The following is a 72089-nucleotide window of genomic DNA, read 5'->3' on the forward strand; positions in this document are numbered from 1 at the left end:
CCACGTGTAAAATTCTCATTGGCCGGAGGAAACACGTGTTGGCTCACCGTTGGGACAGATGTCATCCATTCATTGGATAGGCGCCTATGATACGTCGACATGTGGCATGGCCCAACAGAGGCCCATTCCGGTGAAAAGGCCGGCCCGTTTGACTTGGTCAAAAGGTAACGGGCCGGCCCGCGGAAAGCCTGTTAACGGCATGTTCGTATATAGCCCATTTACGGCCCGCTAACTCACGGCCCGTTACGGCCTATCTGAATTAAGCCCACTAGCTTCATTTGGGCCTTCCAACATGATTCTAGCCCGTTGTAACTTTCGGCCCATGTATGGCCCATGATGTCTTTCGGCCCATACGAGACCATTTGTAACTCTTGGCCCATTAACGGCCCGAGGTGAATCTGGCCTGCAATGAACAGTGTACCCCTTTATACCCATTAACGGCCCATTATTCCATTGGGCCGTTTCCAACCCGTGTTATCTTTCGGCCTTCTCAGGGCCCATTTATTCTTGGGCTCATTTCCAGCATTTGGTTACTTGCGGCACGTCATTGGCCTTTTCTGCCCGTGGGCCAAATTTAGCCCCCGGTTACAATCGGCCCGTTTGCGGCCCTTTACTCTGTTGGGCCGTTTTCATAATGTCATCAAATACGGCCAATTAACGACGGCCTGTTAGATTCTCAAAAAAAAAACGACGGCCTGTTATTGTCAGCCCATGAACGGACGATTCCAAATCTAGCCCGTTTACGGCCCATAATGCGGTCTGTTATTGGCCCATGTTTGGCCTATCGATCATACGGCACATAGAAGGCCCATTGATGCTACGACCCGTAGAAGGCGCATTCATGCTACGGCCCGTAGATGGCCCATTCTTTCTACGGCCCTAAGAAGGCCCATTGTTTCTACGGCCCGTAGGAGGCCCATGGTAACTACATTAAATATGTAGCCCATGGTTATTGTGGCCTAGTTTTAAAAATAGGTTATTCCGGCCACTAGCAAACCGCGGAAAAAGAACAGCACTCACTACAAGCAAACAAATAAACAAGACAACAAGGAAATAAATAAGCAAGCAACTTACGCTAGGCTATCACGGCTATTACACATATTACATCCACTAGGCATCAAAGTTTGCCACCAGCAGCATATCATATACACTGGTTGTCAAAGTTGGCGACCAGTGCAAATAAACGTCGCAGCAAAACAAGTCCAGAACTGAAACCACTTCAGAAGATCTCAAGAAACAATATCCTGGGTACCCATAATGCTGGCAAGATGCTTAGCAAGCTTATTAACTTTCTCTTGTTTGGCGCTTAAATCCTCCAGTGATTGCTGTTGCACCAGAAAGTATGCATCTGAATTCTGCAGGGACTTCCTCAGTCCTTCAGCTTCCTGTTTCAGCACATCTGATCGATGTCTTTCAACTTGAAGTTGAGACTCAAGTGTTGGGGAACGTAGCAGAAATTCAAAATTTTCCTACGTGTCACCAAGATCAATCTAGGAGATGCTAGCAACGAGAGGGGAGGAGTGCATCTACATACCCTTGTAGATCGCGAGCGGAAGCGTTCAAGAGAACGGGGTTGATGGAGTCGTACTCGTCGTGATCCAAATCACCGATGATCCTAGCGCCGAACGGACGGCACCTCCGCGTTCAACACACGTACGGAGTGGGGACGTCTCCTCCTTCTTGATCTAGCAGGGGGGAGGAGAAGTTGATGGAGATCCAGCAGCACGACGGCGTGGTGGTGAAAGTAGCGGGATCCCGGCAGGGCTTCGCCAAGCGCAAGCGGGGAGGAAGAGGTGTCACGGGAGGGAGGGAGGCGCCAGGGCTTGGGGCGCTGCTCCCATGCGCCTCCCCACTATATATAGGGGTGGAGGGGGCTGGTTTCTTGCCCTCCAAGTCCATTGGGACGTTGGCAAAGGTGGGGGAAAGAAATCCCATCATTTCCCTTCCCCACCGAATGTTATCCCCCTTTTTTAGGGATCTTGATCTTATCCCTTCGGGATATGATCTTATTCCTTCTAAGGTGGGATCTTGATGCGCCTTGACCAGGGGTGTGGGGCCTTGCCCCCACTACCCACGTTCATGTGGGTCCCCCCATGCAGGTGGGTCCCACTTCGGAACCTTCTAGAACCTTCCCGGTACAATACGGAAAAATCTCGAACATTTTCCGGTGGCCAAAATAGGACTTCCCATATATAAATCTTTACCTCCGGACCATTCCGGAACTCCTCGTGACGTCCGGGATCTCATCTGGGACTCCGAACAACTTTCGGTTATCCGCATACTAATATCTCTACAACTCTAGCGTCACCGAACCTTAAGTGTGTAGACCCTACAGGTTCGGGAGACATGCAGACATGACCGAGACGACTCTCCGGTCAATAACCAACAGCGGGATCTGGATACCCATATTGGCTCCCACATGTTCCACGATGATCTCATCGGATGAACCACGATGTCGAGGATTCAATCAATCCCGTATACAATTCCCTTTGTCAATCGGTACATTACTTGCCCGAGATTCGATCGTCGGTATCCCAATACCTTGTTCAATCTCGTTACCAGCAAGTCACTTTACTCGTACCATAACGCATGATCCCGTGGCTAACTCCTTAGTCACATTGAGCTCATTATGATGATGCATTACCGAGTGGGCCCAGAGATACCTCTCCGTCATACGGAGTGACAAATCCCAGTCTCGATTCGTGCCAACCCAACAGACACTTTCGGAGATACCTGTAGTGCACCTTTATAGCCACCCAGTTACGTTGTGACGTTTGGTACACCCAAAGCATTCCTATGGTATCCGGGAGTTGCACAATCTCATGGTCTAAGGAAATGATACTTGACATTAGAAAAGCTCTAGCAAACGAACTACACGATCTTGTGCTATGCTTAGGATTGGATCTTGTCCATCACATCATTCTCCTAATGATGTGATCCCGTTATCAATGACATCCAATGTCCATGGTCAGGAAACCATAACCATCTATTGATCAATGAGCTAGTCAACTAGAGGCTTACTAGGGACATGTTGTGGTCTATGTATTCACACATGTATTACGGTTTCCAGTTGATACAATTATAGCATGAACAACAGACAATTATCATGAAAAATACAATAATAACCATTTTATTATTGCCTCTAGGGCATATTTCCAACATCAAGAAGACGAACTGATTCAGGCAGCGAGTTCAAAGAGCTTGTGCCAGCACTAGTGGCCAGGAACTCGAACACTACATCAAGACATGACTTTTGGGTTCTCTCACTGTCGTCAAGGTAGTTTTTATCAGCTTTCTTGGAGACCAACAGGGATGTCTCAATATCTTGAACCTTATCTGCATTACTTCGTTTACCATTGCATAACGGGGCAGTATTCTCCAATATTTTGTCCGCATTCTAAAAGAGAAATAAGCAGACACATCACCTGTTTACCATGTTGTATATGAAACTCATTTTGGTAAATCAGTTCAGTAGTAAAGTGCACAGGATAACAGCATGAAACAAACATATATCTATGTACCATGGTCACTTTATGGTCTGTATTATTCTAGTTTTTGTTGCCAAATCAAGATAGAGACACATTTCAAATAATATTTGTTCAAGACAAAGCAGAATAGACAGAATATAAGTGTGGGAAACTATAGAGCAATAACAACACTTGTAATGTGCATGACATGAGAACATAACTGTTTATTCAATTGAAACTGAAATCAACATAGAGAAAGTTACAACAGCAAACCAGTTAAAGAAACAGGTTTAAAACATACCTGTTGCGCCATTGGAGTTTCAATCCATCCTTCAAATTTGAAAATAGTTGGTCTGAGTAAATACAGTGATGCAAGAGCAAAGGAGTATGAACCATAGCTACAGAACCTGACGTGGGAACAATTCTTCTTCTCCTTTAAGTGTTGAGTTGGGATTCGGAGTGGTGGTCCTCGTGCTTTGGGCACTGCAGATCCCTTACTAACTGCTCGTGTTTGGGTGCTCTGTGGTGGAGACGGTGTTGTGTCAACTAGAACTGGGTTACTATCTGCTGGGGTTGGGGTTAGAAGGGGTGTAGCTGGTTCTCTGTCCAACTGGGTAGGGGTACAGTCTGCGAGAGTCTGGGTTATGTGTGGTGGGGCTGGTTCTTGGGCAAGTACAACCGTGGTTCTATCTGCATCAACTGGTTGCACTATCTTTTCTGAAGACTGTGTTGTTACTCCCTTAGATACTGCCATCACCCTCTCCAGTTCAAATGGATGATAAACAAGAAAAGTAATTGAATGTACAGACATTGTATGATAGACAAGTGCAATGGATAGTGGGGAATAAAAGAGGGCACGAAATAATTCACATTTATGTTGTCTAACTAAACAGGATAGCATGACACAATTTCACATATATGATGGCTAACTAAACAGGATAGCATGACACAATTTCACATTATGATGGCTAACTAAAAAAGATGGAAAGACATAGTTCAAAATATGATGACTATGTAAACAATATGACATGATATAACTATATAATGTGTTTATTAAATAGGTTGGCATGCCATAATTCACACATATGCCGCCTATGGAAACATGATAGCATGATATAATTCCCGGATAGAATGACATAATTCAAAATATGATGACTGTAAACACTAAACAAGATGAGATGATATAACTATATGATGTCTTTATTAAATGGGTTGCCATGCCATAATTCAGATAGATGTTGTGTATGTAAACATGATGGCATGATATAATTCAAATATATGATTTATATAGTAAGCAAGTAAGCAGATGGCAATCCATATATGATGTAAAAACTAAGCAATGCAAGACAACATGCATGACATGGGTAATATAACCTTGCCAAGTTTGAGCATAGACCTCAGGGGGGAAATAGGACTGGTCATCAGTCTCTGAATCCTCCTCTGAGGAGCTCTCTGTATCCAGCAAGATGTCTGCTTCAACAGGTAGCATTGTCTGCTCTGAATACCTTGTTTTCACTCCAGATACTTCCATCACCGCATCAAATGGCTGATGCACAGGAAGAGTAGTTGAATATACAAACGTTGTCGACAAATGGAACACGTAATACAAAAAAATGATAGCATGATAGAATTCACATACATGATGATTGGCTCAACAGAATGGCATTGCATAATTCACATATATAATGCCTTTGCAGCAAGATAGCATTGCATAATTCACATATATGGGTGGAAACTAAACAGGTGGCATTCACACAAAGCATGTCTAAACTAATCAAATGACATAGGAATGCAAGACACCATACGCATGATATGAGCAACATAACCCTGCCAAGTTAGAGCATACACCTCGAGGGGGGGGGGGAATAGGACTGGTCATCTGTCTCTGAATCCTTCTCTGAGGAGCTATCCGTAACCAGCGAGATATGCGCTTCGTCAGATAGGATAGTCTGCTCTGAAGACCTTGTTTTCACTCCAGAATTTTCCATCACCGTGTCAATGGTTGATGCACACGAAGAGTAGTTGAATGTACTAACATTGTTGACAAATGTAATACGTAACGGAAAAAAGGATGGCCTGATATAATTCACATATAAGATGACTGGCTAAGCAGGATGGCATTGCAAAATTCACATATATGATGCCTGGCTAAACAAGATGGCGTTGCATAATTCACATAAATGATGAATGAACTGAACATATGGCATTCACACAAAGCATGTCTAAACTAAGCAGTTGACATATTTGATGTATAAAGTAAGCAATGCAAGGCACCATATGCATGATATAACCAACATCAGCATGCCAAGTTAGAGCGAAGACCTCAGGGGGTAAATAGGAATGGTCTTCTCCTTCTGAATCCCCCTCAGAATAGATATCTTCCTCTCAATTACAATCCGAGATGGGTGGAGGGGGGCTGCCTTTGCGCCTACCGTGGAGCGACGTCTGCATGAAATTTTATTGCCACGCAAGGCTCGTCTCTTTTGCTCTACATGTTCAGTTCCATTGTGTACAATAACTGACATGCATAGGAATAAAACATAGTGAGATTATGTAAGGAGTGCATGCAGAAATCGAGAGTGATGGTAGCAACCTGTAGATAGACCCAAAACCAATGATAGCAGGCAGATAATGGCTTCAGTTAAAAAATACAGATAATGGCTTCTTTACTGTTTGTTTCCCACCCAACATGAAACTCATAGTAGACACCAGAGATTAACCAGATAGTAGATAGATACTATTGATTGCGGCCCCGATATGTACCCCACAACCATTTAAAAACTCAAGTTTGACCATTAGTTTGGAGTTGAGTCTAATCGGTGAACAGGACGATAAAGTAGCATGTAATATTAAGCGATGCATAACGTAAGCAGACACGAAAGAGTGCGACCTCTCTTGCGGACCCGTGTAGTCCTCGAGGTCACCTGCTCGGTTGATGATGGTAATGCAGTTGTCATGGCTGCCGGCGGCAGGGAAGAAGATCTGAGGTGGCGAAAGACAGTCTGGAGGCTGGATCCCTGTTGTGCTGGACCCTTCTGTCGTTGGAGCAGCTGAGCTTGGGTGGACGATGGCGCAGTAGGAGCGGGACAAAACACACAAGGTTTTCTTTGACAACTATCTATAAGAGAAGTAATTCTGTAAGGGCTCGTTTGAATTGGAGGATTCTAACAACGCAGGGGTAGGAAATACACAGTAATAGGATAGGAATGCACGTGGAAAACAGAGAATTTAAAAACACATGATTTCTGCCAATCTGGGTGTTTGGTTCACAAGAATTGGAAGATCACAGGATGCAAAGAAGAATGGTGAGATTAAGTCAAACCACAAGAAAATGTATGGTTATAATGCTATTATGCTACTATCTCTTAGTCTTGTCCTTCATGAATATGAATTTGAAAAGGAGGACAAGTGGAAATTAAAATCCGTACGGTTTTTCTTTCAAGGAGACACTAAAGGAAAAAATCCTACAGTTTTCCTTTGCTCCATTCCTTTGAACCAAATGCATGAATAGTAGTACCATAGGAAACTTTCCAATTCCTATGTTTTTCCTTTCAAGCACTGACGATTCTAGTAGGCAGGCTTGAGCAAGGAAAAGCTACACTCAAAAAATGTTTTTGTGCTACTTGCCTACTTCTACTACTTTGGACCCAGGCCACTGCCGTACTAGCTCAACTCCCAGGCCCATCGATAAATGCACAGCTCAAACACGCAGAGATAAATAATGATGGCGTTCAAGAGAGTCCATCACGGATAGCTAAGTTGCCTGGTACCTCACTGCTTGTCATATAGTAGGAGAAACTAATCGTATTTCACGTTACTGTGTGTGCTCAGTGGACAATAAATATAACATGTAGAGTAAAAAAGAGATGCAACAAGTGTACAACCTCTTTGGCGAAGCCATGTCGATCTCAGCATGATTGGGTTGGTCGGTGAGGATGATCCGGCTGACTTGGCTGTCGGAGGAGGGGAGAAGATCTTAGGCATCTTGAGATGGAGCCCGGGGTACTGCTCCGCTGTGATGGAGGTTTCGTCGTTGGAGCAGCTCCGGTGAGTTGTACGACGCCGAGGCTGAAGTAGGACAAGAGAGACAACGTTAACGTGAGTGCAATTCTAATAGCATCTCCAATAGATGACGTAAAATACATAACCACAAAGTGTGGATGTAAAATACATTAGCCGCTCATCTCCAAACTTAACTGTCGAAACTGAATTTAACTGTCAAAACTGAACTTAACTGTCGAAACTGAATTTTGCTGTCGAAACTGAATTTTACTGTCGAAACTGAATTTTACTGTCGAAACTGAACGCACTAGCTAGTAGCAGAAAGGCAGTAGCAGCAGCAGTGCGTGCGAGAGCCGGTCGACTGAATTTTTCATCTCTGGTCAGTCGATTTTCCAACCGTTGGATACGAAATCAAGGGCCTGCAGTTCAACTTCAACCTCCACCCCCCTGAGCCGCAGCCACCACCGACCAAACCGCTGCCCGCGGCCAGCGGTGCGCCGCCCCGCCTGCCCCGAAACCACTCCCCACCGCTGGTCCGCCGCCGCCCCGGCCATCCCTCTAGCCCCCCCTGCGCCGAGCTTTTTCTCTGGCGTTCCTCACGCCACCGCCCAACCACCGCCCCCACCTTGAACCCTAAGATAGATACTGGGGTACCTCTCCGGCGAGCCCCCCTCCCCACTGCGGCTGGTTCTTCCTAAACTCCAGTGACCCCCCCACCCCCTGAAAATCGACTAACCCGAAAGAAAATTCAGTCGAGTGAAGTGTAGCTAAATCGGAGCAGCATCGCAAGCAAGAGCAAGAGCGAGAGCAGCAGCGCGAGCAAGAGCAAGAGCAATAGCAAGAGCAGACCAAGTAGGGGACCAAGAGCAAGAGCAGAGCAGCAGCGCGAGCGAGAGCTAAAGCAGCAACAACTCCTACTGATGTGGACGTCGCCGCCGAGGGAGGGACGCCATGGAGGAAGTGGCCGGCGACGCCGCCGTGGATGGAGCCGCGCCGTGTCGGCTCGGGACCGAGCGCCGGCAGCACCGTGAGATCGAATCATGAAGAAAATGCGGCGATTAGTGTACAACCTCTTTGGTGGCGTCGATTAGGCCTTAGCTTCATCCGAGGAAACGGTGATGATGATGCTCTTCCGGTGGTCTAGGTGAAGATGGCGGTGTGGGAATGGAGGTGGCGCTAAAGACGAGGGGAACATCGGGGTAGCTCCTTGGAGTTGGAGGACGGGGTGGCTGAACCGACGGGACAACAAGATCAACGACGGATCCTCATCCGGTATGGTGGATGAGGGACATCAGGTGTTGCTGTGGACGATGTCGTCGGGGAAGAGGCTCCGGCTGGGTGGCGGACGGAGGAGGGTGTGGGGCTTCATGGGTTTTCGTGGCCTCGGTGTACGAATGGGTGGGCGGATGGGATGGGAGTGGGGAACCATGGCTTAGGGACGCGCTTGTCCGAAATGTGGGGTAAGTTACAAAATTACCCCCACCGATTTGAGCTAGGCGGTTCTTTCAGTTCAGGGGTATCACGGGCATTTCGCGTGTCGGGATTTCACAGGAGGTGGGAGTTTTCGCGCGCGTTGTAATTTTGGAATAGCAAGGCACGAGTTGAGATGGAGGGAGTTGTCGGAGCACAACGAGACAAAGATATATCTTAAATATTTCGGGGTAACAAGGCGCGGGTTGAAATTTCCGGACAAGCCCAACATGTACTGTACCAAATCAATTCGCACTTCCGTCGATGAAAAAACAAAAAGAAATCAATTCCCAGCACACAAGAGAGTCTAGTCCCATGTACTGTACCAAATCAATTCGCACTACAAATGTCATTCAAAACTTTGAATTCATGTTATGTTCAATTAAAATATTTTGCTACGTGTATAATGCATGCAACCTGCTACTCAAATGAACGTTTTAGTGCATCCCAAACGTATATACTACCGCTTCAATATGAACTAAATTTGAATTTCTTTCTCTATTTGAATAAGATCTACAATGATGATTGTTGTGAAGTCAAACCATTTGAATTCGTTTCTCTATTTTAATAAGATCTACAATCATCATTATTGTCAAGTTAAACCATCGTTTGTGTATAATCTTCACAGCACACCACATGATTACTCTCGAGTGAGATATGAACTATATGTACTATATGAACTCGAACTCGATTTTTTGAATCCACTTTATGTTGATTTCAAATCACAGTACATTTCAAGCTCTAGCTAGATCTTCATAATCTAAATCATGTCTCATATGTATAATGTGTTTATCACATAATGTATGGTGCCCCGCCCCCTACGCCTACAAGTATTTAGATGTGAGTTGCAAACACCACACATTACCACAAATTCAAATAAAATGTGAGATTGTTCGATATATAGTATTGTTTAGATTGTTCGATATTTAGTTGTAAGCTGCAAACGCCACACATTATCACAAATTCAAATAAAATGTGAGATTGTTCGATATATAGTATGGTTTAGATTGTTCGACATTTAGCTGTGAGTTGCAAACACCATGCATTATCACATTATATATGGTATAACATGTGCAAAACCACAGCACGCGTATCACCGCTATATTCATGCATGCATATGTTTATAACACTATGATCTCCTATTCAAAAATATGAATCCACTTTCATATCAAATTATGGTCTTAGTTAGTCTCTTACACCCACACAATCCTCTAACCTTTGTAGCTAGCACTAACTTTCTCTCGTGCATGCACACGCCCTCCTTGCCCTCCCCCTCCCTCAGCATTCTATCCATCGCGCACATTCATTTTTTTTCTTTAGGTCATTCTCCCACAGTCTCCACAACTCCTTTTTGACACACACCGATCGATAAACCTCTCCAGCGTCTGCCTACAACATACGTACACACGCACCTTCCATCTCCTCCTTTTTGTGTCCATGCCTCGTGTCTCTCATACGGTCCCACACACGTGTAAAATCTCGCCCCTCTTTTCATCGATCTCACAAACGCACACTCCTCCCCCTATCTAGCTAGTAGCTCGGCCTCTCGCACCACCTCCTAGCTCCATTCTCTCTGTCTATCCGTCTCGCAGGGACTTATTTACCTCTAAGAAATGGATGTACACCGACCGATCTCCCGCTATACATATAGCTAGCTAGGTCCTTAATTATAACTCGTTTTTCCCCACGAGTTGATCGGTCTACCTCATTAGTTATGTCTCTCCCTTCCTCCGACAAACAACAATTGATCTACCGATCTAGTTAGGTTTGCTTAGCAAACACATGGTTCCCCTTCATCATGCATGCATGTGTCTCAATAGATCTATCACGCACACGCACACACAGAAACACATCCCCACTCTTATTGATAATATTGCAGTTCTACCCTCAGTTTGTCTAGTAGGCCTCTCCCACCATCTTCGAGAAGCAACTCCATCACCCATCCAGCACTCTACCCCTCTCCCTCCCCCCTCTAACTCCTGTCTCTCTGTCTGTCCCAACCTATTTCCCGTCCTTCAGTTATGTATGGATGTCGACCCATCTCCCTCAAGACATAGCTGGGTCTTTCCTTCTCAACACATATACGAGTCGTTCTACCTCTTTAGTTAGGCCTCTGCCTCCCACCTCTCCCCCACCCCTCCACACACACCGATACATCGAGCGCTCTAGTCATGTCTCCCTGCCACACACAAACTTGCCGTATGCCCTCTGACTTTCTGGTAGGCCAGTCGCCCTATATCTTTGACTTGCACACACACAATTTCGATGGCTCTCTTCATCCATCTCGTTCCCACCCACTTGATCCTCTCTTCGACTCTATCGATATCTATGACCTCTCCCTCTCTTCTCGTGGATCGCCCCCTCTGGCCCTCTCTATATGATATGGATATGCCTCTATTTCACACACATTGCATGCAAAATTTTGTTTGAGATGTCATCGACACATATTCCCACAAATACATTCACGAAATCACCACCCCCCCAAAAAAACAAAAAACACTCATGAATGCACACGCCATCTGTCTAGGTTTGTATCTCTCTTAAACACACCTAAGTAGGTGGGGGACATGCATGAAGAGAAGAGGTAGACGCATGGCGCACGTACTCCCGTCTCTTTCCCAACCACACCTGCGCGGGTACACGGTGGAGCTCATTTCTGTACGAAAAAGGCAGCCCACGTGGTAATTTGACATGTGTACTGGGTGTCCACTTGATGGAGGATCGTCTATCACGGGTGAACAAACAAATTGCGACTTGACGCGTTGTTAAAAAAGAGGCAAACCATGTGGGGCCTACCTTAGAGGCAAGGCTCTATACACTGGAGTACTTTTGATGTGTCCCGTCAACTCGCAGAACAAGGAGAAGCTTGCTTAGTACGCCGTCTCCCCCGCCCACGGGCACGGTGGCTCGCAGGATGAGGTGAAGCTTGCTTACTACTTACGAGTACGCCTTATGCCCGCTCCCTCGCCCACGCGCGCGGTGGCTCGCAGGACGAGGAGAAAATTTTACTACTTCCTCCGTTTACTCCTCGTCCCTACCTTGGTTAGAGAGATTTCATATTGTTTGGAATATATGTCCTTTAGTAGATTTCAATATGAACTACTAGTACATACTCTAAACACTGATGTATATAGACGTACTTTAGAGTGTAGATTCACTCATTTTGCTCCGTATGTAGTCCATATTGAAACGGACGTAATAGTACGCACTCTCCCTCGCCCCTCGACCCTCGCCCACGTGGTGGACGTGCAGCAATTCATGCATGGTGGACGTTCAGTAATAGTCTCTTACACCCACACAATCCTCTAACCTTTGTAGCTAGCACTAAATTTCTCTCGTCCATGCACACGCCCTCCTCGCCCTCCCCCTCCCTTAGCAATCTATCCATCGCGAACATTCATTTTTTTTCTTTAGGTCATTCTCCCACAGTCTCCACAACTCCTTTCCGACACACACCGATCGATAAACCTCTGCAGCGTCTGCCTACAACATACATACACACGCACCTTCCATCTCCTCCTTTCTGTGTCCATGCCTCGTGTCTCTCATACGGTCCCACACACGTGTAAACTCTTGCCCCTCTTTTCATCATCTCACAACCGCACACTCCTCCCCCTATCTAGCTAGTAGCTCGGCCTCTCGCACCACCTCCTAGCTCCATTCTCTCTGTCTATCCGTCTCGCAGGGCCTTATTTACCTCTAAGAAAAGGATGTACACCGACTGATCTCCCACTATACATATAGCTAGCTAGGTCCTTAATTATAACTCGTTTTTCCCCACGCGTTGATCGATCTACCTCATTAGTTATGTCTCTCCCTTCCTCCGACAAACAACAATTGATCTACCGATCTAGTTAGGTTTGCTTAGCAAACACATGGTTCCCCTTCATCATGCATGCATGTGTCTCGATAGATCTATCACGCACACGCACACACAGAAACACATCCCCACTCTTATTGATAACATTGCAGTTCTACCCTCAGTTTGTCTAGTAGGCCTGTCCCACCATCTTCGAGAAGCAACTCCATCACCCATCCAGCACTCTACCCCTCTCCCTTCCTCCCTCTCTCCTCTCTCTCTCTCTGTCTGTTCCAACCTATTTCCCGTCCTTCAGTTATGTATGGATGTCGACCCATCTCCCTCAAGACATAGCTGGGTCTTTCCTTCTCTACACATATACGAGTCGTTCTACCTCTTTAGTTAGGCCTCTAGCTCCCCCCTCTCCCCCACCCCCCACACACACACCGATACATCGAGCTCTCTAGTCATGTCTCCCTGCCGCACACAAACTTACCCTATGCCCTCTGACGTTCTGGTAGGTCAGTCGCCCTATATCTTTGACTTGCACACACACAATTTCGATGGCTCTCTTCATCCATCTCGTTCCCACCCACTTGATCCTCTCTTCGACTCTATCGATATCTATGACCCCTCCCTCTCTTCTCGTGGATCTCCCCCTCTGGCCCTCTCTATATGATATGGATATGCCTCTATTTCACACACATTGCATGTAAAATTTTGTTTGAGATGTCATCAACACATATTCCCACAAATACATTCACGAAATCACCACCCCCCCAAAAAAAACACTCACGAATGCACACGCCATCTGTCTAGGTTTGTATCTCTCTTACACACACCCACGTAGGTGGGGGACGTGCATGAAGAGAAGGGGTGCACGCACGACGCACGTACTCCCGTATCTTTCCCAACCACACCCGCGCGGGTACACGGTGGAGCTCATTTCTTTACAAAAAGGCAGCCCACGTTGTAATTTGACATGTGTACTGGTTGTCCACTTGATGGAGGATCGTCTACCACGGGTGAACAAACAAATTGCGACTTGACGCGTTGTAAAAAAAGAGGCAAACCTTGTGGGGCCTACCTTAGAGGCAAGGCTCTATACACTGGAGTACTTTTGAACTCGTAGAACGAGGAGAAGCTTGCTTAGTACACCGTCTGCCCGTCCACGGGCGCGGTGGCTCACAGGATGAGGTGAAGCTTGCTTACTACTTACTAGTACGCCTTATGCCCGCTCCCTCGCCCACGCGCGCGGTGGCTCGCAGGACGAGGAGAAAATTTTACTACTCCCTCCGTTTACTCCTCATCCCTACCTTGGTTAGAGAGATTATCATATTGTTTGGAATATATGTCCTGTAGTAGATTTCAATATGAACTACTAGTACATACTCCAAACACTGATGTATATAGACGTATTTTAGAGTGTAGATTCTCTCATTTTGCTCCGTATGCAGTCCATATTGAAACGGACGTAATAGTACGCACTCTCCCTCGCCCCTCGACCCTCGCCCACGTGGTGGACGTGCAACAATTCATTCGGTTTCATATAGCCAGAACGATATATACTGCAGTACCATTATTGCTCGACTTCCCGAAGAGGCGAAGAGCCAATCGCAAGGTTAATATTTTGGAGATGCCAAGCGCAAGGTTTATAGGAGAACGAGTAGTAGTTGCCGCGTCATTTATAAATAAAGTTTTTTTCTTCAGTGGCACGTACGCAATATAAATAGGTTCATATGGAGAGAAAAGGAAACCGCTCCACTATATACATAGGCAGGACGAGCCTACATGGTTGCTTGCTGGGGTTGCTCTCTTCAGTCTTCGCACTCTCTCGCACAAAACGACTGTGGCCACATCTCTAACATCCCGACAGATCACGTCCGCCGGGGGAAGGGGTGGATGCTTAGTGTAGATGCGGTCGCCGTCGCCGACGGCGAAAACCCACTGTCGGCACGTCCCGATCAGGGGTCCACGCCATTCTCTCTCACAAAGCCGGTGAGGTTGCCTTCGTCCATTGCTCACTGCCGCGACGTGGGCAGTTGCCTCCTCCCGCCGCCCTCCTCTAGGTTGAGCTACGTCCCGACATCCCTCAGGTACAACTCCCTTTACAGCCGGCTTGTACCACTGCTCCAGCTACCCACATCATTCCATGTGGATATTTCTCTACTTCTTTGCCCCGCACATACCTCTACTGGCTTCTACGTACTGTATTTGTGATGAGTTTATGTCTCATCAACTAGTCCCAGTAATCTTATTCTAATCACGCTTCTTCAATTTCTTTGCCACAGGGATGCTCATCTCGATTTTGGTGAAACTGCACAAAATGATCCGATGGTCAAAGGGTTGCAAACTTCATTTCTTCGAAAGCTCCAACGTTGCCAGCAAATTAAAGTCTGGTTAGGGTTTACGGTTCAAGGGCTAGGGACTGCATGGATCGTTTTTTTCTTTAGCTGTCTTTGTTCCAAAATAAGTGTCAACTTTAGTAGTAGTACAACTTTGTACTAAAGTTTGCATCAAGTTGAGACACTTATTTTGGAACGGAGGGAGTACATATTGGCTATGATCTGTCAATCATTGAGATGCAATAGCATGCATGTTAGTCTCCTTTGTATTTGATGAAATGTTGCAACGGGCAACCTTGGACGCAAGATACATGAAACAGAAGCTGGAAGCTTCATACCATTGTACAAATTTATCTCGCAGATAAATTACAGTATGTACTATACTAGTACTATGTAATGAGTTAGGTGTCGCACCGTGTCCAAAAAATATGGTGATAATGTGAGGTGGGCCATGTAATCACTGAGCCTGCGTGTTTTCACTACTCTCGCACTCCTCCGCTGAGAATGGAGAAAATTGTAATCTAGTAGTACCTCCTTTCGCCAAAAGCGTGGGACATCCAGCAGTCCTACCACCTCAGTAATAATGACCAATGAGCCGTCAAATCACATAGACCCAACAGTAAGTTGGATGGACGAAGCAACCATCACTCTTGAATCCGCTTCTCCCTTCAACGCAGGCGCCAGTGAGAGGTCGCGTCCGCTCTGCCCGGGCATGAATGCGGCACCGATTCTTTGGAGCGGCGCTGACCGTTTCGGGCGGGAAGCGCGCGCGGGCGATGGAGGGGCTTTGGGTGGGCCAAGCTGGTTAGGAGCGGGCATGGCAGGTGTCCCGCCTGTCCCGACCGGACGCCCGGAAACGAGAGGAAGCACCAACTCTCGCGGTTAAATCGTACACTACACACCATCTCTCTGTAGGAGTAGGTCGATGTGTCGCTCTCTCTAACACACACATGCTGTTAAAAACACACACACACGCTGAGGTAAAATGAGTCGATATCTCAATTAATGAAGACTTGCATGTGGAGTACCATCCATATGTTAGTACCTACTATGAAAGTAGTTACATAGACTAGTAACATATGCATGTTACTAGTCCAAGTTACTCACCACTATGACCAGCCTAGCAATGTAACCAAACGCTCCTTACTCTGCCTTGTTATCTCCCCCAGAAACCCAATGCATGGAGCGCAACTACGCGTTGATGCATGCGAGTTAATATGTGGCCCTGCATGGTAGCTAAAACGACATCTCTTAGTTGTTGTGATTAATTGTTGCGTTCAGAAACAGAAATCAGGGCTTTGATTGGAGGAAGGATCGGTCAAGTTTCTCCTTCTCCTCCAATCTGCTTGCACCTCATTTTGAAAAAAAATCTGCTTGCACCTTGGTCCCGATGCACCTTCTAACGTGACTTATTACACCTAGACGGAGGGAGTAGTACGAGATACGGTGGCACACTGACTTAGGTCGAATACAAGTGCCCAAAATTGTGTGCATGTTATAATACGGATTCACTTAAAATAGTACATGAGCGAACAGAGGGATCAATTGGACACTGTTCACGAGTAGAAGCGAGATGTGTGATGTAAGATACACCGCTGGCGCTTTTAATTTTTCTTATTAATTTGTTTGTTTCACCCTCTGACTGGTGGGACCCAACGTACTACATGGAGAAAAGTAAGGTGACTAAGGCTGCATTATTTGTGTACTACCAGCACTGGTTTAAATCCCAAAAGACCTTACCACCAAAGCCACATGACACGATTATGATTTAAATCCCAATGACTCCCACGCAAAAAAACACGACATGCTTGTCACACGAATGCAGGAATGTATTAAAGGTTATTTTCCTCTCGTTAAACATAACGTGGGGGTGGTGTAGCTGGTTAGCCTGTTCGCTCATCAAACTTGAGGTCTCGGGTTCGATAACTACACTTGAGCATAATTTTGTTTTTGTTCGACTTCTTTCTTCCACCCAATGACAGGTAGGCCCAGCATGACAGAGAAATTGATCTGGGGCGGTGCCAGGAGGATTCTTTGACTGGTCAAAATGGATGGATACGGAGCTATACGATCTCGTAGTGACCGTATAATCACCTCATCACGTATACGCTGCAGCCTCGGCGCATGTTTTCTAGGGTTTGCACTCTTCACACTCTCTCTACAGTATATATATACACGCTGGAGCCTCAGCGCTTGTAGTTGCTCTCTTCACACTCTCTCACCCTCTCCAGATCTAAACAAGACTTCGTTGGCCTCTCTCTCTCCCCTCACCGCTGGTTAAAGAGCCGGCAGGATCCGCCCGCCGGGAAGGGAAGGAGGCTTAACGATGTCACCGTCGGCGAGGAAGGGAATCGACTACCGGCGTAGTTGTTCTCTTTCACCCAGCAGCGGCGTGGGAGGGCCTCCGACCCCTTCTTCCTCGCCACCGTACATAGTGTGGGCCGAACGGCCTCCGGTCGCCCACCGAACCCCACCTCAAGAACCTTAAGGTATAATTTACTTATTCCACATGCATTTCTCTAGCTGCATGTGGGCTTTTTCCGCTTCTACACTCGCATCTAGGTGTTGGATCAAACAGGAAAGTAGTGGGGAAAGTTGTATAGCATGAATCTAGGACGTGGTTCAAAGAGGAAAGGAAGGGGGAAAGTACTAGTACAAACTAGCTATCCAGCACCTACGTTGGTCGAAAAGGGGAAACAATGACAAATGCAGTACACACATCTGTAACGAACTGATCTTTTGTTTTGGGGGACAAGGCTGTAGAGTTTGAGCGGGACTAGATTTGCTGCGCTCACATTGGGAAAGGTGTCTAAAGATTACAAAACTGGGACCAACACAAATATGCTCCTTGGATGTTTTTGTTCTTTGTTACAACAGACTGTGCATCACCCCTTCATACATCGGTGGATGCACATTGTGCTGGTGCATCCACTGTCCCGTGCAACTCTTTAGCTATTGTTAATCTAAGGCCCTGTTTGGTTAAAAACTCCCTAGTCCCTACCTGCTTGGTTCCAGGGACTAAACATGGACTAGAGGTTATTAAATGATATGCTAAAAGACCATGTTACCCCTAGTAATGAACTAATAGAGACAAGCTGCGATGCGGGGCAGGGGCAACTGTTGGAAAAGGTCCCAAAAAGACTCTCCCTCGGGGTCTTCTTTCCTTAGTCCCTAAAAGTCCCTCCTGTTTGGTTTAGATGGGACTGACACGGACTTTTTTAGTCCATACACCAAAATGTCCCTGTAAACAAACACCCTCTAATAATGCCGCTGGAAAATTGATGCAATGCCACAGTTAAAAGCAAATTACATGTTTAACGAATTTTATTGTTAATATAATCTCTCTGTTAATATTAATCAATACCACCGTTTGAGAAATGCTACTATCTTGCTTTCTTTCCCATTTAGATAAGTTAGATGCTTCTTTTTGTTGGCTTCCGTGTCATCCACCATTATTGACCACTAGTTGTTTCCTTTGCACCTCTGTGTAAACGGGGTTATCTACTTCACCTCGTTGCTATTGTGACCTTTTGTTGCACTGCACAAAACACTTTTGTTTTAAGAGTGTTTTGTGCAGCTCAACACAAATGTCACACCGACAATGTTGCTTGATTGCTTGATCTTAGTGGAACTGCACAAGAGGAGATCTTACTTCCTATCTGTGTTGGCAAATTTGGTTCAGATCTTGTTCTCGTGAGTTGTTTGAATTCCGCGTCATGAGAGGTCAGTACTAGCCTTCTTTCACATGATTGTGCAGTGTGCTTTCATATGTTGTGCTACTTGTACGCTAATGTTGCTTGATTTTAGGGAACTACACAAATGGAGACAAGACTTCCAATCTGTATGTGCACCATAATATCCCATTGAGGTAAGATAAGGATATTTCACAATTGTTGGCCTGTATTTTGCCACTTTAATCTGAAAATTAACGTCGTTGTTTAGTGCTATACTTGTGCTCCCTAATTGACATGCCAAATCCTACATTGAAGGCGAGTCTATTCTTGAACCAAGTGATGAAGGGGAAGAACAAGCGGAAGAAAAACAAAAATCAACTCCCGGTGCTGTAATGAAGCACTGGAACTGTGATGACGCAAGTAATGATATAGTTTTGCATCTTAATTTATTGCTATGGCTGGAACGAGCAATTGTTTTTCCACTGATTTGATGCCACTCTTAATGTAATATGTAATTATCTCTACTGTGCAAATAGGGATCTTCTTTGAAGATACCATATATTTTAGTGGAACTGCACAAGAAGATGATGGAAACATTAAACTAATCGAGGAGTATATAGTAAGCATGGGAACCACAGTAGATAACAACAGATGGTTCCGGAGAAGTGCTTGATCTGTATGCTCTACACAATAAGCCTCCTGACAAAGGTTGTTACTCGCCCATGGATTTCATCCATATGATTGAGCTTTGTCATCTCTATTGTTGTTGTGCTACTGTTTAGATACTGTCATGAGAAAGTAGTATTGTCCTTGAGAAGTGTTTCATCTGTGTTGTTTTAAATATTTCCTTTCCTTTTTTTCGAGCAAACAGGGATGCTAGCATTTAGTTGTCCTCTTGTCTTTGCACAGCAGGATCAACCTCCTCTGAAGAAGAATATGGAGTACGTGAAGTGCCTAGTTCCGATTATGCCAGGATAAAGAAGCCAAGCCTCTCTTCTTAAGAAGGGAGCAGTTGAAGGATGGTTACATTATTGCCCACAAGAACAAACTAACTGCAGCTCAGAAGGAGTCACGGATCTACATCTTTGTTGCTGTGATGGCCAGTACAATGTTGTTTTACAATTCCTTCCGGTGAGTTCCATCTTTTTAAATGTGTGCTCTGCATGGATCATGTAGGTTGACTGTTTAAACTGTTAATTCATAGTACAGTTTGCTTTATACTAATCACTTTTTTTGTATTTATGCAAACAGGGGTGCTCAGCTTGATTTCAATGGGAACTGCACAAAATGTTCACGAATACATCGAATATTCTCGAATCATTCATTTCCAGCACAAGAAAGGAGGTGCCGATATGTTCAAGGCGTTGCAACTTATATAGTCGAAATCATACAAGCTATGAACGAATTTGGTTGATTTTGGTGGAACTGCACAAAAAGAACAGCTGGTTTATTTAGCACGAGGTGCCATATGAATGTCCGAATTGATGGCAAACCCTGCCCATTCCACAATCGTAGGCATTTGATATTTTGGAATGGGAAAACCTTGTCAAAGTTTGCTCATTGATGTACGCAAAACAACACGCATTTGACATTTTGGAATGGGACAACCTTGTCAAATTTAGCCCATTGATGTTAGCAAGAACACATGCGTTTGATATTTTCGAATGGGACGCCCTTTGCTGTTAGCAGCATCTATAGATTTTTCTTTGTTCTTTAGTTGTGAAGTAAATATTGGCTCTGACATGTGAATCACTGAGATGCATAATCATCGATTGTTTTGAATGTTCTCTATGAATTGCCAGGCCTGTTGATTGCAATGTACAGGAACGCTAAATTTTGTACTCCCGCTGTTCCTTTTTACTTCGCATATTAGATTTCTTTCAAGTCAGTTGATTTTACATTGTGAATGTTGATACTTTTTTCTGTAAGATTGGTCAAAGTAGAGATACTTTGACTTCAGACAAAACTTATATGCAGACTAAAAAGGACCGGAGGGAGTACATGTTAAACTGCTGTAAACGAGGTGATCACCCTGGGAATAATGCTAGCACATATTGTTTTGCATGTTCATCCAATGCCAGTGATACAAGAATTCAAGAAAATCGAACTAAATTCATTCATACACTGCCGGATTTCATATAAACATGCTGGATTTCATTACATTTCATACATTCTTCAACTAAAAAGGGGTGCGCTGGAGGTATAATTAATTAACCGTAGCACCCGTGTCCGGCTGAGCCGAACAGAAGCTTCTTCTCCAGCGGACTGAGCTTAAGTGACATAACAGCAGGTGCAGTTGCGTCACTTACATGTGGGCCAGATGCCTCTTGGGCCCACATGCTAGTGACCCAACTGCACCTGAGCTCTCCGACTCCACGTCGCCGCCAAGAAGCTAATCGGCCGTCAATGGTCAACCCGCCTAGCTTGGCTTCAACCGGAGGGTAGCAGCATGGCCTTACTTGGACCCGAGCAGCGGCGACCTACCGTGTTCTACTCTTCCTCGTTTTCTGTGTGGCACGGCCTCGTTGGCAGCGGTGCGGGGCCTCGACGGAGCCGGCGATGTCCTCTTTCTCGTTGCCGGCGGGGCGGCGCCACGGCGGAGCGGGGGAAATCCTCCCCCTCGTTGCCGGCAGGGTGGGGCGTCGGCTGAGCCGGCGATGTCCTCTGCCTCGTTGTTGGCAGGGCGGGGCCTTGGCGGAGCCGGCGGTGTCCTCTGCCTCGTTGTTGGCACCGTGAGGCCTTGGCGGAGCAGGGCCTCATTGACTCCAGAGGAGCGGGGACTCGTCGGAGCCGGCATTGTCCTCTTCCTCGTCCTCGGTCTCGCCAAATAGCACCTCGCCCCACTTCATCACCCTCTTTGTAGGCGGCCGCAGCCTCCGCCACCCGCTTGCGGTACCGCCAGCGCTCGAGGCGGCCATCACGGGCAGAGCAGTACGAGTCAAGCAGCGCCTCCTGCTCCGCCCGCTCCGCGGCGATCTGCTCCTCCGCCTGCAGGTGCTCTTGGAGGAGATGGTGGTTGTAGGCGGCGTCAGCCTGTGCCTCCCAGAACTGCTCCTGACGCTTCTGCCTCACCGTGTCCATGTATTGGGCACGGGCCTCGCCGATGGTCATTGCAATGCACCAGCGAGGATGGAGCGCATGAGGGGGTTGGCGATGGATCGTCGACTACCATGTTCTCCATTGGGACGTAGTTCTCTGGCTGCCTGCCGGCCAGTCGGCAGTAATGGCCGCCATCTCCTTGTGGTCCATCGTCCGCCCGTCCCGAAGAGCGCTGGAGCGCGAGGAAGCCATGGTGGGAGTAGTGGTGTGGACAGGAGAAAGGGAACGAAGGCGGATGACTGCGGCTATGGCCGGCGCAACATTTTATATAGCAATGGTGGGCGGCGGAGGGACAGACATGTGGCGCCGGAGTAGCTGCCTCGGCAACCGCGTACCATTAATGTGGGAGGCAGACGGGCGGACGGACGACACTTGTTTCGTTTGAAGGCGGAGCAATCGCCTGCACCGGGAAGCGGGGCGGGCGGCGCTGACCGTTTCGGGCGGAAAGCGCACGCGGGCGAGGGAGGCGGTCTGGGTGGGCCAGGGCAGTTAGACTCGTGCTTCGCAGTGGGTCGGGCCAGCAGCCGGGACATGCTGGCTCGCCAGCGAGCTCACCGAGCTGAGCGACGACAATCAGACGATGGACGTAGCTTCCGACCAGGAGCCGGCGCCACTGTCCAAGCCGGTTCATGCCGTGTTCACCATAGAGCAGGTGTAACACCCCGCATGTAACTTGCCATATTTGTAACTCCAACTCTTGCCATTTTCGGCTATGTGTTATGATATTCTCTCCGTGGTCGGGTTTTGTCCTTCGTTTTGTATTTTGTTCATGTCATGCATTTCATATCATGTCATCATGCGCATTGCATTTGCATACGTGTTCGTCTCATGCATCCGAGCATTTTCCCCGTTGTCCGTTTTGCAATCCGGTGCTCCTATCTCCTCCGGTGCACCCCTCTTGTTTTATTTCGTGTGCGGGTGTCAAACATTCTCGGAATGGACCGAGGCTTGTCAAGTGGCCTTATTATACCACCCGGAGACCACCGGTCAATTTTCGTTCCATTTGGAGGTCGTTTGGTACTCCAACGGTTAACCGGGCATCCGCAAAGTCCATTTGTGTGTGCAGCAAAACCCCCCAAAAACCAGCCCAAAACCCACCAAACACTCTTCCATGCTCTAGGTCGTTCGATCATGATCATGTGGGCGAAAACCGCACCTCATTTGGAGCCTCCTAGCTCCCTCTACCTATATATTTGCCTCCCCTCCCGGAAACGAAACGCAGACAAACCCTAGAAAATTCCCTCGCGCCGTGCCGGACGCATCCGCTCCGGCCGGACACTTCGAGCCGCCGCTCTCGGCCACTCACAAGCCGCCACGTGGCAGCCCGGGCGCCCGTCGCCGCCTGTACCGCGCCGGCCTGCCGGGCCCGTGGCCGGCCCCCTCGGCCCGCTCCTCCGCTCCACTACGCGCGCCTCCCGCCGGCCGTGCCCGCCGCCTCGGCGCCGCCGCGCCCGGTCGCCGGCGCCCCTCGCCGCCACCTCGCCGCAGCACGGCGCCGCCGCCGCCGCCCGTGCCACGGCGCGCCGCCGCCATCCCTCTCGCCGGCCGGAGCCCGGGCTCCTCCGGCCTCTCCTCCTCCCTCCGGTCGCCGCCCCGCCTCCTTCTTCCCCTTACGTCGCCGGCGAGCGCCACCGGAGCCGAGCCCGAGCTCCATCGAGCTCTCGAGCAGGCCTCGATCCAGATCTGTACTGTAGCAGGTTGACCCGAGCCCCCTCAAATTTCCCAAGTCTTTGTATTTTCTCAGCATGTGCCCATCTTCGTCAGTGCATAAATCCTCGCATGTAGCTCCGTTTCGCGCGTGTAATATGTCAAATTGTTTGTCTCGTGATTCGCTCCATTTTGTTAAATTGCACCATGTTCATTAGAGGCCATATTGATGCCCAAATCTCTGTTGCAAGAGGGCTAGTTGCTGTTATCTGCTGGTTCTTATCAGAACTTGGAGATTTGTCATTTTTGTATCTTTAAATCTGTGCATCTTATGGGCATGAGCTCTACATGTGTTTTGTTGTGTGCCATGCCATCTTTACAAGCATGTATGCCATTTATTTTTGTGATCTCTGTGGTGACTAGCACAAGCACGCAAAGTAGGCTCCATCATGTTTCTGATTTCAAGGACTTAGTGATTTCTCAAAGTCCTTGTCTGCTGTTATTTTGTTGCCATGTAAACTTGATGCTACAGAGAGATACATGCATATTTTGGAGATGTTCACTAAGAATGTTTTGTAGATATAGTTGGAATAGATCCATTCCTGCCCTTGGTTGCAATTATGGAGTGCCATAGAATGACTCAATCTTGCTCTACTTTTGCTATAAAATATTTCTGGCAGATTCTTAACATGATATGCAATTTTGCGAAGCTTATTGTAGTTGATCCATACATGCTATGCTCTTGTTATTGGCATGGATAGCTTCAAAAACATTCCATATTACTGTAGGTATGCTTGGTTTGTCATGCGTTGCTCTGTAGTGAGTGTATTAATCTCACAAAGAGGCCTTCATATTATTATTTCTGCCATGCTCTGTTTTCTGCTAAGTCTGAAACCTGATAACGAAACTTGGTATGTTTACATGCTTGCCATAATACCTTCTGGTCCTTTTTGGCTTATGGTCAGTAAGGGACTTTTGTCATATGAATTTAGTAGAATACTTCCATGCCTTGTGTTGCCATGTTAAGTTCCTGTAGCATGTTGATTTCGTGCTCTGAACATTGCTACCTGATGCCGTTTTCTGCCATGTCCAGTTTTTCACTAAGTCTGTGAACCTGTTATCTTTTGCACTTTTGCCGTGCTTGTTTGAGCTTGATATGTTGTTATCTAGCCGTAGCTCAGTGTTCATCTTTTGTCAAGCATCTCCTTTAGATTACTTCCATATGCTTTGTTGCTATGTTGGAGTGCTGTAGCATTGTTTCTTGTTGCATTTTAAGTGCTATCATGTTGTTATCGCAGATTCGTGTCATTCTTGTTTTGCTTGCCATTTGCAAACCGTGCATCCGTTTCCGGTGATCTTTATATCGATTTCGACCGAAATGATCCCATCTTTCCAGTGGCATGCTTGGTTTGCCAAGTTACTGCCTTGTTCATCATTTTCCTTTCGGAGCACGCATATGCATCGCATATCATATCTCGCATATCATACATGTTTTGCATCATGTTGCTTGTGCATTTCTCGTGATTGATTGTGGTTCCGTTGCTCGTGATCTTGTCTTGGGTAGAGCCGGGAGACGAGTTCGTGAACGAGTAACCTGTTGAGTACGCTTACGAGGATCAAGCTTTCGACAACTCTGAGAACCTTGCAGTCAAGATGACCACCCCTCGAAATCACTTCTATCTTTGCTATGCTAGTTGTTCGTTCTATTGCCATGCTGCGTTACCTATCACTTGCTATATCATGCCTCCCATATTGCCATGTCAGCCTCTAACCATCCTTTCCTAGCAAACCGTTGTTTGGCTGGTTACCGCTTTTGCTCAGCCCTTCTTATAGCGTTGCTAGTTGCAGGTGAAGTTGAAGTTTGTTCCATGTTGGAACATGGATATGTTGGGATATCACAATATCTCTTATTTAATTAATACATCTATATATATTTGGTAAAGGGTGGAAGGCTCGGCCTTATGCCTGGTGTTTTGTTCCACTCTTGCCGCCCTAGTTTCTGATATACCGGGATTATGTTCCTTGAGTTTGCGTTCCTTACGCGGTCGGGTGATTTATGGGACCCCCTTGACAGTTCGCCTTGAATAAAACTCCTCCAGCAAGGCCCAACCTTGGTTTTACCATTTGCCACCTAAGCCTTTTTCCCCCGGGTGTTCCTCTGAGTGCTGGTCCAAACTAGAGCCCTTTGCAGCGCCACCTTGGGGAACCTCGAGGATTGGTTTTAGTTGTACGGACTGCTCATCCGGTGTGCCCTGAGAACGAGATATGTGCAGTTCCTATCGGGATTTGTCGGCACATTCGGGCGGCTTTGCTGGTTTTTTTTACCATTGTCGAAATGTCTTGTAAACCGGGATTCCGAGACTGATCGGGTCTTTCCGGGAGAAGGTTTATCCTTCGTTGACCGTGAGAGCTTATGATGGGCTAAGTTGGGACACCCCTGCAGGGTATTATCTTTCGAAAGCCGTTCCCGCGGTTATGAGGCAGATGGGAATTTGTTAATGTCCGGTTGTAGAGAACTTGTCACTTGACCCAATTAAAATACATCAACTGCGTGTGTAGCCGTGATGGTCTCTTCTCGGCGGAGTCCGGGAAGTGAACACGGTCTGAGTTATGTTTGACGTAAGTAGGAGTTTAGGATCTGTCGGGGATATACCCCGCGGTATGACCCGGCCGGAAGTATGATACGGCCGGACTTGGCGCTTCACCGTGACCCACCGAAGAACTGGCGACTCACGGGTCTGGCGGCTCACTGGTCAGACGACTCACGAGCCTGACGACTCACGGATGACCCCGACGGCGGGTCAAATAGAAGACTAGGCCCAAGGCCCAGAAGGCCGGCTCATGTTATGGTGGGCCGGCTTAAAAGGAAAGGGATGACGAATATTTCCTTTACGCGGAAGCAAGACCCGGACTTGTATTCAACTTGTAAGAAAAGATAGACTAGTCCTAGTCCTACTAGGACTCCACATGTAACCCGCCCCTCTAACTTATATAAGGAGGGGCAGGGCTCCCCAAAGAGGGAGAGGTAAGCAAGAAACAATCTCTAGGGCTAGACATAAAAGAGCCGGCTTACCGGCGACTCCCTCATGATGATAATGAGACCTAGCCACAAACAGCATGTAGGGTTGTTACCGGATGATGTTTCCCGGGGCCCGAAGCTGTCTAAATCCTTGTCTTATGTTGCGTCTCTCGATTCCGCCCAACCCCTCTCAAGCTACCCCATAGATGCGTTGGCTCGCGACTAAGTCCTCACACCAAAGACATCTGCCGTGACAATTCCACTACAGTTGGCGCCCACCGTGGGGCCTGCGCACGGTGGTGATGAGTTCTTGGAGGGATCTCTTCAAGGGTTCGAGAAGCTCGCGATTTCATCGGATGAGGAAGAGCCGAAAAGTTCATTGTTTTGTGATCTGGAACATGATTAATTTTGAAGCCATCAAATACAAGATTAAGATCAAAGAAATTAGGGTTGCATCTTGTGAACTGCTACAAGTCGCCAGATCAATTTCATTGAGCCACGGAGGCCTGCAAGAATTTCTGCTTAACTTTCGAGGTGTACAGTGCCTTGTTCCATTGTTGAGCCGCCGTGAGCGCTGTTGCGTCAAGTCGCCGGATCACCTCTACTGCCGAGCCGCCACTGCGCTGCCGTTTCCACTTTGAGCCGCTCTCACGCGAGCTCGCGCCCGTGGCCTTGAGCCACCGTCTTCCGCGCAAGGCCAACGTCCCTACTTCCGCCTCATCCATGGCTGCGAGACACGCCATGGGTGAGCCGACCCTCGGGTTGCCGGATTCCTTTGCGGGCCTGGCCTTCATTTTTCGAGCAGCCAAAAGGGCCTCTGAGCCGCCGCTGACATGCCATAAGCCGCTACCACTACTGCACGTGAGCCGTTCTTCGCTAGTGTGCTGACAGCCGTGCTTCAAACCGTGGAGGAGGCGCCGGGCGAAAATTACTACTCATTGCCTATTGACAATGGGTGGTTTGGCTATTTTTTCGATATGGCTGAGCCAAGCAGCTACTGAGGAGCAGTCAACTATTATTCTTGTCATTCTCAAAGACACAAGACATATCTGGCAAGGCCAGAAATATACTTTCCAAGTTAAGACAAAAGTGCAAAGCCCGACGGTGCAGATTTGGTTAAAGTTTCTGAAGACCGTCAAATCAGTTTGATGTTTGAAGAGCCATCAACCATCAGATACCAAACGTGGGGATTAAAAATTTAGGGTCATCCACTGTTATGGCCGTGGAAGTATGCGCATTGACGCTACCGGTGGGCCTCTATATATCTGAGTTAATCTCTGATCCGCACAAAGATCAAACTATCATTTAGATGCATCAGGTGATATCTTTCCTTTGTATTTTATCAGTACATAATAAATTATTTGAGAACAATTACTCTGGTCTATGATATTTTTTTCACAGGACCATTATTCATTACAAAGATGTCGTAAAGGGGTATGCGCCAACATTATTTTTGGTAATAGCATTCACCCGTGCCATGCTGCTCAAGGGATATACATGCAAGTCGCCGCCCGCTGTTTGGTTTACATCCGTCCGTGCCAGCGGCTGACTCATGTGTCCGCACCGCTTTACAACGCCACGGATGACTCGCCCGTCCGCCCTGGCGGCCGGTTCAAGTGTCCGCGCCAGCTTACAACATGGAGGACAACTCGCTCGTCCGTGACGGTTTACAACACTATGGGCGACTTACCCGTGCGACCCCGTGGCCGACTCTCCCGTCCACGCCGTTTTACTGCCACGACCAACTCGTCTGTTGACCGGGCGAATCAGGTGATATCCTTTTAAATATAATTTTGGCACATATTCCTTTTGACAAAAAACAATTACTCTGGCCTGCGATGTTTTTGGTGCAGGACAATTGTTCACAACATCAAAATGACGTGGTTGACTCGCCCGTCCGCGCCGGTTTACAACACCGCGGCCGGTTGATCTGTCTGAGCCTCCTCTGATGCTGAGGTCGTCTTTTCCGTCCGCCTCTCGTGGCCTGGTCTACATCAACACATCAAGCTGCACCTATCTGCATGAGCTGTGTATTGAGTATGAGCAAGTCACTACTTGGGAAGCCCGGTTTTCTTCCAACAAATTGAAGGCAAATTATCATATATTATCAGCCGTCGTCTGCACTGGATAGTTCAATGGGCAGGCGCACAAATCACCGCCACTATAGTTTGGTTAACTTCAACAGCCAGTTGGAAGGAACCATTGGCCGAGTTGCTGACACGGCTCATACGGGATCATTTATAACCCGCCGCAGTCACCTTCAACCTTCTGTGGATTCACATCGCGCTATCAACGCCAATGATATACACCTTCTACTATGGTCAAATATGGAGAATCTCAAGCCAACTCCTCGCGTCGTCTTGAGACTCGGGGGCTACAATGACATGACTCAACAAATCGTGCCAGTTTCAGTAGGCTCAAGAACTCCGGGTCATTGGAGGAAAAAATAACACAGCCCTGGAGATTACTGCTCTATCGATGCAAATTTAAAGGCCATCAGAAAAATATCCAGCTTAAAAAGAAGAATTCCGGATTAAAATCCGGCTCAAGGTAAATTTGTCTCTCACAAAGCTTTGAAACTCTCAATATCCGGCTTAAGAATTTCCGGTTCAAAAAGAATTAATCTCTCGCAAGTTCGAGTTCTCAGACCAATTAATGGTTACCAAAGAGAAATTGCTGCCATGGTGCACGGTTCAAAACATGGGTGTCCTGCCTTACGGCTTATCTTATTATGGTCACTTGGGGGCTTCCTGCTCATCGGGCATAGCTATCAGTATCCTCTTGATCGGTGCAATGCCTAAACTTATATGGTCACTTGGGGGCTTCCTATTCAAACATAGGTCGTATTCGAACCAAAGAGAACATAGCTGTCGATACCCTTTCGATTGGCAAACTGCTGAACCTACTTGGGGGCTTCTTGATCGTATCCGAATCATAGCTCAACACCTTTGGGAATCGACGTGGATCGTATTCGAATCGGCGTCGCTAAACAACTCTTAAGGTCATTTGGGGGCTTCCTGTTCAAACATAGGTCGTATTCGAACCAAAGAGAACATAGTTGTCGATACCCATTTTGATCGGCAACGCCAATGCCACTGGGGGCTATATGATCATATTCGAATCTTAGCTTAACCCCATTGGAACGGTTTACTGACCGTATTCGAATCAGAAGCCTCAAAAAATTCATCTGTTTCTCATACAGTTTTTGTAATCACAAATATTTGAGTTGTCAAAAATATCATGTGTGCCGGCTTTTACAGAATTGTGTTCTCACCCTCACTGTCCGGGTCACATAAACCGGCGGTATCATTCAAGGGATCATAGGGATCTTGTGATCTACTTGTGTGCAGTATAAGACTACATTTGGGTGGTTACCCGCCCTGGCTTTTGACGTTAAGTCGCCAGGGCATATGTTGTTTAAACTCTGTGCAGGATTTACAGAGCTATGACTTACATAAATGATTCAGTTCAAGCCCATGATCGAAAGATTGAAATAGGTGTCTCAAAAGGGTTATCAATTCTTGATTTTCTCAAAGGCTATAAATAGCCGGGTTATAAAAATTCCGGCTTACAATGGAGGCGTATTAAATCGCCATCGGCCAAGAGCCGCCGGGTATTTAAACTCCGGATTTACTTATCAACAGATAAGTTATTTGAAATCTTTAAATAGCCAAACTTGGCTGGATTTTCATTATGATTTGAATGATTGAGGTTTTCAAACCGGGTTAGTCAAATCTTTAACAGCCAACATGGCTGGACTTTTATTATGGTTATCAGAAACTAATATTATGATTGATGTTTTCAAAGTCACTTCAGCGCGATGGCTATTATTTTATCAATGGATATGATTTATTCTACAATGGAAGGAATAGTCCCGAGTCGCTGCAGGCTTACAACCCGGCACTTGGGGGCTACATTATTCAAATTGAGATTACATCAAATATGCAAGTCCCATGTCACTCCCAGCATGCATCATGGCACTTGGGGGCTAATGCAAAGTCATGTTTGCTCACCTCATTGAAGACCCGACTCATCACATCGTAATGAGCCGGCCCTTGGGGGCTACCAATTGCTCCTGTTAAAATTCAAGATACACAAGCCTTATTCCATTATATTGAAGGATCCACTGCTCAGTTGGTAAAGCACAAAGCTCTTAACCTTGTGGACGTGGGTTCAAGCCCCAGGATGGGGGTTACATCATATGATATTATTTCCAATGAAAAGTCCCAGCTCAGTATTATCTTACTAAGTCGGCCCTTGGGGGCTACACGTTACTGCTCAAATTTACATCATCATATTTACAAAGTCCCTGCTCATTATTACATAATGACCCGACACTTGGGGGCTAATGCATATTGCTCTCTGCTGAAGACAATTCTAGGATGACCCGGCTACACTACTATGACTATAGCCGACTCATGGGGGCCACACAACTGGATTTTATTTAAAGCCATGGTGATAAGTCCCGGCTTATTCATGCTGATTAAACCGGCCCATGGGGGCTACAGGTAATATGGATATAAGGGAGAAATATCTTCAAATTCTCAGTTTTGAGTAAGTCAGATTGACCTGGTATCTGCAAAAATCATAAACCAGCGTCGGCGACAATTATGACTCGGCATCATCTATTTATAACCCGGCAATTTTGGTAATCATAAACCGGCAAGTTTTATATCTTTAAGCCGGCTGAATATAAGTTGAATATTTGAAGACCAATACTTTTGTCAAGTCAGAGCATTGAAAGCCGACTCAAGTGGATTATCTCTTACAATATTTCTCAACAAGAGACCAATGTCAGCAAATTGACTCTGAAGCTGGCCTGTTGACCCGGATTTTTCAAAGGAAGTATCTGGATTTTTTGCATTGCCAAAATTTGAACATATCTGCTAAAGAGATTTGCTATGAGATTATGGATACATATCAAGAAGGAGATGACAAGGACTTAAGGATGATCAAGTGTCGGCTTACAAAGAATATTTAACCCGGAACACAACCTGTCAAATTTGTTCTTGTGTTTATATTGCAGATTAGTTTAACATGGATAAATCCAAATTAAACTGGGGGCTAATGTCGGGGATATACCCCGCGGTATGACCCGGCCGGACTTGGCGCTTCACCGTGACCCACCGAAGAACTGGCGACTCACGGGTCTGGCGGCTCACTGGTCAGACGACTCACGAGCCTGACGACTCACGGATGACCCCGACGGCGGGTCAAATAGAAGACTAGGCCCAAGGCCCAGAAGGGCGGCTCATGTTATGGTGGGCCGGCTTAAAAGGAAAGGGATGACGAATATTTCCTTTACGCGGAAGCAAGACCCGGACTTGTATTCAACTTGTAAGAAAAGATAGACTAGTCCTAGTCCTACTAGCACTCCACATGTAACTCGCCCCTCTAACTTATATAAGGAGGGGCAGGGCTCCCCAAAGAGGGAGAGGCAAGCAAGAAACAATCTCTAGGGCTAGACATAAAAGAGCCGGCTTACCGGCGACTCCCTCATGATGATAATGAGACCTAGCCACAAACAGCATGTAGGATTGTTACCGGATGATGTTTCCTGGGGCCCGAAGCTGTCTAAATCCTTGTCTTATGTTGCGTCTCTCGATTCCGCCCAACCCCTCTCAAGCCACCCCATAGATGCGTTGGCTCGCGACTAAGTCCTCACACCAAAGACATCTGCCGTGACAATTCCACGACAGGATCACTTCTTGGTCATTGCTAGTTGACGACCACTCCGTTGCTTCTCTTCTCGCTCTCTTTTGCGTATGTTAGCCACCATATATGCTTATTGCCGCTGCAGCTCCACCTCATTACACCTTCCTTTCATATAAGCTTAAATAGTCTTGATCTCGCGGGTGTGAGATTGCTGAGTCCTCGTGACTCACAGATTCTACCAAAACAGTTGCAGGTGCCGACGATGCCAGTGCAGATGATGGGGTCGATCTCAAGTGGGAGTTCAACGAGGAACGTGGTCGTTACTATGTGTCTTTTCCTGATGATCAGTAGTGGAGCCCAGTTGGGACGATCGGGGATCTAGCATTTGGGGTTGTCTTATTTTCATCTGGATCTTGGCCGTAGTCGGTCTATATGTTTGTATTTTGGATGATGTATGAATTATATTTATGTATTGTGTGAAGTGGCGATTGTAAGCCAACCTTTTATCCCATTCTTGTTCATTACATGGGATTGTGTGAAGATGACCCTTCTTGCGACAAAACCACTATGCGGTTATGCCTCTAAGTCGTGCCTCGACACGTGGGAGATATAGCTGCATCGTGGGCGTTACAGCAAGTGCGGCCCACTTCGACGCCCTAATGGCGGAAGAGCTACCAGCGCAGGAGGAGCTGTGCTGCAACCTCCGTCTCCTCAACGAGCACCGGCGAACAAGCGAACGACAATGCCGTCGCGGACATGTGGCCCTATGATCCTGGCTTCCCGAATGAGCAGCGGGCGTTGTATCAGACCATCCATAGGGCCCGCGATGCCCTCTCCGTCGTCCTTCGAGTTGTTACGCTCGCTGTGGTGCCGTCGTCTCATGTTGTCAACATGGTCAACGACATGAGGAATGAGGAGATGACTTTACTTGGAGAGGATGATAGTGGGGACCCACCAGGGCCATAGCCGCACCTACGCAAGTGCCTCCTTATTATATACAACTGTAATATTTTTTTCTTCCTCATGGTTTCCTGACATCACGGTCCCACACCATTGTCAACCTATGTAGTCAATAAACGAGAGAATTGCACAAGGAGCGGCCGACAGCTGGGACCAAGCAGCTCGAGCAGTATTTGTCTTTTCTGAGGTGTGAGCACTACAGAGTTTTTCTTGAGCGATGTTTTCGTTGTTGTTCAGAGGAGAGCAGGGTATTAACTGGGCGGGTTGTGGCCCGTCTAGCCCAGGCCAGATATGCAGCCCAGATATTAATTTTTTTCAAGCTGAAAATGGCTAGCCCACCTATACTTTTTTTTGAGGAATACCCAGGCAAGGTCAACTTGTTATTCTCCGCCCCGCTGGGCTGCAAATCTTTCCTAGAAGGGATGCATTAGGCTTAACAAGAAAATGGGCTTTCAGAAATAATAAATGGGATGTAATTATAAAAACTGGGCAGTAACTATAAAAAATTCACCAAACACGTAATTACTTTATAAAATAACATTTCTGGATTTTGAAAATTTTAATTTCATTAATTTTTGCGCGCGCAATGTTTCGTTGGATTTTTACGTAATACAAATTTATATTGAAATTGTATTTAATCTGACTAGAAATTTCAGGATAAAAATATTTCGAATCCCATCAAAATGTGGGAAATTTTATTGAATTCTGTTTTGAACGGTTGGTTGAAATTATTAATCGTTGTCCTAGCTAGAAAATGGACTGTACTTTTAACAAACTATAAATGGGCTGTAGTAAATTCCATTAGAATTCAAAAATGGGTTGTATATTCTTACAAATCGCAAATGGGCTATAAGTTCTCTGCCACACACTTGTGGGCCTACTAAGTTGACGCGTATGCAAGGCTTTGTCAACTTATAGTCAACACACGGTTCTAGTAGTAGTGTCCGTTGGATGTCCATCCAACGGATGTCGTGCTTCTTCTTCAATCTCGGATATTCTAGCTTCAGCCACCCAAAAAAGATTCCTCCCCCTGACATCTGGGGTGCACCGTTTCGGAGGCTGACCTGTGGGCCTATTAAGTTGATGCGTACCAAGGGTTTGTCAACTTAGTCAATATAAGCGATTCTAGCTGTAGTGACCGTACGATGTCCATCCAACGGCCGTTGTGATTCTTCAACCTCTGGTCGTCTTGCTCCAGCCGCCCAAAGTAGCGCCGGTCGTGCCGCCTGCTCCTGCCTCCCGTGGGCGGCTGTGCTGCCGTGGAGGCCTCACCTCCCCCTACCACTCCCACCGCTGGCCAGGCCCTGCGGCGACGGCATCCTCACACCGCAGCCGAACCAGTGAACCCTCGTACTTCTCTCCGCATGGGCATCCACTGCCGCGTCTTCCCCGGCTCCGTGTCGTACCCTTCCTAGGCCTCGCTGTCGTCCACCGCATTGGTGCTCTCGGCGTGGCGTGGTCAATGTGGTCAACGACTGACTTCCATCGAAAGAGTATTGTACGTGGAGAGGCTGACAGCTGGGTCCACGGCCGCAGCAAGGAAGTGCCTCCTTATTATGCGGAAAATAATTATTCCTCCACCTGACAGTAGGGACCCACCGGATGGGCCACCGTATTTCGTGAAAAAACATTCCCCCCTGACTGCTGGGACCCACCAGCTACATCTTCGCACGCAAGGAAGTGTGTCCATATTACGGGCAAAAAAAATGATTCGCCCCTGACTGCTGGGACCCACCAGCTAAATCTTCGCATGCAAGGAAGTGCGTCCATATTATGGGCAAAAAAATGATTCGCCCCCTGACTGCTCGGACCCACCAGCTACAGCTTCGCACGCAAGGAAGTGCCTGACAGTCGGGACCCACCCAGTCGAAGCGTACGTAGCATTGTCATTCTAGTCGCGAACGTGTACGTACATACTGGTCGATCGGTATGTCTGCAGGCTGCAGCGATAAACTGTGGCCGTGCAAGGAAGGGCACGTGTCTTAGTAGAGGCGCGCACGTGTGGTAGTAGAGGCGCGCACGTAGCTTGTACACGTACATATAGCGGCCAGGGTGCAAGAAAGAAAATACGGCCACATACGTACATACGGGCGGGGTCTCGAACGCCTACTCGCACATACGTACGGCCAGGGCTCGTGTACATGGCTGGGTCGGAAAGGAGAAACTGCGTCGTCGTCGTGTCCATGGGGAGCCAACCGGCTGGGTCGGAACAGAATGCGTCGTCGTGTTCATCGGGAGCCAACCGGCTTGGAAGGAACAGGCGATGGAAACAAGGCCTGGCGTACCGTAGAACGGAGGAAACGGCCTTGTGTTCGACCGGCCACGGTGGAAACGGGATTCTGTTCATCGGGAGGGGTCTGGCGTACCGCAAAAAGGAGGAAACGGACCTCCTACGGTCAAAACGGGGTCATGTTGATCGGGAGGGGTGTGGCGTACCGCAAAACGGAGGAAACGGACTTGTGTTGGAGCGCTACGGTCGAAACGGGGGTCCTATTCATCGGGGGGTGTGGCGTACCGCAAAACGGGACTTCACGGGATATTGTTCATCTCCACCGTTGACCTCCTCCAGCCTCCACGGGCTCCTGTTCATCCACCGTTGACCTCCTCCAGCCTCCACGGGCTCCTGTTCATCCACCGTCGACCTCCTCCAGCCTCCACCTGCGACTTTTCATCCACGGGCTCCTGTTCATCCAGCCTCCACCGCGCGCTCCACCACCGGCTACTGTTCAACCAGCCCTCTATACGGGGGTCCTCTTCAACCACCCCTCCACGGGCTACTGTTCATCCAGCCCTCCACCGGCTACTGTTCAACCAGCCCTCCACCGGCTACTGTTCAACCAGCCCTCCACGGGGTCCTGTTCATCCAGCCCTCCACGGGGTCCTGTTCATCCACCGGCTCGATCGATCGGGGTATTGTTCATCCAGCGGCAATGACCTCTACTACCACGGGTTCCTGTTCATCCAACCCCCCACCGGGAACTGTTCATCCAAACCCCCTCAACAACGCTCACTCTTCATCAAGGGAAGGAGGCATCAGTGTTCGATCAGCTTCAGCTAGCAGCAGTATTGAAGGAATCACTCGGGTTCAGTTAACAGCAAGGGATCGATTGATCGCTCGGGTTCAGTAACGCGTAGCCTGCAGTGCAATCGCTCGGGTTCAGTTAGAGCCCAACGCCTCGCTCGGGTTCAGTTAGAGCCCAACACCTCACACACACGCGCGTACGTACGAGAGAAACGTGCATCGCTCGGCCCCCGACCAGCCACCATAACCGGGAACTCCCCGATATTTTCCTCGCCCTTGCTTCTACCACGGTTTTTTTCTGTCATGGACGGCCCAAAGAATGTCATGCAGCTGCGTCTCCGGCCTGCCCATGACGAAAAGCCCATTTTCTATCATGATTTTTTGTCATAGAAGTAGGAGCCCACCACATCTATGATGATATCGGGTTTTGTCACAATTATCATCATAGAAGTGTCATAAGTATGACAAATTTTTTTTCGTTCGGCCCAAAATGTCACGGATGTGTCTTTTTTTTGTAGTGTCCCACTTGATTCAAGCGATTGTAGTACTCAGACATTCTGAGCACATGTTCACTAGCTGAGCTATTCTCCTCCATCTTGTAGGCAAAGTAGAGGTCTCATACCTCTTAACACGAGCATGAGTCTAAAATACCAATTTCATCTCTTGGAACATCTCATATGCTCCATGTCGTTCAAAACATTTTTTAAGTCCCGGTTCTAAGCCGTAAAGCATGGTGCACTAAACTATCAAGTAGTCATCATACCGAGCTTGTCAAACGTTCATAACGTTTGCATCTGCTCCTGCAATAGTTTTGTCACCTAGCGATGCATCAAGGACATAATACTTCTGTGCAGCAATGAGGATAATCCTCAGATCACGGAGCTAGTCTGCATCATTGCTACTAACATCTTTCAACTTATTTTTCTCTAGGAACATATCAAAAAAATAAAAGGGGAACTACATCGCGAGCTATTGATCTACAACATAGATTTACTAAATTCATGATAAATTAAAGTTCAATTAATCATATTACTAAAGAACTCCCACATAGATAGACATCCCTCTAGTCATCTAAATGATCACGTGATCCAAATTAACTAAACCATGTCCGATCATCACGTGAGATGGAGTAGTTTTCAATGGTGAACATCACTATGTTGATCATATCTATTATATGATTCACACTCGACCTTTCGGTCTCCAGTGTTCCGAGGCCATATCTGCATATGCTAGGCTTGTCAACTTTAACCCGAGTATTCTGTGTGTGCAAAACTGGCTTGCACCCATTGTATGTGAATGTAGAGCTTATCACACCCGATCATCACGCGGTGTCTTGGCACGACGAACTTTCGCAACGGTGCATACTCAGGGAGAACACTTGTACCTTGAAATTTAGTGAGAGATCATCTTATAATGCTACCGTCGAACTAAGCAAAATAAGATGCATAAAGGATAAACATCACATGCAATCAATATAAGTGATACGATATGGCCATCATCATCGTGTGCCTTTGATCTCCATCTCCAAAGCACCGTCATGATCACCATCGTCACCGGCGCGACACCTTGTTCTCCATCGTAGCATCGTTGTCGTCTCGCCAACTATTGCTTCTACGACTATCGCTACCGCTTAGTGATAAAGTAAAGCAATTACATGGTGATTGCATTTCATACAATAAAGCAACAACCATATGGCTCCTGCCGGTTGCCGATAACTCTGTTACAAAACATGATCATCTCACACAATAAAATTTAGCAACATGTCTTGACCATATCACATCACAACATGCCCTGCAAAAACAAGTTAGACGTCCTCTACTTTGTTGTTGCATGTTTTACGTGGCTGCTATGGGCTGATGAAGAACCGTTCTTACCTACGCATCAAAACCACAATGATTTTTCGTCAAGTATGTGTTGTTTTAACCTTCAACAAGGACCGGGCGTAGCCACACTCGATTCAACTAAAGTTGGAGAACTGACACCCGCCAGCCACCTGTGTGCGAAGCACGTTGGTAGAACGAGTCTCGCGTAAGCGTACGCGTAATGTCGGTTCGGGCCACTTCATCCAAAAATACCGCCGAATCAAAGTATGATATGCTGGCAAGCAGTATGACTATTATCGCCCACAACTCACTTGTGTTCTACTCGTGCATATAACATCTACGCATAAACCTGGCTCGGATGCCACTATTGGGGAACGTAGTAATTTCAAAAAATTCCTACGCACACGCAAGATCATGGTGATGCATAGCAACGAGAGGGGAGAGTGTTGTCCATGTACCCTCGTAGACCGAAAGAGGAAGCGTTATGACAACGTGGTTGAATTAGTCGTACGTCTTCACGATCGACCGAGCCTAGTACCGAAAGTACGGCACCTCCGCGATCTGCACATGTTCAGCTCAGAGACGTCCCACGAACTCACGATCCAGCAGAGTGTCAAGGAAGAGCTTCATCAGCACGACGGCGTGATGATGGTGATGATGAAGCTACCGGCGCAGGGCTTCGCCTAAGCACTACGACGATATGACCGAGGTGGGTTATGGTGGAGGGGAGCACCGCACATGACTAAGACAATGATCAACTTGTGTGTCTATGGGGTGCCCCCTTCCCCCATATATAAAGAAGTGGAAGAGGGGGAGGGCCGGCCCTCTCTGTGGCGCGCCCTAGGGGAGTCCTACTCCCACCGGGAGTAGGATTCCCCCCTTACAAGTAGGAGTAGGAGAGGAAGGAAGGAGGAGAGAGGGAGGAAGGAAACGGGGTCCGGCCCCCTTCCCAATTCGGATTGGGCTTGGGGGGGCGTGCCCCCTCCTAGGCCGCCTCCTCCTCTCTCCCACTAAGGCCCAATAAGGCCCATACACTCCCCGGGGGGTTCCGGTAACGTCCCGGTACTCCGGTAAATGCCCGAACTCACCCGGAACCATTCCGATGTCCAAACATAGCCATCCAATATATTGATCTTTATGTCTCGACCATTTCGAGACTCCTCGTCATGTCCGTGATCACATTCGGGACTTGTCGTGGAATTGTCACGGCAGATGTCCTCGAGCTAGGACTTAGTCGTGGAGCCATCGCAGCTAGGAAGCTTGAAGGGGTTATGCGGGACAAGGAACACGAGGGTTTGTACTGGTTCGGCCCCTTACGGTGAAGGTAAAAGCCTACGTCTAGTTTGAGGTGATATTGATTAGGGTTACGATCGCCAGGGAGCTAAACAGCTATGCCCGGCTCTCGATGAGATTGTTGTCGCCCTTAAACCGCTGCCGGGTCGTCCCTTTATATAGGGAGGCTGACGCCGAGCAGCCCTTAGAGTCCCGGCCGGCTCATAAGAGTGTCCGGCTCGGACTCTAAACTATACTTGCCTTACGCTACAAGTTCTACTATAATAATGATTGTAACTACGGGCCTTAAGCCATATCCGGGTCTCAGCCCATCTCTGGCCCATCGTCTTGAAACTTGGCTCCGGGCTTCTGGCAACGACCGTACGAGTAACCCGGCCCCTCCTGGCGGGTGACTCTAAGGTCTATATCCTCAACATTAGGCCCCAGATTGATTTGAGCCGGCTCATGTCAATCTTCAACTCTTCTGACAGAAAAAATCTCCGGCTTACCATTCATGTGAAGGCCATAACCCGAAGTGACATCATCCTCTGGACTCCGGATAATCCGCCATGACGTCATCCTCCATTAAGTCCGTTTTTTACTCCGCCAGATCCGCAACGGATCTTTGCTTTACTGTCATTCCGAAAATCAAGGCGTCGTGGGGGGAGATAATCATGCCGTGGTCTCCTTGAATCTCGCGCCCACTTATGACCTTGCCTTATAAATAGGCCGGCCCGACGGGCTCTTCTCACGCTCTCTTCTTCCTCCTCGCGCCGTCGCTCCTCTACCCGAGCTCTGCCACTGCCGCCGCCATCGCGCCCCTGGTCTTCAGCAACTCGGCCGCTGCATCACCCTGACTCGGACCAGATAAACAGCGGCGACTTCCGCTCTTCTCCAACTCCGGTGAGTCTTTTCTGCCCTGTCAGATAGATCTACCGTAGGGTTCGTTTGTGTTCTTTGCGTTCATCGCCATTACCACAAGCCTCGGTAGTTCTCGTAGTCACTGCACTTGTTTGATCTTTAGCCTTGTATAGAACTAGTGCGGTAGTTATTTAGGCCTCATTTCAAGTGCCAGTAGATCTCTTTCCACTGTATAGATGCTTCGTTCGAGCTCAAGAACATCCGCTCGTCTATTTCTAGGTCTAGAAAATTTTCATTTCACCCAACCATTTTGATCCAAAAAAGTCACTGCCATATGTGAAACCTGTTTTACCACACTTAGTAAAAACTGCAACCATTGAATCCTGGCGGCTTACAATTCTGGTTTAAAGAAAACACGCGCCGTAGAACTTTCCGGTTTAAAGAGAACCATGCTTTGTAGAATCCTCCGGCTTAACTGTGGTAAAGCCGTAAATAATCAACTTATTCTGAATGCCCCCGCGGCTTAAATAACCCACTGTTCCTGAATATATATCATTAGTCCCCTTCATAAGACGCCATCTTAGTTTGAACTATAGATCTCCGACTTATAATTAACCCGGACATTTTTCCCTTTTGTCATAGACTGCCAACTGTCACCATGCCTCCTAAGGCTCCCATCACTTGCAACTGGATGAGGTCCAACATCACCAACGAGACCCTAGCCAACTTTGTTAAGTCCGGATATCTCCCTAAGAAGGAAATCATGTCCTACCGTGCCCCTGACCCGTCGGAAGAGAGACCACAGCCAAGGGACGGGGAGGTAGTGATCTTCGCAGATCATATGAGCCGGGGCTTCGCACCGCCCGGCTCAAAGTTTTTCAGGGACGTGCTCAACTTCTTTGACCTGCGGCCTCAAGATATAGGACCCAACTCCGTATCCAACATCTGCAATTTCCAAGTCTTTTGCGAAGTGTACCTTGGAGAAGAGCCTAGTCTGCTGCTCTTCAGAGAGTTGTTTTACTTAAACCGCCAAAATGAGTGCGCCAACGGGCCAAGTCTGGAGTTAGGTGGCATCTCCATCCAGCGGCATAGGGACTGTCTTTTCCCTTACGCAGAGCCGCCGAGCCACCCCAAGGATTGGAATATGACTTGGTTCAACTGCCAAGATACGTCCCCGGCTGACGAGAACCCGCTGCCCGGCTTTCGCCCAACACGTCTAGAGTCGACTCACCCGCTGTCGGACAAGCTGACTGCAGCGGAGCGCCAGCCTCTGCTTCCGACTATCAATAAAATCAAGGCCCTCCTGGGCAATGGTCTGAACGGAATCGACCTGGTCCGGGTCTGGATGTCATGGCGGGTGATCCCATTGAGCCGCCGCCCCGGCTTAATGTGTGAGTACACCGGGCGAAAGGATGACCCTCAGAGGCACAGTCGCAATGATCTTCCAGAAGACGTTGCTGAGGAAGAGACCAAGGCTTTGTTAAACGAGAGTCTGGCAGACTGTGGAAGGACCGGGTTAGCCCCCTTCTGCAAGACCAACCCGGCCCCAGCGGTAAGCCGCTGACTTTAATGTTTTATCTCCTTCTGCATATAACCTGCATCTGAACCGTTTTGAAAATTCGTCCTTGTATTTTTCAGGCTGATGATAAGTTCTGGCGGGTCAAATATGACCATGAGGCGGCCAAGAAGGCCAGGAAGGCGAAGAAAGCCGCCAAGAAAGCCGCCCCTCGTAAAAAAGGAAGCAGACCTACTGCTTCGGAGCTGATGCAACTAAGCGACAGCTCCGAGTCAGAGGTAACCCCTAAGCCTTTAAATTCTTGCTGTACTTGTTGTTTGTTGCTGTCCGCCTTATCAACACTTGCTCATTGACAGGATGACACCGGCGCCAGTAACCCGGTGGTTGAAGAGGTAATGTCACTTTCCTCCGACTCGGAGCCCTTGCCACAGCTGAAAGTCCGAAGGGTAACCCGGAAAGTAAGCTTTTCACATCCTTTAGCTCATCAAGACCCTCAATTTCTTTTGAAGCAACAGGTTCACTAAAGCCGGCGTCACACCCGGACCAACAAGGACACCGATCTCTCCGCCGGGTTACCCGACGCAACAAGGAAGCGTCGCACTGACATTTTTTCTCACTTGTACCCTTTTCATCCGTTGGCGGGTGTTATCCGTGAGCCACTCAACTCTTCTGACTCCAATTATCAGGAGACCTCCCCCTCTTCGGGTGACTCCATGCAGTCAAATCTGCCGGCCTTCAAGACTGCGCCCGGGTAACAACAATCATCTTACATTATCTTTGTCTGTACTTACTCTTTGTGTGCCTAACACTTCTATCTTTTCAGTGCTCAGGCAAAGCTCACCAAAAGAGCGAAGAAGACCAGGTCAGCCGGAGTGCCAGACTTACCTGAACCGGAGGTGACGGCTCAAGAGCCGCCAACTGCCTCCGCCCCCGAAGCCACCACTCCGATGGACACGGCACCTGAGGCCTCTGCCCCGACTACCAAGGCAACAACCGAAGCTTCGGTTAACCCGGAGGCCTCCGGCTCAGCTCCACCAGCAGACGACCCGGACGTGGTAATGACCCGGATGGAGTTCGTTGAGCCGGGGAGACCGACCGTGTTAGCCAAATGCTCCGCGAAGGGGGAGTTGCTGCAGCCCCACCGGGTGAACCTGGACCTCTCCGGCTACACCGACTTGAGCATTGGAGAGCTCGTCTCTGGCTACATCAGCCAAGTACACAAGAGCCGAGACGCCGAAGTCGCCATGGTAAACCAGATCCAGCAAAAATCTGAGGTATACTTCTACCACCTTCTTACTTACTGCATAGTTACCTTTGCCATGCTAGCCCCCAAGTCGACGACTTATGCTTGAATATGTTGTAGACTTAGGTTCCGGCTTACTCAACTGAGCCGGCAGTATGTAGATAGATACATTCAATATGCATTAGCCCCCAAGTGCCAAGTGTCTTTGCATGGAAAATGCTTGGGACTTATATAATGATTGTTAATAACCCGGAAATATATGCAGGCTGTTGGCAAGAAACTAGAGGCGGACCTTGCGGATCTCAAGAGCCGGCTGAAGATGCAGGAGATGGAGACCCGGAAGGCAAACGCCAAGTTTGTATCCAGCATCGCCACCCAAGAAAAATTGAAGACCGAGTTTGCTGCTGAGAGAAAGGCCTGGGTCGAAGAGAAGGCCGCACTGGTGATCCGGGCGGAACAGGCAGAGAAGGCTCTCGCTGAGAAGACCGCCGAGCTCTCCGGCCTAAAGCGCCAGGTTTCCCAAATGGTGGCCGCTATCTTCGGTAAGTCGCCTCACCGGCTTTCATCAAGTTTGTATATGTCATGATTCATCCTTGTCACCGGCTTATCTGATTCTGTTAAACAGGTCCCAAGAGTGCCAACCTCAACCAGAGCGTGGTCACCAAGTTAAAGGTCGTGTACACCATGGTGGAACAGCTCTACACCGGGTCACAGCGTGCCTTAGCTGTGGTGGCCCTATCCAACGAGGTGCCAACTCATCTGGCCGAAGTCCTGCGCCGGCTCGCCGTTCTGCCTCAGCGGATCCAAGAGCTGCGACGGGCCTCCGCGAGAGCCGGAGCAATCGCCGCGCTGAGCCGGGCCAAGGCATTCCTGCCGGAGCTAGACCCGGCAGACATCGCCCTGGGTTATCCAAGCCTGAAGGAAGACGGCTCAGCTTTCGACCAGAAGGACTTCGCAGCGTGTGTGAAGGTTGTACGCCCGGTGGCCACCCTTATCGGGAACGACACCGATCTGACCAAGTACCAGCCGGGTTATGACGCGGAGAATCAGAGGATTCCAACCCCTCGCTATGAAGCCCTCAACCTGATCCCGCCGGCTCGTCAGCACACCTTCGCCCCGGAGATTGACCCGGCCGGGTTAATTGACGAAGAAGCCCAATTCGAAGCTCTCAGCGGCATCGACTGGAAGTCATCAACCTTCGAGGTCTTGGGATCAGCCGGAGGAGAAGATAGGAATGAGCCGGGGACTTCAACTCAGCGAGCATCATAATTTAGCTGGCGGTTTATCAAATAATGTTCCACCTTTTAGACTTGAAGAGTTATTGTAATAGAGTAGGTGCAACAGTTCATCTCTGTCGTGCCATCGTGCACGTTTTGAATGCGAAAGCCCTTTGAAATTGTCTCTTTGATGCTTCTCCGGGTCATAATCATCCCTTTTTTCTCTCAACCTTAAAAGGTGCCTTTAAGTATCTGCATAGAAAGGCAAATCACAAGTCTCGAGGCGGCTTACCGCCCTGAGAATCAGGTGTTTGAGATAGATAACCCGGAATATGAATCAAAAAAGACTGGTCCTTAATTATACTCTGAACATGGCCGAAATAACACACTTAATGGCCTGTAAGCATACTTCCGGTTTAAATAACCCGGGTAGTAAGGTTGGTAGCTTAACTCCGATTTACTTGCCTTGATGACACCATGTTCAACTAACACTGTAAACCAAAGTTAAGCCGGCAAGTGAGACCCGGCCATGCACACCTTATCATAATCAGAGTAAACTTGTGATAAAGCAGAAGAACTTAGGGGCTTCCGGTTCGAATACGTCCAGAGACCCGGCCCAAAGGGGTTAAGCCAAGATTCGGATACGATCATATAGCCCCCAGTGGGTGTGGCGATGCCAATCAAGAGGGTACCGATAGCTATGTTCTCTTTGGTTCGAATACGACCCATGTTTGAACAGGAAGCCCCCAAGTGATTCTTAAAATTGTTTAACGACGCTGATTCGAATACGATCCACGTCGGTTCTCAGAGGGGTTAAACTATGATTCAAATATGACCAAAGGTAACCTCCCAATGAGCTCGTCACTTTGCCAATCAAATGGGTATCGACAGCTATGTTCTCTTTGGTTCGAATACGACCCATGTTTGAACAGGAACCCCCCAAGTGACTTTACTACTTACGGCTAGATTCGAATACAATCATAAGCCGGATCCTCCTGTAAATCATCATGTAATCTTGTAATAAAAACAACACGTGCATATTTGGAGGAGAAAAAAGGACAGAGGTCCCGTTTTATTGCTTATCATAATATATACATGGCCGAGACAAATATGTACACCACGAGAGCCGGTAGCTCAAGTGTAGTAAGGCCGAAGCTGAGCTATGTTCCACGGCCGACGGGTCTCTTCCTCAGACTTACGTGAATCTTTGTGCTCCCGAATATCAATGAGGTAATATGACCCGTTGTGCAAGTTCTTGCTGACAACAAAGGGCCCTTCCCAAGGTGGGGATAACTTGTGTGCATCTGTTTGATCCTGGATGAGCCGGAGCACAAGGTCGCCTTCCTGGAAGACCCGGGATTTGACCCGGCGGCTATGATAACGGCGCAAGTCTTGTTGGTAAATCGCTGACCGGGCTGCTGCCACATCACGCTGCTCATCCAACAAGTCAAGAGCATCTTGGCGCGCCTGTTCATTATCCGTCTCAACATAAGCCGCCACGCGAGGTGAGTCGTGACGAATGTCGCTGGGGAGGACTGCTTCTGCTCCATAAACCATGAAGAAAGGCGTAAAGCATGTAGATCTGTTAGTAGTAGTATTGATGCTCCATAAGACGGAGGGCAACTCCTCCACCCAACAACCCGGCGTCCGTTGCAAAGGGACCAAAAGCCGGGGCTTAATGCCCTTCAGAATCTCCTGATTAGCTCTCTCAGCTTGACCATTGGATTGAGGATGAGCCACTGAAGAAACATCAAGCCGGATATGCTCTCGTTGACAAAACTCTTCCATGGCGCCTTTGGAAAGATTGGTGCCATTGTCGGTTATAATGCTGTGCGGAAAGCCAAAGCGGAAAATCACCTTTTTCATAAATTGAACCGCCGTGGCTGCATCGCACTTGCTAACTGGCTCAGCCTCTACCCACTTTGTGAACTTGTCAACTACCACCAAGAGGTGGGTCTTCTTATCCTTGGATCGTTTAAAAGGCCCAATCATATCAAGCCCCCAGACCGCAAAGGGCCAAGTGATTGGGATCATCCTCAACTCCTGAGCCGGCACATGAGCCCGTCGTGAGAACCTTTGGCAACCATCACATTTACTGACCAAGTCCTCTGCATCGGCATGAGCCGTCAGCCAATAAAAACCATGACGGAAAGCCTTGGCCACAAGGGATTTTGAGCCGGCATGATGGCCACAATCCCCTTCATGGATCTCACGCAAGATCTCTTGGCCTTCCTCAGGGGAGATACAACGTTGAAATGCCCCTGAAACACTGCGATGATGTAACTCGCCGTCGATGACGATCATTGACTTAGCCCGCCGGGTTATTTGCCTGGCCAAAGTTTCATCCTCAGGCAACTCTCCCCGGGTTATATAAGCCAGATATGGCATTGTCCAGTCTGGTATGACATGAAGAGCCGCCACCAGTCGTGCCTCCGGGTCAGGGATAGCCAAGTCTTCCTCTGTAGGCAACTTAACCGAAGGGTTATACAGGACGTCCAGGAAAGTGTTAGGCGGCACCGGCTTTCGCTGAGAGCCTAGCCGGCTTAGAGCATCAGCCGCCTCGTTCTTCCTGCGATCAATGTGCTCCACTTGGTAGCCCTGAAAGTGCCCAGCAATGGCATCAACCTCGCGGCGATAAGCCGCCATGAGAGGATCCTTAGAATCCCACGTGTCTGATACTTGTTGAGCCACCAAGTCTGAGTCACCAAAGCACCTTACCCGGCTTAAGCTCATCTCCTTAGCCATCCGAAGACCGTGGAGCAAGGCCTCGTACTCAGCCGCATTGTTAGTGCAAGGAAACATCAACTGTAGCACATAATGGAACTTGTCACCTTTAGGGGAAGCCAATACAATACCAGCCCCTGAGCCCTCCAACTGCCTGGACCCGTCAAAGTGAATAGTCCAATATGTGTTATCCGGCTTCTGCTCGGGCACTTGTGATTCTGTCCAATCGTTGATGAAATCCACCAAGGCCTGAGATTTAACAGCAGTGCGTGGCACATATTTGAGACCATGGGGTCCAAGTTCTATAGCCTCTCTGTTTTGAATGATATCACCAAGACGGGCAGAACTGACCACAGTGATGGGATGACCCTGAAAATAATGCTTAAGTTTCTGGCTCGCCATGAACACACCATACACAAGCTTCTGCCAATGCGGGTACCGCTGCTTGGACTCAATGAGCACTTCGCTGACATAATAAACCGGCCGCTGAACCGGATGCTCCTTACCCGCCTCCTTGCGCTCCACCACAATAGCCACGCTGACTGCTCGTGCGTTTGCCGCCACATACAGTAGTAAGGGCTCCTTATCAACCGGAGCAGCAAGGACCGGGGGCTCCGCCAGCTGCTTCTTCAACTCTTCAAAAGCGGTATTAGCTGCATCATTCCAGACAAAGTTATCAGTTTTCTTCATTAACTGATATAAGGGCATGGCCTTCTCACCCAAACGGCTTATAAACCGGCTTAAAGCAGCGATGCGACCCGCCAAGCGCTGAACGTCATTTATACACGCCGGCTTAGCCAGGGAGGTGATGGCCTTGATCTTCTCCGGGTTAGCCTCAATGCCTCTGTCAGAAACCAAGAAACCCAAGAGCTTGCCTGCAGGAACACCAAAGACACACTTGGCCGGGTTAAGCATCATCTTATAGACCCGGAGATTATCAAAGGTTTCCCTTAAATCATCTATCAGGGTTTCCTCTTTGATGGATTTAACCACAATATCGTCCACGTATGCGTGAACATTGCGCCCGATCTGCTTATGAAGACAGTTCTGTACACAACGCTGGTAAGTCGCCTGTGCACACTTGAGTCCAAAGGGCATAGACACATAGCAGAAGGCTCCAAAGGGAGTGATGAACACCGTCTTCTCCTGGTCCTTAACTGCCATCTTAATCTGATGATATCCGGAATAAGCATCCAAGAAACTTAAGCGTGCACAACCTGCCGTAGCATCAATGATTTGATCAATACGGGGGAGGGCAAAAGGATCAGCCGGACACGCCTTGTTCAAGTCCGTGTAGTCCACACACATCCGCCAGGTGCCATTCTTCTTGAGTACGAGCACCGGGTTAGCCAACCACTCTGGGTGAAAAACTTCAACAATAAACCCGGCCGCCAAGAGCCGGGCCACTTCTTCACCAATGGCTTTCCGCCTCTCCTCATTAAACCGTCGAAGGAACTGTCTGACCGGCTTAAATTTTGGATCAATATTGAGAGTATGCTCAGCGAGTTCTCTAGGTACACCTGGCATGTCAGAAGGTTTCCATGCGAAGATGTCCCTATTCTCACGGATGAACTCGATGAGCGTGCTTTCCTATTTTGGATCCAGATTGGAACTGATGCTAAACTGCTGAGATGAATCTCCTGGAACAAAATCAACAAGCTTAGTTTCATCAGCCGACTTAAATTTCATCGCCGGCTCAGTCTCCGTAGTCGGCTTTTTCAGAGAGGTCATATCTGTTGGGTCAACATTGTCTTTGTAAAACTTCAACTCCTCTGTAGCACAAACAGACTCTGCATAAGCTGCATCACCTTCCTCACACTCCAGAGCCACTTTCCGGCTGCCGTGAACCGTAATGGTCCCATTGTGACCCGGCATCTTGAGCTGTAAGTACACATAACACGGCCGTGCCATGAACTTGGCGTAAGCCGGCCGTCCAAATATAGCATGGTATGGACTTCTTATCTTGACCACCTCAAAGGTCAACTTCTCCACCCTGTAGTTGTTCTCATCACCAAAAGCCACTTCCAATTCGATATTGCCGACTGGATAAGCCGACTTACAAGGTACCACACCATGGAAGATAGTGTTTGACTGGCTGAGGTTCTTATCAACCAACCCCATACGGCGAAAAGTCTCATAATAGAGGATGTTGATGCTGCTACCTCCATCCATGAGTACCTTTGTGAACTTATAACCTCCCACCTGAGGAGCCACCACTAAGGCCAAGTGGCCCGGGTTATCCACCCGGGGAGGGTGATCCTCCCTACTCCACACTATAGGCTGCTCAGACCACCGCAAGTAGCGTGGCACCGCCGGCTCAACAACATTCACAGCCCTCTTGTGAAGCTTCTGATCTCGCTTGCACAGACTAGTGGTAAACACATGATACTGTCCACCGCTAAGCTGCTTTGGATTGGTCTGATAACCCCCCTGCTGCTGTTGATGACCCTGGCCAGACTGTTGATTAAAGCCCCCTTGACCGTTCTGAGGACCGGAATTTGAGCCGCCGCCCGGGCCATGAAAGCCGCCGGCGCCTGAGCCGCCGCCCGGGCCATTGTAGCTCTTAAAGGCCTTCATGATCGCGCAATCCTTCCACAGATGAGTCGCTGGCTTCTCTCTGGAGCCATGCCTCGGACAAGGTTCATTCAACAGCTGCTCCAGCGTTGGACCTGACCCGCCGCCTCGGGGAGGGGGCCTCCCCTTGCGTCGCTGATTATTACCTTGGGAGTTGGCGTTGGCTACAAACTCTAGGCTGCCATCGGCCTTGCGCTTGCCTCCTCCTTGGTTCCCCGGGTTAAACTGAGGACCCTTGCCATTGCCGTTCTTCTTTCCCTTCCCTGTCCTTTCATCATCTGAAGGGGGATCCTTGGTACCATCGGAATCGGCGTACTTGACAAGAGCCGCCATTAGTGTACCCATATCAGTGCAGTCACGTTTAAGCCACCCGAGTTTCATCTTTAGGGGCACAAAGCGACAGTTTTGTTCCAACATTAAGACTGCAGAGCCGGCATCCATCTTATCCGATGAATGTATGATCTCCTTGACCCGGCGAACCCAATGGGTCGTGGATTCACCCTCCTGCTGCTTACAGTTAGTCAAGTCCACAATTGACATAGACTGCCTACAGGTATCTTTGAAGTTTTGGATAAACCGGGCTTTCAGCTCAGCCCAAGACCCAATGGAATTTGGTGGTAACCCTTTCAACAAAGTGCGGGCAGTCCCATCTAACATCATGGTGAAATACTTGGCCATGGCCGCCTCACTGACCTCCAGTAGCTCCATAGCCATCTCATAACTCTCAATCCAGGCCGCGGGTTGTAAGTCAGCTGTATAGTTAGGCACCTTCCTAGGGCCCTTGAAGTCCTTAGGTAGACGTTCATTACGGATAGCTGGCACTAAACAAGGGACACCCCCGGTCCTGGTAGGGATACCCACATCAACGGAAGTCGTCGGATAAGCCGGGGGGGTCTGGTAAGCCGTCAATTGAGGTACTTGCTCCGCCTCTTGGCGCGCTTGGTCTGCTACGTAAAAGGCTCCATTATGAGCCGGGCCATGGCCAGGGGGCGGGTCATGGCGTCGGACATTACTTGAGCCGGTTGCTGAGACCATGTGCCGGCTGTAACTCGGGCTCTGTCCTGGATGAGGGGTGGAGTGGATCCTGTCCCGGCTGTAGGAGTACGCCTCTTGCTGCGCCAGTGCTGTCTGAAGGAGTTCCCTGACCCGGCGGGTCTCAATAGCCGTCGGAGAGTCGTCGTCAACGGGGAGAGCCGCCAGCCGTGCTGCCGCAGCTACCATGTTCTCCAGCGGGTTATTATAATGACCCGGGGGTATTAGCACATACGGAGGCGGGGCAGGGGGCACCTGGGGAGGCCCCATCGCTCGCGGCTGAATAAGGGGTCCAGACCCGGGCGCTATGACCCCTGGCGGGTTACTAGACCCTGCACCTGGCGTGTTGAAGAGGTTGCATGGATCGTAAACCGGTGGGAGTCGAGACTGGGCCTTTTGATGCCTCCTTCTCATGACCTCATTGGCCGCGTTCTGATCCATCGTGAGTTGGAAGGACTGCGCCTGAATCAGCTGAGTCTGGGCATCGAGAGCCGCCCGCTCCGCAGCCAGCCTGATTCCTTCCGCTGCAAGATCCTCTTTAGCTTTTATCAGATCCAATTTCAACTGTGCCACCTCCGCCTCATGCTGGGCTTGATCCGCCGGGTCAACCATGGCGGTCAACAGGGCCGTCATCTTGTCCGTGAGATCCATCAGCACCTGAGCCGGAGAAGGCACCGGGTTTCCCGGTCCAGCCGCGGGGTTCTGAACAGGCTGTGCACCAGCCATAAACACTCCAACCTGACTTGGCGGCTCAAAAAGGTCCGGAATACTGTCGCCATCGGAACAACCCATGAGCCTGCCATCTTGAAGTTGGTACAACGAGTTTGACTCATCGGTGGCCGACTCGCCGTCAGAGCCGGCAGCCGCCTCATCACCAGACCCAGATGGATCAGAGGGCCCTCCATGGATGCATCCCACAAAAGCGCGCCTTAAGGCAGGCCGGGCCCGGGCGGGTCGTGCGCGCTGAGCCGTTTCGATGAGATCGGCGCAGAGATCCGGCTCAGGGCCCGGCTCACCAACCTTGCCAATGAAGACATGAATTCCGCCGAAGGGGACCCGGTACCCGTACTCAATTGAGCCGGCGTCGGGGCCCCAGTCTGCATCGTCGATGTAGAGCTTGCCGCGATGACTCTTGGTCATCCGGCCCACAGCGTATCCCTTGAGCCCTTCGAAGCTGCCCTTCAAGAACTCAAATCCACCGTGCGCTGGCCCCACGGTGGGCGCCAACTGTCGTGGAATTGTCACGGCAGATGTCCTCGAGCTAGGACTTAGTCGTGGAGCCATCGTAGCTAGGAAGCTTGAAGGGGTTATGTGGGACAAGGAACACGAGGGTTTATACTGGTTCGGCCCCTTACGGTGAAGGTAAAAGCCTACGTCCAGTTTGAGGTGATATTGATTAGGGTTACGATCGCCAGGGAGCTAAACAGCTATGCCCGGCTCTCGATGAGATTGTTGTCGCCCTTAAACCGCTGCCGGGTCGTCCCTTTATATAGGGAGGCTGACGCCCAGCAGCCCTTAGAGTCCCGGCCGGCTCATAAGAGTGTCCGGCTCGGACTCTAAACTATACTTGCCTTACGCTACAAGTTCTACTATAATAATGATTGTAACTACGGGCCTTAAGCCATATCCGGGTCTCAGCCCATCTCTGGCCCATCGTCTTGAAACTTGGCTCCGGGCTTCTGGCAACGACCGTACGAGTAACCCGGCCCCTCCTGGCGGGTGACTCTAAGGTCTATATCCTCAACAGGACTCCAAACAACCTTTGGTACATCAAAACACATAAACTCATAATATCGATCGTCACAGAACGTTAAGCCTGTGGACCTACGGGTTCGAGAACTATGTAGACATGACCGAGACTCATCTCCGACCAATAACCAACAGCAGAACCTGGATGCTCATATTGGTTCCTACATATTCTACGAAGATCTTTATCGGTCAAACCGCATAACAACATACGTTGTTCCCTTTGTCATCGGTATGTTACTTGCCCGAGATTCGATCGTCGGTATCTCAATACCTAGTTCAATCTCGTTACCGGCAAGTCTCTTTACTCGTTCCGTAATGCATCATCCTGCAAATAACCCATTAGTCACATTACTTGCAAGGCTTATAGTGATGTGCATTACCGAGAGGGCCCAGAGATACCTCTCCGAAACTCGGAGTGACAAATCCTAATATCGATCTATGTCAACTCAACAAACACCATCGGAGACACCTGTAGAGCATCTTTATAATCACCCAGTTATGTTGTGACGTTTGATAGCACACAAAGAGTTCCTCCAGTATTCGGGAGTTGCATAATCTCATAGTTAGAACATGTATAATTCATGAAGAAAGCAGTAGCAATGAAACTAAAACGATCATAATGCTAAGCTAACGAATGGGTCTTGTCCATCACATCATTCTCTAATGCTGTGATCCCGTTCATCAAATGACAACACATGTCTATGGCTAGGAAACTTAACCATCTTTGATTAACGAGCTAGTCAAGTAGAGGCATACTAGCGACACTCTGTTTGTATATGTATTCACACATGTACTAAGTTTCCGGTTAATACAATTCTAGCATGAATAATAAACATTTATCATGATATAAGGAAATAAATAATAACTTTATTATTGCCTCTAGGGCATATTTCCTTCAATATCTAGCATGGAAAGTGTTGGGAACTCTAAGTCGTTTTCGTTGGTGGGAAAAGCACACCTCCCAAAATGTTTTTATCTCTAAGTTTTTCACTTTGAGCTCTGGCACCTCTACAAATCCCTACTTTCCTCCACGAAGGGCCTTTCTTTTACTTTATGCAATTTTTATTTTCAATTTGAGTCTCCATCTTATCATATAAAGCACCAACTAGGAGGCACTACGATCGTACTTGAGCATTGGATATAGTTAATATGCGAGTGTGTTTCATGAATGGATCAATGATTGAGCATGATGGGCTAGGGATAACTTGTTTTACCATTGATATTTTGAAAGACATCGTTGCTTGTTGATATGCTTAAGTATTCAAGTCTGATGCAAAACTAGACTATTGATTTGAATCACATAAAAGTCCAAATGTCCATGCTATAAAGAAAAGAATATGAGATGACATGTTAGGCAACATTCCACATCAAAAATTCTGTTTTTATCATTACCTACTCGAGGATGAGCAGGAATTAAGCTTGGGAATGCTGATACGTCTCCAACGTATCTATAATTTTTGATTGTTCCATGTTGTTATATTATCATTCTTGGATGTTTTATAATCATTTTATAGTCATTTTTTGGTACTAACCTATTGACATAGTGCCAAGTGTCAGTTGTTGTTTTCTGCATGTTTTTTACATCGCAAGAAATCAATACCAAACGGAGTCCAAACGCAGCGAAGCTTGTTGTGGATTTTTTTGGACCAGAAGACATCCAGTGGGCCGGAGAAGCGTCTGGGGGGTGCTCCAAGGGGAGCACAACCCACCAGGGCGCGTTTGGAGGCCCAGGTGCGCCCTGGTGGGTTGTGCCTGAAGGAAATATGCCCTAGAGGCTATAATAAAGTTATTATTTATTTCCTCATATCATGATAAATGTTTATTATTCAGGCTAGAATTGTATTAACCGGAAACATAATACAGGTGTGAATACATAGACAAACATAGTGTCACTAGTATGCCTCTACTTGACTAGCTCGTTAATCGAAGATGGTTAAGTTTCCTAGCCATGGACATGAGTTGTCATTTGATTAACGGGGTGTCACGCCCAAGATGCGACCCTATCCTAAAGGAACACGAAGGTCCCACCAAGAATAGAAGCGCATCTTGAAGACGCTTTTGCAAGGTGGATATCATTACATCAACATTTCATAATATATGGGAATACATACAAGGCATACAAATGCCGCAAGAATACATCAATACAACATACATAAGCTCAACATCCGACTACGGATGAAACACAAACAGAAGCTCAAACGACATCCACCCTGCTAGCCCAGGCTGCCGACCTGGAACCTATCCCCTGATCAAAGAAGAAGCAGAAGAAGAACTCCAAACAAGTAAACATCGCTCTCGCGTCATGATCATCGCAAAACATGTACCTGCAACTGGTGTTGTAGTAATCTGTGAGCCACGAGGACTCAGCAATCCCATTACCATGGGTATCAAGACTAGCAAAGCTTAAAGGGAAAGGAAAGGATGAGTGGTGAGGTTGCAGCAGCGACTAAGCATGTATGGTGGCTAACTTACGCAAACAAGAGCGAGAAGAGAAGCAAAGGAACGGTCGTCAACTAGTAATGATCAAGAAGTGATCCTGAACTCCTACTTATGTCAAACATAACCCAGAAACCGTGTTCACTTCCCGGACTCCACCGAGAAGAGACCATCACGGCTACACACGCGGTTGATGCGTTTTAATTAAGGTCAAGTGTCAAGTTCTCTACAACCGGATATTAACAAATTCCCATCTGCCACATAACCGCGGGCACGGCTTTCGAAAGATAATACCCTGCAGGGGTGTCCCAACTTAGCCCATTATAAGCTCTCACGGTCAACGAAGGATATTCCTTCTCCCGGGAAGACCCGATCAGTCTCGGAATCCCGGTTACAAGACATTTCGACAATGGTAAAACAAAACCAGCAAAGCCGCCCGATGTGCCGACAATCCCGATAGGAGCTGCACATATCTCGTTCTCAGGGCAACACCGGATGAGACATCCTACGAGTAAAACCAGACCTCGAGTTTCCACGACGGGGCCCCGCAGTCTACTCAGTTCGGACCAACACTTAGAGAAGCACTGGCCCGGGGGGTTAAAATAAAGATGACCCTCGGGATGCGTGACTCCCAAGGGGAAAAGGCTAGGTGAGGCAAATGTAAAACCAAGGTTGGGCCTTGCTGGCAGAGTTTTATTCAAAGCGAACTGTCAAGGGGGTCCCATAAATCACCCAACCGCGTTAGGAACGCAAAATCAAGGAACATAACACCGGTATGACGGAAACTAGGGCGGCAAGAGTGGAACAAACACCAGGCATAAGGCCGAGCCTTCCACCCTTTACCAAATATATAGATGCATTAAAAATATAAGAGATATTGTGATATCCCAACATAAACATAATCCAACATGGAGCAATCTTCATCTTCACCTGCAGCTAGCAACGCTATAAGAGGGGCTGAGCAAAGCGGTAACATAGCCAAACAACGGTTTGCTAGGAAGGGTGACAAAGGTTAGAGGTTCATGGCAATTTGGGAGGCTTGAGGAGCAAGTGATAGGTAGCGCAGCATAGCGATAGAACGAAGCAACTAGCATAGCAATGATAGTAATGAGATCCAAGGTGACGATCATCTTTCCTGAAATCCCGCTAGGAAGAAGAACGAGTCCATGAAGAAGATGAAGCCACGAAGACGAACGAGTCCTCACGATCGCAACGACACGGGAACTATCGAGAAGAAGCACACAACATGGTAAACACACCACACATGAACAAGGCATGATGCTCAATCAAATATGATGCATGACAAGGCTACTTGAAGCTACTCACGGCAAGAGATGATGCATACAAGAGCAACACATCAACGCAAGTTTAAATGAGGCCGGAAACATCATATAACAAATCCGGTAAGTCCTCATATGCAAATTTCGAAATTGGTCCAGAACTGAATACACCTTATGTTCAAGTTGTTAAATAGAAATTTAAGATACACCATGATGATCTACACGAAATTCTAGTCAAGTTACATATAAAGATCATTAGATTCGGAGCTACGGCCTAGAAGATATGAGCAAAACAAGTTAAACATGGCATTGATGCAAAATGCATTCAAACATCAAACATACACACTTAAGGCGTGGATGCAACATGATAATATGAAACTACATGCAAATCTAGGCAAGTTTCATATAGAGCATGAACAAAACGGAGCAACGGTGCAACACATACACTCCAAACAAGACATAGCAACAAACTGCCCAAAACAGCAACTATGCAACTAGCAAGCATCAAAACAATATGCTACAGCAGCTCAACATGAAAACAAAAGGCATGGACATGATGTACAAGTAAAGCACAACAAGAAATTAACACTGAGCTATCTCCAGAAACCAATAGAGCATGCTCAAAAGGACATGGCAAGTTCGCAAATAATAACATATTCACAGACACAGCAGAATTACTGGACATGGCAGAAATAGCATCAGGTAGCAATGTTCAGAGCACGAAATCAACATGCTACAGGAACTCAACATGGCATAACAAGGCATGGCATGAATCTACTAAATGCATATAACAAAAGTCCCTTACTGACCATAAGCCAAGAAGCCACAGAATATATGATGGCAGCCATGTAAACATAGCAAGTTCCGTTATCAGGTTTCAGACTTGGCAAAAAACAGAGCATGGCGGAAACAGACATTATGAAGGCATCTTTGTGAGCTTGATGCACTCATCACAAAGCAATGCATGACCAAACAAGCATACCTACAGCAAGATGGCAATTTTATGAAGCTATCCATGGCAGAAGCAAATACATATAATGAAATGATCAACTACAACAAGCTTGGCAATATTGAATAACACGTAAACAATCTGCCAGGAACATTTTATAGCCAAAGTAGGGCAAGATTGAGTCACGCTATGGCACTCCATAATTGCAAACAAGGGCAGGAATGGATCAATTACAACAATATGTACAAAACATCCTTAGTAAACATCTCCAAAATATGCATGGATCTCTCTGTAGCATCAAGTTTACATGGCAACAAAACAACAGCAGACAAAGACTTAGAGAAATCACTGTGTCCCTGAAATCAGAAACATTACGGAGCCCAGTTTGCATGCTTGTGCTAGTCACCTTAGAGATCACAAAAATACAAGGCATACCCCACTGGAAAGATGGCATGGCATACAACAAAACACATGTAGAGATCATACTCATAAGATGCACAGATTAAATGCAACAAAAATAACAAATCACCAAGTTCTGATAAGTAACAGCAGATAACAGCAACTAGCACTCTTGCAACGATGATTTGGGTACCAAGATGGACTCTAATGAGCATGGCACAATGGAACAAAATGAAGAGCATCACGAGGCGAACATTTTGATACATAATATGCATAAATCGGAGCAGTATGCATGGAGTTATGATGCAGAGAATATGGGCATATAACGCAAAATTTCAGGACTTAGGCAAAATCGACCTCGAGGGGGGGGGGCGAAGTCAACGCGTCGGCAGTTCCAGATCGGGCTCGGGGCTCGGGGCTCCTCCGGTGGCGAGGGCGAGCGGCGGCGGGGCGGCGTGGAAGGGCGGCGACGGGTGGTCGGTGGCGGGGCAGACGGAGGCGAGGCGCCTCGGGCGCGGGGCGGCCGGAGACGAGGAGGCGGCGGCGAACGGGTGGCGAGGGAGCTCGGGAGGCGCGCCGGCGGGGCGGTGGCGGTGCACGCCGGTGAGGAGGCGCGGTGGCGGGTGAACATGCGAGGCGGCGGCGCGGGGTCGGGAGCCAGGAAGCGAGCGCTGGCGGCGGCGGATCTGGGCGCCTCGGGCTCCGATGGGCCTGGCGGGCCAGCCCCGGGCCCGGGCGGGCCGCGGCGGCGGGAGGAGAGAGGAGGCACGGTGGAGGCGGCTGGGAGCTGACGTGGCGCCTCCTGATTGGCTACAAGCAGCGACGGCGGCGAGATGGACATGTCCAGCGACGAGAGGGAGGTTTGCTAGGGTTTCATCCGCGAAAATGGAGGGGGGGCCTATTTATAGATAGAGGGAGCTAGGAGAGTCCAAACGGGGTGCGGTTTTCGCCCACGCGATCATGATCGAACAACCGAGAGCATGGCGGAGACTTAGAGGGGTTTTGAGCTGTTTGAAGGGGGGTTTTGCTGCAACACACGAACGGACTTTGCGGTTACCCGGATAACCGTTGGAGCATCAAACGACCTTCAAATGGAACGAAACTTGACCGATGGTCTACCGGTGGTACACCAAGGCCACTTGGCAAGACTCGGTCCATTCCGAGAACGTTCAACACTCGCTCACGAAAAGAAGACAAGAGGGGTGCGCCGGAGGAGTTGGGAGTACCGGATTGCAAAACGGACAACGGGGAAAATGCTCGGATGCATGGGACGAACACGCATGCAAAAGCAATGCACATGATGACAAGATATGGGATGCATGACATGAACAAAAATGCAACACGCAAGTAGATGACAAGGCAAGGACGGCGAATAACTGGCAGACACCTCGCGCATCGGATCCGGGGCGTTACACGGGGTCACATTATTAGGAGAATAATGCGATATACTTGACCCATTCCGTTAGCTTAGCACTTGATCATTTAGTATGTTGCTATTGCTTTCTTCATGACTTATACATGTTCCTATGACTATGAGATTATGCAACTCCCATTTACCGGAGGAACACTGATGACCCACAAGTATAGGGGATCTATCGTAGTCCTTTCGATAATTAAGAGTGTCGAACCCAATGAGGAGCAGAAGGAAATGATAAGCGGTTTTCAGCAAGGTATTCTCTGCAAGCACTGAAATTATAGGTAACAGATAGTTTTGTGATAAGATAATTTGTAACGAGAAACAAGTAACAAAAGTAAAGAAAGTGCAGCAAGGTGGCCCAATCCTTTTCTTAGCAAAGGACAAGCCTGGACAAATCTTTATGAAGGAAAACGCTCCCGAGGACACATGGGAATTATCTTCAAGCTAGTTTTTCATCACGTTCATATGATTCGTGTTCGGTACTTTGATAATTTGATATGTGGGTAGACCGGTGCTTGGGTGTTGTCCTTACTTGGACAAGCATCCCACTTATGATTAACTCCTATTGCAAGCATCCGCAACAAAAAAAGAAGTATTAAGGTAAACCGGTGGCATAGCATGAAACATATGGATCCAAATCAGCCCCTTACGAAGCAACGCATAAACTAGGGTTTAAGCTTCTGTCACTCTAGCAACCCATCATCTACTTATTACTTCCCAATTCCTTCCTCTAGGCCCAAATAATGGTGAAGTTTCATGTAGTCGACGTTCACATAACACCACTAGAGGAAAGACAACATACATCTCATCAAAATATCGAACGAATACCGAATTCACATGACTACTAATAGCAAGACTTCTCCCAAGTCCTCAGGAACAAACGTAACTACTCACAAAGCATATTCATGTTCATAATCAGAGGAGTATTAATATGCATAATGGATCTGAACATATGATCTTCCACCAAAAAAACCAACTAGCATCAACTACAAGGAGTAATCAACACTACTAGCAACCTACAGGTACCAATCCCAGACTTGGAGACAAGAATTGGATACAAGAGATGAACTAGGGTTTGAGAGGAGATGGTGCTGGTGAAGATGTTGATGGAGATTGGTCCCCTCCCGATGAGAGGAGCGTTGGTGAAGACGATGGCGCTGATTTCCCCCTCCCGGAGGGAAGTGTCCCCGGCAGAACAGCTCTGCCGGAGCCCTAGATTGGTTCCGCCAAGGTTCCGCCTCGTGGCGGCGGAGTCTCGTCCCGAAAGCTTGCTTATGATTTTTCTTCGGACGAAAGACTTCATATAGCAAAGGATGGGCACCGGAGGGCCAACAGGGGGCCCACGAGGCAGGGGCGCGCCCAGGTGGGTAGGGCGCGCCCCCCACCCTCGTGGCCAGGGTGTGGGCCCCCTCTGGTATTTCTTCCGCTCAGTATTTTTTTATTATTTCAAAAAACAACTTTCGTGGAGTTTCAGGACTTTTGGAGTTGTGGAGAATAGGTCTCTAATATTTGCTCCTTTTCCAGCCCAGAATTCCAACTGCCGGCATTCTCCCTCCTTATGTAAACCTTGTAAAATAAGATAGAATAGGCATAAGTATTGTGACATAATGTGTGATAACAGTCCATAATGCAATAAATATCGATATAAAAGCATGATGCAAAATGGACGTATCAACTCCCCCAAGCTTAGACCTCGCTTGTCCTCAAGCGGAAGCCGATAACGATAAATATGTCCACATGTTTAGAGGTAGAGGTGACGATAAAATAAAATACGGACATGAGGGCATCATGATTAATCTTATAACAGCAACATATATGGATATTGTCATATGATTTCTTATGCTCAAGTAATAATCTATTCACAATGCAAAGTATGAATCAGAAACTTTATTGAGAACTAACAAACTATAATCTCAGTCATTGAAGCAATTGCAATTTATCATAATATCAGAAAGAGTCTATGTTAGAGCTTTTTAGCAAGTCCACATACTCAACTATCATTTAGTCTTTCACAATTGCTAACACTCACGCAATACTTGTGGTTACAGAGTTTTAATCGGACACAGAGAAAGATAGGGGCTTGTAGTTTTGCCTCCCAACCTCTTACCTCAAGGGTAATGTCAACAATAATAGTTCATGCTAACTTACATCCAATTAGATATATGTATCAGGATCTTTCCAACACACTGTGCTTGCCAAAGGATAAAATGTAAAATGGAAAGGTGAAGATCACCATGACTCTTGCATAAGGTAGAAGATAATAATAAAAGATAGGCCCTTCACAGAGGGAAGCAGAGGTTGCCATGCGTTTTCAGGGTTGGATGCACAAAATCTTAATGCGAAAGAACGTCACTTTATATTGCCACTTGTGATATGGACCTTTATTATGCAGTCCGTCGCTTTTATTTCTTCCACATCACAAGATCGTATAAAGCTTATTTCCTCCACACCAATCAATCATACATATTTAGAGAGCAATTTTTATTGCTTGCACCGATGACAACTTACTTGAAGGATCTTACTCAATCCATAGGTAGATATGGTGGACTCTCATGGCAAAACTGGGTTTAAGGGTTTTTGGAAGCACAAGTAGTATCTCTACTTGGTGCAAATAATTTGGCTAGCATGAGGGGGAAAGGCAAGCTCAATCATGTTGGATGATCCATGACAATATACATTATTTCAGATATAAGAAAACATAACCCATTATGTTGTGTTCCTTGTCCAACATCAACTCTTTAGCATGTCATATTTTAATGAGTGCTCCCAATCATAAAAGATGTCCAAGATAGTATATTTATATGTGAAACCTCTCTTTCTCTATTACTTCCTATTAATTGCAACAATGACCAAAGCTATGTTTGTCAACTCTCAAAACTTTTAATCATCATACTCTTTCTATGTGAAGTCATTACTCTCCATAAGATCAATATGATCTCTTTTTATTTATTTTTATTCTTTCTTTTTCTTTTATTCATTCAAGATCATGGCAAAGTAATCAAGCCCTTGACTCAACACTAATGTTTATTATATAGCTCACGGACTCGATTACATAGAGGGATCATAAAGCAAAACTCAAAACTAGATCATACTAAAACTTTATTCTACTAGATCAAAATACTAGTAAAAGGATTGAACTAAGAAAAATGGTAAAGATAGAGATGTGATGGTGATACGATACCGGGGCACCTCCCCCAAGCTTGGCAGTTGCCAAGGAGAGTGCCCATACCCATGTGATTATGTCTCCTTTTTCGGGGATGGTGATGTGATATTCTTGGCGATGATGCCCCTCTGGATACGATTCTCCTCCTCGAGCTTATTGACTTGCTGCTTGAGGTCCATTATTTCCTTTCGAAGCTTTCCTGTAACGGCCAAAGCTCCTTGCACCCAAGGGTGTTGCATAGCTGCGGGAGAACAAGCGACACTCTTCTTCATATTTTCATAAGAAAGAAATCTAACATTGGAAGGGATAACCGAGTTTGGAATAGCCGACCTCTTTAGTTCCCCCATTGTGAATCCAACTCGGAAGCGAGAAGTGACTTCTTGATCCTCCTCCATGGCATCTATCCTCTTCAAATCGGCCTCCATCTCTTCCTCCGTTGCTGGCCCAAAGTGGTCAGCATCGCTGTTTGTCCTGGATCTCGATGCCGGATGAGACACCCGGCTCTCCCCGACTGACTCTTGAGAAGACATCTTGCTCTAATTTGCAGCAGCAATATCTTGAAACACAAACAGAGGATAATTGCGTGATACGGGAGTCAAAACCTTTGGGAGATTATATAATGAATTTTTAGCGACCAAAATACGTATCGTGCAAGAAAACGGAGTCCGGAGAGCGCACGAGGTGCCCACGAGGCAGGGGGCGCGCCCTCCACCCTCGTGGAGCCCTCGTGTCCTTCCCGGACTGCTTCTTATTTTTCTATTTTTCTAAATATTCCAAAACGGAGAAAAATTGCCATTAGAACTGTTTTGGAGTCGGTTTACTTACCGTACCACGTACCTATTCCTTTTCGGAGTCTGAAATGTTCCGGAAAGTGTCCCTTGTGTATTCCTTCGGGGTTACGGTTTCAATAACATTGGTTTCAACATTTATAGGATTACCTGTGTTTGATTCTTTGACCGTTCACCACCTTCGGATTTGTGCCTTCGAAGTTGTTGACTTTTATGGCACCGGAACGATAGACCTCCTCGATAACGTAGGGACCTTCCCATTTAGAGAGAAGTTTTCCTGCAAAAAATCTTAAACGAGAGTTGTATAATAATACATAATCACCCACATTAAACTCACGCTTTTGTATCCTTCTGTCATGCCATCTTTTAACTTTTTCTTTAAACAATTTGGCGTTTTCATAGGCTTGGGTTCTCCATTCATCAAGTGAGCTAATGTCAAATAACCTCTTCTCACCGACAAGTTTGAAATCATAATTGAGCTCTTTAATAGCCCAATAAGCCTTATGTTCTAGTTCGAGAGGCAAGTGACATGCTTTTCCATAAACCATTTTATACGGAGACATACCCATAGGATTTTTATATGCAGTTCTATAGGCCCATAATGCATCATCAAGTTTCTTGGACCAATTCTTTCTAGATCTATTAACAGTCTTTTGCAAAATTAATTTGAGTTCTCTATTACTCAATTCTACTTGACCGCTAGACTATGGATGATAAGGAGATGCAATTCTATGATTAACATCATACTTAGCAAGCATTTTACGGAAAGCACCATGAATAAAATGTGAACCACCATTAGTCATTAAATATTAGGGACTCCAAACCTTGGAAAAATAACTTCTTTAAGCATCTTAATAGAGGTCTTATGATCAGCACTACTAGTTGGAATAGCTTCTACCCACTTAGTAACGTAATCAACAACAACTAAAATATGTGTATATCCATTAGAGGCAGGGAAGGGTCCCATATAATCAAAGCCCGAAACATCAAATGGTTCAATAACAAGTGAATAATTCATAGGCATTTCTTGACGTCTACTAATATTACCAATTCTTTGACATTCATCACAAGATAGGACAAACTTACGGGCATCCTTGAAGAGAGTAGGCCAATAAAAACCGGATTGCAATACCTTATGTGCAGTTCTATCTCCAGCGTGGTGTCCTCCATAAGCCTCGGAGTGACACTTGCGTACGATATGTTCCTATTCATGCTCAGGTACACAACGTCTAATAACACCATCTACTCCTTCTTTATAAAGATGTGGGTCATCCCAAAAGTAATGTCTCAAGTCATAGAAAAACTTTTTCTTTTGCTGGTATGTGAAACTAGGTGGTATAAACTTAGCAACAATGTAATTAGCATAATCAGCATACCATGGAGCAGTACGAGAAGCATTTATGACATTTAATTTTTCATCAGGAAAGCTATCATCAATAGGTAGTGGGTCATCAAGAACATTTTCTAACCTAGACAAGTTGTCTACAACGGGGTTCTCAGCTCCCTTTCTATCAATAATATGCAAATCAAATTCGTGTAGCAAGAGAACCCATCTAATAAGTCTAGGTTTAGCATCTTTCTTTTCCATAAGATATTTAATAGCAGCATGATCAGTGTGAATAGTTACTTTAGAATCAACAATATAAGGTCTGAACTTATCACAAGCAAATACAACTGCTAAGAATTCCTTTTCAGTAGTAGCATAATTTCTGTGAGCATTGTCTAGAGTTTTACTAGCATATTGAATAACATTTAATTTCTTATCAACTCTTTGCCCTAGAACAGCACCTACAGCATAGTCACTAGCATCACACATAATTTCAAAGGGTAAATTCCAATCAGGTGGCTGAACAATAGGTGCAGAAATCAACGCTTTCTTAAGTATTTCAAATGCTTCTACACAATCATCATCAAAGACAAATGGTATATCTTTTTGTAATAAATTAGTCAGAGGCCGAGAAATTTTTGAGAAGTCCTTAATGAACCTCCTATAAAATCCGGCGTGACCAAGGAAACTTCTTATACCTTTTATGTCCTTGGGACATGGCATCTTTTCAATAGCATCAACTTTAGCTTTATCAACTTCAATACCACTTTCAGAAATTTTATGCCCCAAGACAATGCCTTCATTAACCATAAAGTGGCACTTCTCCCAATTCAAGACAAGGTTAGTTTCTTCACATCTCTGCAAAACTCGATCAAGGTTGCTCAAGCAATCATCAAAAGAGGATCCATAGACGGAGAAATCGTCCATGACAACCTCACAAATCTTTTCACAAAAGTCAGACCATCATGCATCTTTGAAAGGTAGAAGGTGCATTACATAAACCAAAAGTCATATGTCTATAAGCAAAAGTACCGAAAGGGCAAGTAAATGTGGTCTTAGCTTGATCATCAGCTGACACAGGTATTTGAGATAAACCAGAATAACCATCTAGAAAGCAAAAATGTGTAGGTTTGGATAACCTTTCTAGCATTTGATCAATAAAAGGTAAGGGGTAATGATCCTTTTTAGTAGCTTTATTAATTTGCGGAAATCAATTACCGTCCTATAATCTTTAATAATTCTTTGTGGAATCAATTCATCTTTATCATTAGGAACGACAGTAATACCTCCCTTCTTAGGAACACAATGGACATGACTTACCCACTGACTATCAACGATGGGATAGATTATACCTGCCTCAAGGAGCTTTAGTATTTCCATTCTTACCACTTCTTTCATTTTAGGATTCAGCCGTCGTTGATGATCAATAACTGGTTTGGCATCTTTCTCCAAATTTATTTTGTGTTGACATAGAGTGGGACTAATGCCTTTAAGATCATCAAGAGTATATCCAATAGAAACACGGTGCTTCTTCAGAGTTTTCAATAATTTTTCTTCCTCCTTCTCTGAAAGGTTAGCACTAATAATAACAGGATATATCTTCTTTTCATCAAGGTAAGCATATTTAAGAGTATCAGGCAATGGTTTAAGCTCAAACACGGGATCACCCTTGGGTGGAGGAGGATCCCCTAAGATTTCAACAGGCAAGTTGTGTTTCAGAATAGGACCCTGTTTAAAGAACACTTCATCTATTTCCCTTCTTTCATTAATAAACATATCATTTTCATGGTCTAGCAAATATTGTTCTAAAGGATCATTAGGAGGTACGGCAATAGAAGCAAGACCAATAATTTCATCTTTACTAGGAAATTTCTCTTCACGGTGTTGTCTACGAAATTTAGAGAAATTAAACTCATGAGACATATCACCTAGACCAATAGTAAAAACATCCTTTTTGCAGTGTATCTTAGCATTAATAGTGTTTAAGAAGGGTCTACCAAATATAATGGGACAAAAGCTATCTTGTGGGGAACCAAGAACAAGAAAATCAGCAGCATATTTAGTTTTCCCACACAAGACTTCAACATCTCTAAAAATCCCAATTGGTGAAATAGTATCTCTATTGGAGTGTTTAATTGTGACATCAATATCTTCTAACTCAGCAGGTGCAATATCATGCATAATTTCTTTGTATAAGTCAATAGGTATTGCACTAGCACTAGCACCCATATCGCACAAGCCATGATAACAATGATCTCCTATTTTAACAGAAATAACAGGCAGGCCTACCACAGGTCTATGTTTATCTTTAGCACAAGGTTTAGCAGTTCTAGCAGTCTCATTACAGAAATAAATAACATGCCCATCAATATTATCAGCCAAGAGGTCTTTAACCATAGCAATATTAGGTTCAACTTTAACTTGCTCAGGAGGTGTATAAGTTCTAATATTGCTTTTACGAACCACAGTTGAAGCTTTAGCATGATCCTTTATTCTAACAGGGAAAGGTGGTTTATCAACATAAGAAGTAGGAATAATAGGATCATTATAAGTCATAGTATTTTCTTCAACTTTAATAGGTGCAGCTACTTTTACTTCTATGGGAGGATGATATTTAAACCACTTCTCCTTAGGGAGATGAACATGAGTAGAAAAAAGATTCACAAAAGGACGCTACTATCTCAGAGTCAAGTCCACATTTAGTGCTAAATTTACGGAAAACATCGGTATCCATAAAAGATTTAACACAATCAAACTTAGGTGTCATACCTGACTCCTTACCTTCATCGAGATCCCAATATTCATAGTTGCATTTAATTCTTTCCAGTAAATCCCATTTGAATTCAATAGTCTTCATCATAAAAGAGCCATCACAAGAAGTATCGAGCATGGTGCGATTGTTATCAGAAAGCCGAGCATAAAATTTTTTAATAAGCATTTCTCTTGAGAGCTCATGATTGGGGCATGAATATAACATTGATTTAAGCCTCCCCCAAGCTTGAGCGATGCTTTCTCCTTCGTGAGGCCAAAAAAATTATATATAATTGCGATCACGATGAACAAGATGCATAGGATAAAACTTCTGATGAAATTCCAATTTCAATCGTTTGTAGTTCCATGATCCCATATCATCACATAGCCTATACCATGTCAATGCATCTCCCTTGAAAGATAAAGGGAAGACCTTCTTCTTGATAACATCATCGGGCATATCTGCAAGCATAAATAATCCACAAACTTCATCCACATATATTAGGTGCTCATCAGGATGTAATGTTCCATCTCCTGCAGAAGGATTAGCTAGCAATTTTTCTACCATACCCGAAGGAATTTCAAAGTAGACATTTTCATTTTCAGTAGGTTCAGTAGGTTGAGGAGCAACTCTTTGCTCTACTGGTCGGGGTGAAGATACCCCGAACAAGCCCCTCAGAGGATTACTTTCCATAGTAACAAGTGACAGTAAATTTCAGCACACTATATAAATTTTTCCTTACCAAATTCCACCTACCAAAGGCGCTTCACTCCCCGGCAACGGCGCCAGAAAAGAGTCTTGATGACCCAAAAGTATAGGGGATCTATCATAGTCCTTTCGCTAAGTAAGAGTGTTGAACCCAACGAGGAGCAGAAGGAAATGATAAGCGGTTTTCAGCAAGGTATTCTCTGCAAGCACTGAAATTATAGGTAATAGATAGTTTTGTGATAAGATAATTTGTAACGAGCAACAAGTAACAAAAGTAAATAATGTGCAGCAAGGTGTCCCAATCCTTTTTGTAGCAAAGGACAAGCCTGGACAAACTCTTATATGAAGGAAAACGCTCCCGAGGACACATGGGAATTATCGTCAAGTGATACTCTCCAACGTATCTATAATTTCTGAAGTATTCATGCTATTATATTATCGGTTTTGAATGTTTATGGGCTTTATTAAACACTTTTATATTATTTTTGGGACTAACCTATTAACCCAGAGCCCAGTGCCAGTTCCTGTTGTTTCCCTTGTTTCAGTGTTTCGAAGAAAAGGAATATCAAACGGAGTCCAAACGGAATGAAACCTTGGGGAGAAGTTATTTTTGGAAACAAAGCAATCCAGGAGACTTGGAGTGCACGTCAGGGGATCAACGAGGAGAGCACGAGGCAGGGGGCGTGCCCACCCCCTGGGCGCGCCCTCCACCCTCGTGGGCCCCTCGTGAATCCCCTTACCGACTTCTTTCGCCTATATAGATCTCCATATACCCTAAAACCATCGGGGAACAGAATAGATCAGGAGTTCCGCCGCCGCAAGCCTCTTTAGCCACCAAAAACCAATTGGGACCCTGTTCCGGCACCCTGCCGCAGGGGGGAACCCTCACCAGTGGCCATCTTCATCATCCCGGCGCTCTCCATGACGAGGAGGGACTAGTTCACCCTCGGGGCTGAGGGTATGTACCAGTAGCTATGTGTTTGATCTCTCTCTCTCTCGTGTTCTTGAGGTGATACGATCTTGATGTATCGCGAGCTTTGCTATTATAGTTGGATTTTATGATGTTTCTCCCCCTCTACTCTCTTGTAATGGATTGAGTTTTCCCTTTGAAGTTATCTTATCGGATTGAGTCTTTAAGGATTTGAGAACACTTGATGTATGTCTTGCGTGGGATACCCGTGGTGACAATGGGGTATTCTATTGATTCACTTGATGTATGTTTTGGTGATCAACTTGCGGGTTCCGCCCATGAACCTATGCATAGGGGTTGGCACACGTTTTCGTCTTGACTCTCCGGTAGAAACTTTGGGGCACTCTTTGAAGTACTTTGTGTTGGTTTGAATAGATGAATATGAGATTATGTGATGCATATCGTATAATCATGCCCACGGATACTTGAGGTGACATTGGAGTATCTAGGTGACATTAGGGTTTTGGTTGATATGTGTCTTAAGGTGTTATTCTAGTACGAACTCTTGAATAGATCGATTCGAAAGAATAACTTTGAGGTGGTTTCATACCCTACCATAATGTCTTCATTTGTTCTCCGCTATTAGTGGCTTTGGGGTGACTCTTTGTTGCATGTTGAGGGATAGTTATGTGATCCGATTATGTTATTATTGTTGAGAGAACTTGCACTAGTGAAAGTATGAACCCTAGGCCTTGTTTCCTAGCATTGCAATACCGTTTACGCTCACTTTTACAACTTGCTACCTTGCTGTTTTTACATTTTCAGATTACAAAAACCTATATCGACCATCCATATTGCACTTGTATCACCATCTCTTCGCCGAACTAGTGCACCTATACAATTTACCATTGTATTGGGTGTGTTGGGGACACAAGAGACTCTTTGTTCTTTGGTTGCAGGGTTGTTTGAGAGAGACCATCTTCATCCTACGCCTCCCACGGATTGATAAACCTTAGGTCATCCACTTGAGGGAAATTTGCTACTGTCCTACAAACCTCTGACTTGGAGGCCCAACAACGTCTACAAGAAGAAGGTTGTGTAGTAGACATCATCAAGCTAGTTTTTCATCACGTTCATATGATTCGCGTTCGGTACTTTGATAATTTGATATCTGGGTGACCGGTGCTTAGGTGCTGTCCTTACTTGGACAAGCATCCCACTTATGATTAACTCCTATTGCAAGCATCCGCAACAACAAAAGAAGTATTAAGGTAAACCTAAACCATAGCATGAAACATATGGATCCAAATCAGCCCCTTACGAAGCAACGCATAAACTAGGGTTTAAGCTTCTGTCACTCTAGCAACCCATCATCTACTTATTACTTCCCAATGCCTTCCTCTAGGCCCAAATAATGGTGAAGTGTCATGTAGTCAACGTTCACATAACACCACTAGAGGAAAGACAACATACATCTCATCAAAATATCGAACGAAAACCAAATTCACATGACTACTAATAGCAATACTTCTCCCATGTCCTCAGGAACAAACATAACTACTCACAAAGCATATTCATGTTCATAATCAGAGGAGTATTAATATGCATAATGGATCTGAACATATGATCTTCCACCAAATAAACCAACTAGCATCAACTACAAGGAGTAATCAACACTACTAGCAACCTACAGGTGCCAATCCCAGACTTGGAGACAAGAATTGGATACAAGAGATGAACTAGGGTTTGAGAGGAGATGGTGCTGGTGAAGATGTTGATGGAGATTGGCCCCCTCCCGATGAAAGGAGTGTTGGTGATGACGATGGCGATGATTTCCCCCTCCCGGAGGGAAGTGTCCCCGGCAGAACAGCTCCCCAGGAGCCCTAGATTGGTTCCGCCAAGGTTCCACCTCGTGGCGGCGGAGTCTCGTCCCGAAAGCTTGCTTATGATTTTTCTTCGGACGAAAGACTTCATATAGCAGAAGATGGGCACCGGAGGACCAGCAGGGGGGCCCACGAGGCAGGGGCGCGCCCATGGGGGGTAGGGCGCGCCCCCCGCCCTCGTGGCCAGGGTGTGGGCCCCCTCTGGTATTTCTTGCGCTCAGTATTTTTTATTATTTCCAAAAACAACTTTCGTGGAGTCTCAGGACTTTTGGAGTTGTGCAGAATAGGTCTCTAATATTTGCTCCTTTTCCAGCCCAGAATTCCAGCTGCCGGCATTCTCCCTCCTTACGTAAACCTTGTAAAATAAGAGAGAATAGGCATAAGTATTGTGACATAATGTGTGATAACAGCCCATAATGCAATAAATATCAATATAAAAGCATGATGCAAAATGGACGTATCAAACACATTGTGTGCTACCAAACGTCACAACGTAACTGGGTGATTATAAAGGTGCTCTACAGGTGTCTCCGAAGGTACTTGTTGGGTTGGCGTATTTCGAGATTAGGATTTGTCACTCTGATTGTCGGAGAGGTATCTCTGGGCCCTCTCGGTAATGCACATCACTATAAGCCTTGCAAGCATTGTGACTAATGAGTTAGTTGCGAGATGATGTATTACGGAACGAGTAAAGAGACTTGCCGGTAACGAGATTGAACTAGGTATTGAGATACCGACGATCGAATCTCGGGCAAGTAACATACCGACGACAAAGGGAACAACGTATGTTGTTATGCGATTTGACCGATAAAGATCTTCGTAGAATATGTAGGAGCCAATATGAGCATCCAGGTTCCGCTATTGGTTATTGACCGGAGACGTGTCTCGGTCATGTCTACATAGTTCTCGAACCCGTAGGGTCCGCACACTTAAAGTTAGATGACGATCGGTATTATGAGTTTTGTGTGTTGATGTACCGAAGGTAGTTCGGAGTCCCGGATATGATCACGGACATGACGAGGAGTCTCGAAATTGTCTAGACATAAATATTGATATATTGGAAGCCTATATTTGGATATCGGAAGTGTTCCGGGTGAAATCGGGATTTTACCGGAGTACCGGGGGTTACCGGAACACCCCCACCCCCCCAGGGAAATAATGGGCCTATTGGGCCTTAGTAGAGAAGAGAGAGGGCAGCCAGGAGGTGGCGCGCGGCCCCCCTTGCCCCAGTCTGAATTGGACAAGGGAAGGGGGCGGCGGCCCCCCTCTCCTTACTTCTCTCCACCTCCTCCTTCCCCCTTCTCCTACTCCTACTAGGAAAGGAGGAGTCCTACTCCCGGTGGGAGTAGGACTCCCCCCTTTGGCGCGCCCTCCCTGGCCGGCCGCCTCTTCCCCCTTGCTCCTTTATATACGGGGGCAGGGGGGCACCTCTAGACACAACAATTGATCTCTTGATCTCTTAGCCTTGTGCGGTGCCGCCCACCACCATATTCCACCTCGAACATATCGTAGGAGTGCTTAGGCGAAGCCCTGCGTCGGTAGCAACATCATCACCGTCACCACGCCATCGTGCTGACGGAACTCTCCCTCAAAGCTCGGCTGGATCGGAGTTCGAGGGACGTCATCGAGCTGAACGTGTGCTGAACTCGGAGGTGACGTACGTTCGGTACTCGGATCGGTCGGATCGTGAAGACATACGACTACATCAACCGTGTTGTGCTAACGCTTCTGCTTTCGGTCTACGAGGGTAAGTGGATACACTCTCCCCTCTCGTTGCTATGCATCACCATGATCCTGTGTGTGCGTAGGAATTTTTTTGAAATTACTGCGTTCCCCAATAGTGGCATCCGAGCCAGGTTTTATTCGTAGATGTTATATGCACGAGTAGAACACAAGTGAGTTGTGGG

Source organism: Aegilops tauschii, chromosome 2 (genome assembly GCF_002575655.3).
Source record: "Aegilops tauschii subsp. strangulata cultivar AL8/78 chromosome 2, Aet v6.0, whole genome shotgun sequence".
NCBI lineage: Eukaryota > Viridiplantae > Streptophyta > Magnoliopsida > Poales > Poaceae > Aegilops > Aegilops tauschii.